Consider the following 72,089-nt stretch of genomic DNA (forward strand, 5'->3'; position numbering starts at 1 on the left):
CTACTTGTATATGTGTCATTTTTTATAATAAACAATACCCAATCATTCCCTTGTAATAGAATACTTGTTAGCTCTTCTCTTCTCTACTCTTTCTTGCTTGCATATTATACGCTAGATGGATGCTTGCTTAAGTAGATTTGTAGGTTTGAGAAGGACCATCTCTATTTGCCTCCATCTAGGCAAAGAGAGCTCTCCCTTCACCCCATCGGCAAAGGAGCATTCCGGGGTGACAACGGAGTGAGGACGTGATGGACAGAGCTAGCACACCCATATACAAAAGTCACAGTCAACTCTAAGGCAAGGTCAAATGACACATGCTTCGACAAGACTAATGTAAGCTCTTGACTTGAGTATATTTGGTGCCATTGCCAAAGACTAGCCTAGAACTTGCTTCATTCATCCGTCCATTCCAAACTATTGGGATCACCCAATATTACTCGGTGTTATTAGGAGGTCACATAAACATAAACATACGGTTTTAGAGCCTTGGATATGTTAGCTTTGTTGCTTTTGATTTTGATTTGATTTTTTTTTGCATTAGAACATTCTATTTACATATCTTGGAAGAAAACAACCCTGGTTTCTTGGTGATTTGTATAATTTTAGAGCCCAAAAGGCTTAGATTTCATTGCATTGAGCCAAGAAATAGCTTGGTAATTGTGATTAGGAGAACATAAGCTTTAAACTTTAGTAGGTGTGAATTAGAGTAGGATATGCAATTTTTGTCCATGCATTTTATTTTTTTCTAGATTTTGTTTGAATTGGAAGCATACCAATCCAATAAAAAATAATTAAAAAAAACACTTAATTACTTGCATAAATAACTAAAATTAAGACTCTTAATCACATCTCATCAAATTCAAAAAATCTCATTAAACTCCAAAAATAAAGCAAAATGAGCTCTCATGTTAGGAGATGCGAGCCCATAGTCTTGTGAGTAAAGACATGAGTCAACATGTGAGCCTGGAGACGTGGATGAGACAAGACACGTGAGCACTGGTTCTGACAATAACTGCATCACCATTACAACTAGTTGTCAAAATTGCTATGGTGCGAAAGTGTTCTTCATCAGACCTATATCATTATGTATTTCAAAAAGCGCTTGCTTTCCAAAAAGATAATTTCAAAAAGCGCTTGCTTTCCAAAAAGATAATTTCAAAAAGTGCTTGCTTTCCAAAAAGCGCATTCCTCTCATTCATTTCTTCCAATGTATGCAAAAAGCCCCATCAAGAAATGCTCCTACAAGCTGAATTGAAGCCTCCAAGCTCACAAGGTAATTAATCACAATTTTTGGGCACTAATCTTATCACTAAGATATAATTAACAACAATTAGTATTAATTGAAGGTAGAATTAACAACAATTAGTATTAATTGAAGGTAGAATTAGTATTAATTGAAGGTAGAATTAAAAAATTGGAACTAAGTTTTACATCAAGAAGTGGTCACTTGCATTCAAATCTCCTTTGTATTGAAATTAGGCACTGACCTTGACTAGTACTCACGTGTTAAGACCTTCTTAAACCTAATAAATGACTACTTCGTTTATGCCTAATAAGTTCAAAGAGGAGTCCTTTCACACATGGAAAATTAAAATCAAATTTATGTTAATGAAGGATGGGCTATGGGACATTGTAACTGGAAGGGAAAAATGTCCAGAGGATTGAAGAGGATGAAAAGAACAAATGGATAACCCGGAATGAAAAGGGATTAGCTATCATTGCATTAGGATTAGGAGATGGATTTATCCATCACATTACATCACAAGATACATTTAAGGGTGCTTGGGATGATCTAGAGGAGCAAAGTATAATAATTCAAAAATAAGCTTAAAAATACAGTTCTTTGGCTTGGACATTAAAGATAGTGTAGTAGCTACCTTGAAGAACCTCCCAGATCCAACCATTGCAAGAGTGGAAACAACACTCATAGAAGAAGAGAGAGGTAGATTTGAGGGAAGATAGCTCGAGCTACATCAAGTCAAGAGAAAGCACTCTTCTCAAGAGAAAGCACTCTTCTCAAGAGGACTAGGACCGAGGATCAGAGAGAAAGCACTCTTCTCAAGAGAAAGCACTCTTCTCAAGAGGACTAGGACCGAGGATCAGAGAAGGATCAAGGACAAAGATAACCTGTCATCATTGTTGCAAAATTGGTCAAATAGCAAAGGATTGCTGGCATAAAAAAAGAGCCAAAGAAGCCAATGTAATGTCAAAGAAGGAAGACAGTGAGGCCTCCCCAGGATGGGGACAACATAGATCACCTCTTCTAGATGATATAAGGATGATGGTTCCTAACCGGCTGGTGGTAACCCCACTCTCCCGGTGTGTAAAGTGGCAAGACAAAGCCAACATTGTAGCTCATAGAGAAACCTAGAGGATCGCTCCAACCAATGTAATGTCAAAGAAGGAAGACAGTGAGGCCTCCCCAGGATGGGGACAACATAGATCACCTCTTCTAGATGATATAAGGATGATGGTTCCTAACCGGCTGGTGGTAACCCCACTCTCCCGGTGTGTAAAGTGGCAAGACAAAGCCAACATTGTAGCTCATAGAGAAACCTAGAGGACCGCTCCAACCATATGAGTATGGAGTGTAGGTCAGGTCAATACATGTTAGGTGTTAGATCCTCATCACATTGAGGGGAGGTGTTGAGAAATGCAATTTGTGAGGGTGCAATATGTGTAGAGCAAGGGGAGGAGCATGAACATTAGAAAAGGGTAGACTAAGGGTACATTGGCAAAGGTTGCTTTATATGGTCATTTGTAAAAGGTGAAGTCAAAGGTTAAAAAGGTAGCACATGGAAAGTGTAAGGAGGCGCATGTAGTGTGAGCATTTATGGACACATGGTTGGCACAAGGGTGCACACATGTTGTGAGTTGGGAAATCGATGAGAGCTATAAAAGGATATACTTGGATCAACTCTAATGCAATGAAATTATGGTGGTGTATTTCTTAATTATTATCATTAGCTTGATATTAACTTAATCTTATTTTTTGTATTATCTTAATCAACATGATAAATCATGTTTCTCATATGGTTTGATGCACCTTGAGCATAATCATGTTTGATTTCTCAACAGTTGATTCAAGAAAAACTCTACAGGAATTAGGAGTTACAAAAGAAAGGTAGGGATCAACTAAGTAAGGCCAATAATAAGCTATCTCAGCAAATGATTCAACTTCAAACAAGTAACGAGAAAGAAGAAGGGGAATAGATGGAAGAAAGAAGAAGGGGAATAGATGAAAGAAAGGAGGGAAATAGATGAAAGAAAGAAGAATCTGTGGTTGATAGAAAAATGTAAGGATATGGAGAGGTAGCTTCTAAAGGCTTGGGAAAGTTTTCTAAAACAACTCCAAAAGTTTCAAGAGGATGAGAAAATGGTAGCACAAAGAGAAAAGAGAAACATGAGTAAGCATCCCTAAAGATAGAGGAAGCCCTTCAACTAGCTCAAAAGTACAAAGCTAATAAAGTAGAAAATGGTAGCACAAAGAGAAAAAGAGAAACATGAGTAAGCATCCCTAAAGATAGAGGAAGCCCTTCAACTAGCTCAAAAGTACAAAGCTAATAAAGTAGAAACAAAGACCAAGAAACTTGAATTGGTTATTGGCAAGATGGATAAACTTGAATGAAGATACAAGATTGCCTCTAAAGTAGATGGAGAATGAATAAGATTGCCTCTAAAGTAGTCAGGTAATGGACACCCTTTTCTCTCATGCTTCTTAGTTAGTCACCCTAGCTATTGCACCTAGAATCCCTTAGTAGACTCGTGCATTATTTACATTTACCTTGTTGATTTCAATTGACTAAAAGGGAAATAGATTTCTTATCACCCATTAGCCATGATGATGTACAGTTTATGTCAAAAAGGTTGTTAAAACACACTACACTTGGCACTTTTATCATGGTTATATTTCATGGGATGGGGATGTAGAATTTCAAGAGCCTAATGATGTGTTTGAATTTCCCATTCATTTTATAGTTCTTAATTTTAGGCCATAGATTACTGTACTTATGCAATCTCAAGATTTCCTTGATGATGAAGAGTCGTTCCTTCTTAGTTTACCAGAAATCATGTCTAAAGAATACCAGTGCCCTAGGTATATTATTTCTAATATCCTAGCTTGGGTGTATACCTATGGATGTTATGAAGGTAGAGACTATTATTTGTACCTAAAGGCACAACATAGCGAGTTGTCTTATTATCCCTAGGTAGATTATTTCTAATAGCCTAGCTTGGGTGTATCCCTATGGATTATATAAAGCTAGGGACTATTATTTGTACCTAAAGGCACAACATAGCGAGTTGTCTTATTATCCCTAGGTAGATTATTTCTAATAGCCTAGCTTGGGTGTATCCCTATGGATTATATAAAGCTAGGGACTATTATTTGTACCTAAAGGCACAACATAGCGAGTTGTCTTATTATCCCTAGGTAGATTATTTCTAATAGCCTAGCTTGGGTGTATCCCTATGGATTATATAAAGCTAGGGACTATTATTTGTACCTAAAGGCACAACATAGCGAGTTGTCCTATCATCCTCTGGGAATCTAGAAATGTTTCTTAAATCTATGCTCCCATCTAGAAAACTTAGAAAAGTCTCGTTTATATAAACTACTCTAACTTAGATAATGAAAGCATACCTTCCCTAGAGGCTGAGCTAGAAAGCAAATTTAGAGATATAACACAAGACCCTAATGTGGATAAGGAGGGGAAGAAATGGTTAGAAAAGATAACTTATTCCTACAAGAGTACCTTTAGTATCCACTCAAAGAACCCTCCTATTTTAAAATCTGCACAAGAACGCCTTTAACAACCACTCAAAGAATCCTCTGTTGGAGTGGAGATCAATTATTGATGTAGCAAGCAAGGAGAGATAGATGGAAGTAAAACACTCAAAGTAGATTGATGATAATGAGTGAAGTACAAGTGAAGTGACATGATAAGGTAACTTACGCACACTCATAAAAGTGTGTACATATGATTGAGGGAAAAAAATCCCTAAAGTGGAAAAAAGTGTCTCGATTAGCCTACATCACACATTACTATAGTGATGATATGAACATGTACATGAACCATGTGGCTTATCAATCCCTAAATGGAAATAAGCCCAAAGATTTGCAAAACTTCTCTCTTGAGAGAGCCTTCATGAACATATCTGCCATATTGTTATGTGTAGAGACATAAGCTAGGCTAATCTCTCCTGTAATGAGCCTCTCCCTGACATAATAGTAATACACCTTAATATGATTTATGTGAGCATGAAACATTGGGTTTTTCCCAATGGCTAATGCACTCTAGCTATAAATGAAGATGGAGGTAGGGGACTATTATGTGCATCACCAAGATCTGCCAAAAGACATATGAGCCATATACTCCATAGTTGCTATAAAAGCTACCTTGTACTCATCTTCACAGCTCGAAGTGGCCCTGTTGCTTCTTGCTAAGCCATGATATACATGAATCACCAAGGTGAAAGCAAAATCCACTAGTGGCATAACATCTAGCCCAACATCCGAAACCATTGAAAGCATGTAGTTGAATATCACCCCCCTTAGCATACAATAGGCCAAGGGACTGAGTGCCCTCTGTAAGTGTCTGAATAATCACTTAGTAGCCTACCAACACTTATTTTTAGGATTGTGTATAAACTTGCTCAAGTGGGAGACCCCAAACTGGATGTCTAGCCTTGTATTATATAGATACATGAGGCACCCAATAGCCTAGTACTCATAAAGTGAAGCATTTAAGACCAAACCATGTAAGCAGTCTTTGTATATACTTTGACTGTAACATTACAATACCATCATCATGTTACATAAATTGTATGCCTAAATAATAATAAAATGAGCCCAAATCTATCATCTCAAATGACACATATAGTTTATCCTTGAAGATTAAAATCTTCTCCTCTCATTAGGATCTATGAGAAACATGTCATCAAGGTATAAAATAATGTCTAAAAAATAATCTTTACTCCTGTTTCCATAGAGGGAGGGTACTCTTAGTTGCACATAGAGGAGTGTACTCTCAGTTGGACTATTGCAAAAACCATCTATGTGTTTATCTTCTTATACCATGCTCTGGGAGCCTACTTAAGACCATATAAAGCTTTTATTAACCTACATACTTTAGACTTATAGATACGTTTACCTCCTCATATAAATCACCATTCAAGAAGGTAGTCTTCATATCCAATTGATGTATATTCTAACCATGGTGCACTGCCAATGCAATAATACACCTGATTGTAGTCATATAAGACATTGGTGCAAAGGTCTCATCATCATAATCTATGCACTTCTCTTGAGCATAACCCTTTGCACAACAAGTCTTGCATTTTAGCATTTGATGCTACCAGGAGCTTTATGTTTAACCTTAAAAAACCACTTCGTAATCTATGTCCTTCTCTTAACCACCATAACCCTTTGCAACACTTATCTTGTAGCAAAATCAATGCTACCAAGAGATATATGCTTAAGCCTAAAAATCAATGCTACCAAGAGATATATGCTTAAGCCTAAAAACCTGCTTTGTAGTATCAACGACCTTTTTACCATAAGGAAAATTTGCTAAATACCAAGTGTCATTTTTGAGGATTGAATCATACTCATCTTGTATGGCATACATCCAATGATGATTTTACTGTGCTTCCTCAAAGGAAACACGTTTCTCTTCATTGCATATTGGAAATGAGAGCATGATCCACAAAAGAATAAGATGCATGATGAGAACCTACATGTGTCCTGCCAAGTAAAGGAGTAACTAATTTACTATTCCACAATGTCTACACTAGTCATTTTAGCATACTCTTGGATGCCTAAATGGCTACCCTTTCCTCATCTAGTGCATCATCCACAATTATCTCATCCAGTGTATCATCCACAATTACCCCATCAATATGCAAATCTATGGGCTAAAATTCAAGTTGATTTTCAGCTGATATGGGTTGATTTATAGCACCTTATTGAGCATTCATTTACTCCACATATGGCTCTTTGACATTATATAAAGGTAGGAGTGTATCAAAGATGTTATATGAGTATACATTTTGCTATTTATTTATTTTTGCATAAAAGCATGGTTTGAACTATTTCTCAACAAACACAACATCTTTGCTCACCAAAATTTGCTTATGGCCATTTGAACTGATTTCTCAATAAAGACAACATCTCTACTCACCAAGATGTGCTTGTGGCAGGTGGTAGAGTCTATATCCTTTGCTTTCTAAGCTATATCCTACGAAAATGCATTTTACCACCTTATCATCCGGCCAAGATAACTTAAAATATGCATATAATCCATGAACGGAATGCCATAGCTCTACATCACTCATAGTACGTGTAGTAGTAACTGCACAAGCATTATGTGCCAATCTCTCATATCTATCTAACATGTAAAGCCCATGGCTTAGAGTATCGGATACCATAGTGATTTCTCCACCATCACTCCGGTCATGAACTATACACCTATCATCACAACGAATCTAACCATTGGGCCTACCCTAGTAATGGCAGAGAGACTGACAACAAGTTCTTTTTAATGTTTGGCACAAATAAGACTCCTGAAAGAGTGATTGTCACACCATTTAGAGCAGTGAGAGAATGACCTTACCAACCCCTTTCACTTTGTGCATGTGACTGTGCATCCTTAAGGAGTAGACAGAAGCATACTTAAGGGAGGAAAATAAATCATGCTAAGAAGTAATACGCTTGCTAGCACCACTAATCAAAGTACCAGACATGCTGATCTATCATTGACATGTATACATCATAAAAAATAGAAGGATCATAACTACATGATAATGATAGTAGTGGATAATGAATCGCCAATCATTCTATGCATAGTTCACTGAGTCCTTTTCACTTGGTGTTGATGCATCAACCACACAACCATGCCTGACTCTTTCTTCTTCACCTTCTCTAGCCTTTTTCTACATTCATTAATATAATGGCTAGACTTCTGATAGTTGCCTTTCTTCTTAGGTTTATCATCCCCCTTCTCGACATCCTTTCTAGAAGATTGGGATGATTCTACATTTGGCTTATAGCTGCCTTGTGTAAAGGCTTTGCCTTTACCTTTTTAATTGATAGCAAACGCCGGATCTTCCACACACATACTAGTTTGGTTTTGATAAGATTTCTCTTCTTGTAAGAGCACTACAACTAACTCATCAAAAGTAAGGGCATTGGGGTTACCCTCCATCATGAGCCAAACTATGGATGCAAAACCTTGGTATGAATTCGTCGGTAGAGCTATGAGAACAATAGACACCAACAAGAACTGTCCGAATATGCCTCATCAATACATGCAAGCTGCTCCTGCGATCTTTACACGTTGTGAGGAACTCATCCACCATTAAATCTCCCTCATTCATATTCTTAGACTCTATTGCACAAGTAAGCCACTTTGCCTTGTGTTGTTATGGGCTACCACACCTCCAAGAGGGAACTCAATGCATTCACCTTAGGGAAGAGCAATAGAACACAACTGTTGTAGGGAACTTACCAATGCTTCGAGCTTGTGTCCCTTGAGGTCTCCAAGCTCACTTGAGAAGCTCTAATCCTCCAAGCTCCACCTCCACGATGTCACCGTAGAGTCGCTCATACTACCACACAAGGCAATCACTCTCTCTCACTCCTCAAAATACAAAAGCATGCAACATACAAGTATAGAGAAGGCACAAGTGCTAGAATTCTCTCTCTCAATCTCTCTCTCACTCCTCAATACAAGCAACATACAAGTATAGAGAAGGCACAAGTGCTAGAATTTAATCTCTCTCAAGACAAAAGAAAGAGCTCTCAATAGCACAAAGGGGGATTGTGTCCATTCATTATATGAGAAAATGCCTTATATACAATTGGCCCTTATTCACACTTGGACGCCCAAAACTTACTTAACTAAGGCCTTGGGTGGCCAATAACTCATAATGTACAACTTTTATAGTGCCTTTGCATGACACTTATTAATGTCCTCAAATGGAGGAGCATATTTGTTAATCCAAAATGGGATTAACATCCCCCCTACTTGATGTAGGTTCTGTACTCAGAACCTGTTTTACCGAGGTTGAAAGACCTGGTCGCCAAACTCGTGTGACAATAGAAGTTCTGGCATGACTAAAGCTTTTTCAGGGTTCTTCTCAATGCAGCATGTGATCTCTAGAACCCAGTGTCAACCATGTCCTCGAATGTGATATGCATATATGCTGGTAGACACCTTAGGCGATGATAATATAGCATCATGCCTCTATCACTTGGTCCTTGATTCATGTCGAATTGCTGATCACAGCACCATATCTATCATATCTTTCCTTGGGTTGATTTATTAGCACCACGAGTAGTTTTAGGAATGGAACAGTGGCCACAATTGCTGGGTTCGGGATACTGCGCCATGCCTGTATCCAATTCAGCATCTACTTTCTTTGCTCTCCTATATCTGTAAATGTTGCTGCTGGCATGAAGATGGGGAAGTTATAGCAGACGTGTGAATCCCTTTACTTTGCCTCTTGAAACTCCAATGGTGTCCATCTTCTCTTCAGTGGCATGTACAAGGGATCTACTCTTTGTGTTGGTGGCGCACACATATATTCTTGGCTGTATTCTGGGATGGTAAGGTACTCTTTGCTCCAATCTGGCTGTATTCCAAAATCCTCCAGCTTGGGGTTATCATCATCTGTGATAATTGTCGTATAACCCCCTCTTGTGTGGACTGGATGAGCCTTCCTCCACCTTGTGGAAGCAATAACTAATCCTAAATGTCACAATCCTTATTTCCAACAGATCTGCCAAATGTGGATTTTCTAGCTTTGTGTGCCATGCCATGTTGGACCATAACGTGCCCTCTCCAGCCAAAGGCAGTAGCATGGGAACAAGCTCTAGTGGAGCATGGGTCAGGGCTAACCTTAAGGGTTAAGGTTAGGGTCAGGCATCCAAGGGTCACACATGAGGAATGGAAAGTCAAGAGTCACTTGAGGGCCCTCCTATATAATAGGGGCATGGGGTCAAGGGGGCTTGGAGGCTTGGAGGCTAGGAAGCTTGAGGCTTATGCTATGGTCTCTTGTGTAGAGATCCATATCTACTCATCTATCATTTCACACTATAGCTACATGCTATTGGATTGGAGTTATACCTCTTGATGGTATGGGACATCAAGGTAGAGGTATGATGTATTTCATTTATTATTCATGTGTGCCCATGGGCTCAGGGGTGGTTGGGTGGTTGAGTTTATGCCTGATTTATGCATGTTTATGCATAACAATTATCTAGAGAGATCTTAGGGTTTTAACATTCTTCCCGTGGGGCAAGGCTTGTTCACCAAATATAATAAGGCTTGATGGCCCACGAAGAACACGAATTTGTTGGCCAATAGGTAATGTCGATACTTCTTGACTGCATAAACTATGGTCAACCTTTCTCACTCTGTGTGGTAGTGTAATTCAACTTTGCATCATTCAATTGGTGAGACTAGCGAAGCAGACTGGGTAGTCCAATTTGAACTCACCAGACTGTGCCAATACACATCCAATAGCAAAGTTTGATGCATCGATATGCACATGAAATATAAGGTCCCAATTAGGTGGTCTTAGATTTGGCGCGCTACAGTCCCAGTGCTTGCTTCAATCTATCATATTCTTCTTGGCATTCTTTAGTCCATTCAAAGGTAATGAGTAGCTTATATAATGGTCTGGCAATTCCAACATAGAAGATTATGAAGCGGCGGTATACCCAACGTGGCCCATAAATCTTTGCACACCTTTGTAATTAGTGAGTGGTGGCAATTTCAAATAGAAGATTATGAAGGGGCGGTAATACCCAATGTGGCCCATAAATCTTTGCACACCTTTGTAATTAGTGGGTGGTGGCAATTTCAACATAGAAGATTATGAAACGGCGGTAATACCCAATGTGGCCCATAAATCTTTGCACACCTTTGCCAATACGCATCCAATAGCAAAGTTTGATGCATCGATATGCACATGAAATATAAGGTCCCAATTAGTAGGTGGTCTTAGATTTGGCGCGCTAGAGCCAGTGCTTGCTTCAATCTATCATATTCTTCTTGGCATTCTTTAGTCCATTCAAAGGTAATGAGTAGCTTATATAATGGTCTGGCAATTCCAACATAGAAGATTATGAAGCGGCGGTAATACCCAACGTGGCCCATAAATCTTTGCACACCTTTGTAATTAGTAGGTGGTGGCAATTTCAACATAGAAGATTATGAAGGGGCGGTAATACCCAACGTGGCCCATAAATCTTTGCACACCTTTGTAATTAGTGGGTGGTGGCAATTTCAACATAGAAGATTATGAAACGGCGGTAATACCCAACGTGGCCCATAAATCTTTGCACACCTTTGCCAATACGCATCCAATAGTAAAGTTTGATGCATCGATATGCACATGAAATATAAGGTCCCAATTAGGTGGTCTTAGATTTGGCGCGCTAGAGCCAGTGCTTGCTTCAATCTATCATATTCTTCTTGGCATTCTTCAGTCCATTTAAAGGTAATGAGTAGCTTATAAAATGGTCTGGCAATTTCAACATAGAAGATTATGAAGCGGCGGTAATACCCAACGTGGCCCATAAATCTTTGCACACCTTTGTAATTAGTGGGTGGTGGCAGTTCCAAGATCAACTTGACCTTGTTGTCATCTGTGGATATACCGTTCTTAGAGACAATGTGTCCCAATATCACACCGTATTTGACCCAAAATTTGCACTTTAAAGGGTTTAAGTATATAAGATACAATCAACATCACTTTAAAGGGTTTAAGTATATAAGATACAATCAACATCACTCAAACACCTTCCTTAAGCAAGCTATATGGCCCATTGAGAGTGTGCACACAGATCATCAATGAATACCTCCAACCACTTTTGCAAGTAGTCTCTGAAGGTTGTGCACATTAATCGTTGGAATGTTGCAAGTAGTCTCTGAAGGTTGTGCACATTAATCGTTGGAATGTTGCTGGGGCATTGGTGAGACCGAAGGGCATAACTTTGTAAGCAAATGTTCCCCACATTGTATTGAAGGCTGTGTTATGCTGGTCTTTGGGTGCTATAGACACCCGATTGTAGCCTGAAAATCCATCCAAGAAGTTGTAAGCTTCTTCACCAGCTACTCTCTCCAAAACATGTTTCGTATAGGGCAATGGATAATGGTCCTTCATACTAGTAAGTGCGTTGACCTTTTTAAGATCGACACATACCCTAAGTTTCCCATTCTTCTTTGGCATTACGATTGGTGATAACCAATCCATGTTCTATCTCATAGATGAAATCCACAGCAATAAGTTATCGATTTCCTTCTTTACAATTGTCGTATATTTAGGATTCATCTGGTATGGTTTTTACTTGGTTAGTCTTGATCGGTCCATGATTGGGATCGTATGTTGCACCACCTCTCAGGTGGTATACCCTTCATCTATTTGTAGCTCCAGGCGAAGCAATCCTTAAACTCTTTAAGGAGAGCAACAAGCTCATTTTCTTCAACCGTAGTCAAGTCCTTAGAAATATAAACAGGTTTGGTTTTCTTCCTTAGTTCTATAATATCAACTTCCTTGACTTCAGCTGGGCCATCATATGATGTGGACAACCTATCTTCCTTAAGTCTTTTTGCCATCAGTCGCGGCGGACCACCTTTTGTTCGTCTATTGTGTAGGTTTTGAAATGGTCTGGTACTGAAAAAGTAGGTCCAGTTTATCCTCATTCTCACTTTTTGTTTTAGCCATAACTTTCCTGGCCTCTCGCTCAGCTTCTGCCAAAGCTTTGTTTCATTTTTGACGCCGCGTGCCCAGGTTTCGTAAGCTTAGGCGTTTAGGATGACTTCCTCCCCTATGTTTCACTTTCAAGGGATGTCTCGCTAAATTACTCACCCCAATCCTTAGAAAACTCATCGTGTACCTTAGTAGCTTCGAGGTATCTCAGCCATTGGGCATCCGTGGGTTTTCTTCGTATTAGGGCATTTCATCACAGTGCGATATATCGTTTTTGCTTTCACCATCTTCTAAGGCATTGGGCGCTGGTATGGCCTTGTGATCTAGTCCCTTCTATGCTCCTCTTTTGATTCCTCATCAATGGTTTGCCAATTGATCATATAGACAGAGGTAGTGGGATAGTTCCAAATTCCACATATTGGGTTCCTCGGGGTCGCATCACATCTTGGTAGCTAGCACATGCATCTAGTTTTCACTGAAATCCGGAGGAGGAAGTGATGCATACATTTTCGTTTCCTCTTCCTCTTTGGATTTTTCCACTGTGGGCAGGCATAATTGTATGGATGGTTGTGACCAAATCATTACCGAACAGTTGCCTTTCCATGGGTGTGCTCTCCATGTTCTTAGATCTACCTTTAGAATTTGTGAATCCCTACGAGCATACACATGGTCTAATGCCCAATCGTGGCACCAATTTGAATTCCCTCATGAAGGATCTCCCCAATATTATGTCATATGAGTCTGGTTAGCACATAGAAAGTCCATTACTACAAATGTATGATGGTAGTGAAACGTAAAGAGTTTGAGTCACATTCTCTAAAAGCCCAATGGGCCTTGAAGATGTTCCATTTGCCATTTTAATGATAAGATCTGCTCTTTTTAGATTGGGTTTTCCCCAGTTTTCCCAACATCATTTTGTGATTATGAAAACCCTTGCTCCACCATCCAGGATAGCCATCGTTTGATGAATTGGAATTGTAGCATTAGTGTCGTCGCTTTCGTAATGACGCCCCAATTGATTAACCTATATCTTGACGACTCTGGTTTTTCTTTCCCTTGTGTGTTTTAAGGTTCTTTCTGCCAGAGGTGACAGAACATCCGCTGTAGTGTCGGCTCTGCCTTCTACCCATTCCTTTATGTCGGCCCATAATGTTGGTGAACTGCGTAGCAGTTGTCCCAATGGCATTTGCATAGAAGTGGACACAGTACAGCCGCGAGGTTGCTTATGTCTCTAGGTTCCCTGGCAATTGAGGGTTCCTTCCATGTGTGCATCTCGTATCTATCCCTAGGGAATGAATGGATGGACTCGTCCTGCGCATCTTCCTCAAGCATTCTTGACATCATGTTTCCTTGAGATCCCTCTTCCGTCTCTTCTAGAATTGGAGTATGTACGTCCAATTCCCTTTCCCTTGTTGGTTCGCTTCTTGGATACATTGTATCCTTGAACCGGTTATCCCTTAACTTGGCTTTGTGAAGTCATTGACACTCTTCTACTAGGGCCTTAGCTTCTTCGAGCTTCCTTATCTCCTCTTTGGCATTTAGGTATTCACTATGTGACCCTAGTGTCACCCTTACACCCACTTACCCTCCTTCTTCTGCCAGTTATGGAAGTTGTTGCATCTGCTGGGTTCTTCCTTTTGTTCCCCAATTGGGCCTGGGATTGTGTCAAGAGACATTGAGTGGCATGATGTTTCTAGGTTGCACACTAATGGTCCGGACGGTCGCCTGATTAGAAGTAGGAGTCGAACCACTTATGCCGTATGGACAATCTATGATCAAATGATCAATCCCACATTTAGTACAAGTAAGTACTGGCATGTGGGGTGCAGTCAATTGTTGAGGTTGGTGCGTATGAACCACATTCTTGTTTGGACATTCAATGATTCGATGCGTTCCACCGTCGCAACCAAAACATTATGGCGGTCCTCTCCTCATGTTTGAGTTTATGTCCTTACCCTTCCATTGTACCGTGGTTTGAAACACAGGTATTGGCGTGTTTTTCTGTAAGACAAAGAATTCTGGTGTAATCTCCGCAGCTTCCTCATATTACTCACCATTGAGTTCTACTTCATGCGCCATATCCATATCTTTTGATGGCTCTTCAATCAATACTTGGTTGATTTTAGCCTGTGGTGGTTGTGGTGGTAGAATAGGTGGCAACAGAGGTGAAGTGTCTTGTACCCGAAACATCCCCCTAGGTAAATAGGAAGAGTTTGAATATCCTGCTAGTTGCAGCAGCAGTGATTTGCACAGGTGGTGTTGGTAAGGCCAATGGAGCTCTAGGTGCCGGCAAACTGTGCTACTGTTTGGAACGTTGGATATCTGCACATGGAGGTGTCATGATTCCCTAATTTTACACAGTGTGCACAATAGAGTAATGGCCTTTCTCTTAACTATGGGCATTCGGTGGTAGTGGGATTCAATCTACACATAAAGCACCACACCAATTCTCTAGGAGAGTAAAGATGGGTATGCCCATGCTCATATGTTTCTTTTCCATCCTTTACCTTTAATTTTTTTAGTATTGCATTATTGAGTTCATCCACAGTCATGTTCCCGACTTGCCTTCTCCGAGTTCCAATCTCTTGGTGACTCAAAACTCGCGAAGTTGCTGTCTCGAAGATATTTTGACATCTTCTAGCTGTGGCAATTCCAGCATATTATCTTCATATTCAATTGCCAGTTTACAGTATGCATCCAGAGTAGCTGATCGGGCTAATATCAGATAATCATTGATCTTGTGGTCTCAGACTCTCAGACTCCTCTCCGGAAGCAAGGCAATAATTGATCATCAATTAGCCTCTCCCGTAGTTTACACCTTGAATTCAAGTGCTTAAGCCAAGACACAGTGTCTCGCACACATCAACTCCATTTCCTTTTGTTTAATGTTGTGCAGCTGTGCCATAGGACTCCATGTGTCACCACTTCAGCAAAGCTTGGCACACACATTCTTGAGCCGTGTGAAATTAACCTTATCTTTGGGTTTGAGGGTTCGGAATGATTGATGCACTTTTCCTTTTAGGGTCAGTGAGAAAGCATGAATCATGGTTACATCACTTACTCGCCCGCCGCAGGTTTCTCATGTGGACTCAAAGATCTCTACATATTGAATAGGATCCCTATCCCCAGAGAATTTTTGAACGAGCTTTGAAATGATGTGTGGTTCATTTGGGAGAGTCGGGATTCTAGAGCAGTGCCTAGTTTCCATAGCCATATTTAACAAATCTGTCCTTGTGGCCGCATTAAGATCTATGGTTGGATCCGCCGCCCTTGGTCTTTGAGGAGCTACTCCCCCCCTACCTAGACCTCATCCTCTTCCTATGTTGGCTCTTCTAGGCATTTTCGGTCTATAGGACGGTCCGCCAACCACTTCATTTTGGAATGGCTCATCTTAGTCGCCTCTGTACGTCTTTGTAGAATTAAGAACTCCATGTCCTGTAAGAACATGGGATGACTGATCATCTGCTCGATGTCCTTTTTGGTGTACATGCGGTCTTTCACTTCACCCGCTTCTCTAGGCATTTCCATGTCCTATGTTGGCTCTTCTCTCGGCATTTTCGGTCTATGGGACGGTCCAGCCACTTCATTCTAGAATGGCTCATCATGCCTTTGCAGAATTAAGGGTTCCATGTCCTCCTGAAGGAATGTGGGATGATTGATCATTTGCTCGATGTCCTTTTTGGTGTACATGCGATCTTTCACTTCACCTGCTTCTCTTGGTAGATTATCCCCTTCATCTAGGGTTACAAACCTTTCCTCCGCTCTGGGCTCTTCATTAATGGGTTCTAAGTTTGAAATTTCTCCCTCACTATTTTTGGATCTTTACCTTGTGATTAAAGCAAGTTTACACTTCCCACCTCCTTTTGTTCGGCTCTAGCCGTTCGAGTATCGAGCTCTTGTTTCCTTAACTCAATTCTCGTAGTAGTTGCTGTTCTACCTCAATCCTTTTTAGATCTCATTCTACTTCCTTTGAGGTTGGGAAGAATACTTAACCAGTCTTGGCTGCACTTTCCATGTCTCCTCATTCGGGGGGTGCCAATGTTTGACAGCCACAAATTTGACGTTTGGATAAGTACTTCTTGCCTTGGACCAAGTCTAGCGCTGGTTGATGGACCCATGCCCACATATTGCACCTCTTCATTATTGCTAGTTTGGAGACCAAAAACTCCTCAGGCTATATCAATGATACCGCTCGATCTGGTAGGGGAGCGTGGTTTCTCCTCTTTCCCAAACCCAAAGTATCGCAACCCTTCTTCCATGGATTCTTCACTACTAGTTTTGATGGTGGTCAAATTCCTTAAGACACCCAATTGAGTGCTTACTGAGTGGCATGAACCCACACTCTTTTGATAGGAAGATCCTAGGTGATTTGATGCACTATTGTCAGGAGTGACGTCGTCTTCGATGAGCTTTCCAGACCTCAAGTGCATGTGAATATGATTTGATAAGCTCCACCTCCATGTTGTCACCGTAGAGTCGCTCACACCACCACACAAGGCAATCACTCTCTCTCACTCCTCAATACAAGCATGCAACATACAAGTATAGAGAAAGCACAAGTGCTAGAATGCTCTCTCTCAATCTCTCTCAATCTCTCTCTCAAGAAAAAAGCAAGAGCTCTCAATAGCACAAAGGGGGATTGTGTCCATTCATTATGAGAAAATATTATGAGAAATTGCCTTATATACAATTGGCCATTATTTACACGGGCACCTAAAACTTAACTAAGGCCTTGGGTGGCCAATAACTCATAATGTACAACTTTTATAGTGCCTTTGGCATGACACTTATTAATGTCCTCAAATGGAGGAGCATATTTGTTAATCCAAAATGGGATTAACACCTTATTATTATATACCTCGTAAAGCGTAGTAAGTGCATCCCAAGCATGCTTCATAGTTTTACATAAGCGAATATGAGGAATAATGCTCCTTTTTACTGAAAGTTCCACTAATGCATATGCATCCTTTTACCATCCCACCTAGCTTGTTTCATTGTGGGAGGTCTGAGATAGCTACCATAGCTACATTTGAACTAGTGTCACCATCCAAAGTACATGTACTATCCTATGCTGGCGAGATAGGGCATGTCTCAATGCTAATGATGACATTTTAAAGCCCTTTAGCAACCAAATGACGCATCATAAATGACCACAAAGGGTAGTTGGTTTAATTAAGCTTATCCTTAGTGAAAATCATCCCAAATACATAATTGCCTTTACCATTTCAGCCTACAAATAACTAATCTCGAATATAGAATGTAAATATCCTAGCTACTTATTATAGGTGTATGACACACATCATAAATGACCATAAAGGGTAGTTGGTTTGGATCCCAAATGACCATAAAGGGTAGTTGGTTTGGATCCCAAATACATCATTGCCTCTACCATTTCAACCTACAAATAACTAATCTCTAACAAAAAATATAAATATCCCAACTACTTATAGGTATTGGATGCAACCGATATGGCCAATGGATCATTGTGACGATGAAGGAAACCTGCAAAGTGTATGAAAAGTGGGAGAGTGTAGACTGTGGAATGATACTTATTAGTAGGAATGTAGAAGTCAATGATAATGTTGAAAGTGCTATATTGAAGATGAGTTCATGATGCAATGTCAAAGATAATGTTGAAAGTGCTATATTGAAGATGAGTTCATGATGCAATGTCAAAGATGAGGACAATTCTATTTGCACACTAAATGTTGCATCGATATGTGGAAAACCCAAAATGTAACACGAATAGTTCGAACTGACACTCCCCTTGAAATGCATACAGATACCTTTTACAACATGGAATGAGCCAAAACTCACACAAAAATGTAGTTGACATCACACTATAGGGTATACCTAGCTCAATTTGAGACAATCAAAAGAGAAACTCAAAAGAGAATCACGAGGAGAAGATGACAAGGAGATGAGGGCAAAGAGAGCCTGCTTTGTTACCAATTGTTGGAGTGGAGATCAATGTAGCAATACACACATAGATGCAGCAAGCAAGAAGAGATAGATGGAAGCACAACGCTCAAAGTATATTGATGAGAATGAGTGAAGTGACATGATACAAGTGAAGTGACATGATAAGGTCACTTACACACACTCATAAGAGTGTGTGCATAAGAGCGTATGTACACACTCATAAAAGTGTGTACATATGCTTAGGGAAAAAAACCTCCTAAGAGGAAAAAAATGTCTCAACCCATTCTTAGCGTATGTTCACACATCACTACCATATAAATGGCTACACCCTTCCATTTCAAAATCTACACAGGGAGAGAACCCACAAATAGTAACCCTCCAAAGGATTATGATAGTCATCTGAAAGGTTTCTTGGTTGAGCAAGGAATGATACTCACTACCCAATGGGAAGTCTACAAGATGGAACGGATCCTCAAACAACTAAAGGAAGTTCTTCTCAAGGCCAGTGATGAGTAGAATAGTGACACTTGGTTGCATGAAGCTCTAACACTGATACAGGAAGGCTAGACACTTAACCACTAGAAATTAGGTGGAAGGCCAAGTCTTGGGAGGTCACCCATCCCAATAGTGTTCATGCCAATATGTGTTTTTTCTACAAATTCAACAAACTTGTCTAGCCATCTAGACCCCAAAACCTTAAGGTGATGGAGGACCTCCAATCAATTCATTTTGTGGAATTCTCTTAGTGGCACCACTTTTCTCAACACCCCCCTGGTGCCAACTTGGTGGCACCACTTTTCTCAACACCCTCCCTTGGTGCTAACTTGTCCACCACTTTATCTTAGCTCAGAGGTTCAATTTTTTCATATTTTTGGCTCAAAAGACTCAATTTAGCTACTCTTTAGTGGCTTAGAGATACACTCCAATCCATGGCTCTAATACCTTGTTGAAAATTGGATGGGGGGTTAAGTCTTGTTGAGATATCGAGCTCAACTAGTGCTACGGCGCGGACATTGATAATCCGCTTGGGGTGATAGCTTCCACATCTACACCACTAGCATGGTTGGTGAGATTATGGGTGATATGCGGCTAGTGGGTTGACAGGCTGTGTGACAGCCATTTTAGATTACTAGAGACTAGCATAGTTATAGCGCCATTTTAGATTACTAGAGACTAGCATAGTTATAGCGCCAGCTCATTTAGTCGGGTTCACATTATGGACCGACCCTTGTATGTTGTAGTAGTTGAGTACTAACCCATATAGTGTGTACTCTTATCTTTATGTTATGTTGGTTGAGTAGAGAAGAAGAAGATAGAAGAAAACCCATCTCTCTCTTGTGTCTTGCTCTCTCTTGTGTGTGTGTGTGTCTTTGCTTGCTAGGGTTTGAAGCTCTCCCTCTCCCCCCACATTCTCTTTAAGTCTTCGGGAGGTTACCCATCCCACTTGTGTTCATGCCAATGTGCCCTTGACTGAAGGTTTCCACAAACTAGTCTAGCCATTTAGACCCAACAACCTTAAGGTTATGGAGGACCTTCGGCCTACTATCCATTTTGTGGAATCCTAGTGCTAAACTTTAGCATCACTTTTCTCAAAAAAGAAGGGAAAATTTGTAACCTAGCCTACAAGCTTGAAAAACAACTGTTGGGGGTGGAAGAGACTTACAATGAGGATTGGCAATGTTGGCAGCATAGGAGTGGTGGCAATAAAGGAAATTCTAACTCACATCAATTCTTGGAGAGACTTAGACAAAAAGATCTTATAGTTTATGGGATAGGGGATTGTATAATAAATAGGAGTGGTGGCAATAAAGGAAATTCTAACTCACATCAATTCTTGGAGAGACTTAGACAAAAAGATCTTATAGTTTATGGGATAGGGGATTGTATAATAAATACATTTTAAGTGAAGCTCCAATGGCCCCTAGAAATGTTATCACTACAATTAAGATGCTAACAAGATGCTTATCTCTCCAAGTGGATCTCCACAACATAACTAAGCAAGATTTGGAGCTCCTTTCACATAATCGGTACATGATAGCATATAGTGGTTGGAAAGATTTGGAGTTGTAGAAGTAAAAAATGTATAGCTGTACTTGTAAACATAGGACACTGGTGGTAGTTTCCATCCTTTGGGCATAGTCTGACTGTATACTTATACTTGTAAACATAGGACAATGGAAGTTTCCATGCTTTGGTAATAGTCTGACTGCATTCTCACGTTCTAAAGTACTTCAAAAGTACTGCATTCTCACGTTCTAAAGTACTTCAAGGAAATGATACATGACACCTAGAGTGATGTCTTTATAGACTTGGTAAACTATCTTGTAGTGGATATGCCAAAGATGTGCGCCCAAAATTCAGGAACTTTACAAAAATTTCATTAAGAGTAGTCCACAAGGTACTGCAGATGGTGAAGAACTAAGGAGGAGCATGTTAACTTATCTAGATCAAGATAAACACCAAGCAACTGTGCCATAATGTAGTAACTAAAAGATGTAGGGAATATGCAAATGATTCCTTATGTGCCAAACAAGGCTATGGAGTTAGAATACAACTTTCTTGAACTAGAGTCTTAGAGATGGAAGATGACGCTCGAAAAAAAGTAGGCCCATCAAAACCACCTTTATAGGTATATATTGAAGAAACAAACCCAACTAGGCATAATATCTTCCTTGTGCAACCATCAACACACACCTAATAGCATTAAGGAGTTTTTTAAAAAATTGATGTTTTTAATGACATGCCAACACGTCCTATCTTGAGGTCATTAAAGAAGGGAACCCTGGCTTAGATCTTAATTATTATATGAAGTTTTGATGCAAGTCTCCACTTTTGATCCTACATTGGGAGTAGTCAAGCCCACAAAAGAAGTTCTCAATATAAGCTTTATCTAGCCTGCTAAAACCACTGCTAGGAAGTGCGAAAGAGCATGTGCAACAAAGCAGGTGGAAAGCCAAGGACTTGTGGCTACCTTTGTTTGAGCAAACTCAATTATGAAATCTCCACCTAGCTAATTTATTAGATGTGCATGCAATGGACTTCATGATAGAATATTCTTTTAAAAAATTAAAAAATGAGCATCCTAGAGTGAGCAGTGGAGGATACAATGTGCCAAGGATTGGCCATAAATGCAACCAGAAGAGAGACAAACCTACTTAAACATGGAACAATTTGCCACGGCTAATAAAGTTTCTCCTAGGAGTTAAGAAATTAACCCTTGTTTCATACTGTACCCATGGAGATGGTCACATTATGAATTTAGCAAAAAAGTGGGAAAGGAATCCACACTATGTTTTTTACTTTCCAAGGTTTCATTATTCCACTTTTACCTCAAAAAAAAAAGAGATGAGAAAGAGCTTAAGGAAAAAATATTATTCCTAGAGGCAAATATAGCATTCGTGGGCCATTGTTAGGTGCATATTATTAATCATCACATTGATGAACACGCCATATGGAGGCGCTAAAAGTGGGGAGATGAGCTATTTTTTAATCTGAACATAGGACTGTTATGCTGACCAAACAACCTTCTATTTCCACAAAGTCCAATTCTTACAACTCTATCTCATAAAATCACATACGCAAGAGCAAGAGCAATGAGAAGATAAGAGCTCAATCAGTACAAAGGGGGATTTAAAATGTCTCTGGCCCTTTCACACGGGTGCCCAAAACTAAAAGGACTAACTATTTAAGCCTGATTATGACCAGGTTCTCTCATAATAAATATAAATGTTATAATGTCTTTTCATGACACTTATTACTAACTCTCATGTGCTATAGAGAGTGCTTTTTGGTAATCCCAAAATGTGTTAACACACTCCTCTCTCTCTCTCTCTCTCTCTCTCTCTTTACACACACACACACACACACACACACACACACACACACACACCCCTCTCTCTCCTTCTTTGAACAGTGCATGGTACACTCCTCTTCTCTCTCTAGAATGGTGCGGTGCTCTCTCTCTCTCTCTCTCTCTCTCTCTCTCTCTCTCTCTCTCTCTCTCTCTCTCTCTCTCTCTCTCTCTCTCGCTTTGTTTGTGTGTCTTTGTCTTCCTCTCCTGCTATTTTTCTCCTTATTGAATTTTTTGAAGAAAGGGTTAAAAAAAGGATTTTCTAAGAGTCCTTGTCTGATTTGATCAGGAATTAAATTAGACACAACATAGAAAAAGCAGCAACAAAAGATTTGGTACTAAAGCATCAGATGTTATATTTTTTTTCCTGGTATGAATATAATTTTAAAATAATATTCATGTAGAATTTTGATCCACCATCTTTGCTTCATGTCTAGTTGTGGTTGAGTAAAAATATGCTTTAAGCTCTTGTGATCAGTTTTACCAACTAAAATTTATTACTTAATAAATAATGCCTCCAAAGCTTGAGTGCATGAATCAACTAAAATTTTAGTTACCAACTGAAATTTGTTGCTTAATAAATAATGCCTCCAAAGCTTGAGTGCATGAATCACAACCAATAGCTCGAAGTAGTGAGTTGGATAATTCTTTTCATAAGGTCAGAGCTGCCTAGCTTTATAAGCTACTCTATGCTTCTCCTATAAGCTACTCTATGCTTCTCCAGATCGACATAGTTGGTGCACTCTTGTTCCTCTTCTCTCTCTAGATTGGTGAGGCACACTCCTCTCTCTCCTGATTAGCTTGATGAACTCCTCCCTCACTCCTCCTCTCTCTTTGACTTGGTGCGGCATACTCATTCACCTCTCGTCGGATCGGTAGTGATGCACTTCTCTCGTCGGACCAGTAGTGATGCACCCCCAGGCTTGCATGGCTTCGAATTGAAGACAATAGGATCGCAACCCTACAAGGGCTTGCATGGCTTGGGGAGAGCCCTGGCCATGTGGCCTGCATGACGACCCATAGAACCATGTAAGCCTGCATGGCCACGTGGGGGCCATTGGAAAAAAACTCAATTTTTATTTTTTAATTTATTACCATTAAAAAAACATAATAATAAATGAAAAAAGAAAAGGAAGGAAGAAAAAAGAAAAACTAAAATTAAAAATAAACAGTATGTGGTCCTATGAGGACATCATCAATTAGGGGATATCTATACTTTGTGACTTTTATTGATGACTACTCTAGGCACACCTGGGTGCATCCACTAAAAGCAAGGTTTTAACATGCTTTAGACATTTTGTTTCTATGTCTAAAAATGTCTCCATGTAAGGTTAGCAATCTTTATATAGCAATCCCCGAGGGGAGGGGAGAGAGTATATGTCAAAGGAGTTTCATGTATATATGGTTGAAAGAGGCATAAAACATCAGTACGCAATGCCTTACACACCTCAGAAAAATGGTGTGATTGAGAGGAAGAAGAGGTCTCTCATGGAGATGGCACATTGCATGGTTGAAGAGCTAAGACTTACCTCATGCTTTTTGGCTGAAGGTAGTTATGCATGCCACTTATGCTAAACAGAGTGCCCCACCAAGGCCTTGTAGATAATTATCCCTTATGAAGCTTAGAATGGTAGGAAGCCCTATGTGGCTCATGTGCATATTTTTGGTTATCTTGCTTATGCTCTTGTGCTTAAGCAACAACACAATAAGCTGGATGATAAGGTAGTAAAATATATTTTTATGGGATATAGTATAGCTCAAAAAGTAAAGGTATAGACTCTACCATCTAGCCACAAAGGTATAGTTCAAAAAGAAAAAGGTATAGACTCTATCATCCAGCCACAAAGGTGGATCTTGGTGAGTAGAGATGTCTTTGTTGAGAACTCAGCTTAGCCATGCTTTTTTACAAAAACTAGCAAAATGTATGCTTACATGAGGACATCTTTGATACACTCCTACCTTTGTATAATGTTGGGCAGCCATATATAGAGTAAATGAATGCTTAACAAGGTGCTGCAAACCAACCCATACTAGTTAAAAATCACCTCGAATTCCAGCCCACAAAATAGCCTATTCATCATGAGGCAATTGCGGATGATGCAGCGGTAATTCCAACCAATCTATGGAGATTGTAAAATTGACTATCTATATATGGTTTTTCCATTGGAAGGGAATGAGAACCACTAATGTGGAGACTAGGATCATTAGCTTCAATAATGAAAATGATGGCCAAAGCAATAAGCTGGGGTGGAGGAAGTGTGTTATCAAGTCATGAAAAGACTTTAGCTATAGGAGGTAGCATATTACTTTGAACGAGTAAAGAGAGGAGCCACTTTTTTTAAGGTAATGTTAACAAAATGTATATTTAAAATAGAGTCAAATAAACATGGGTTTGCTTTTGATTTAGGGTTAAATAAACATGGATTTGCTTTCGATTCAGAGTTAATTTACACCCTCTCTAGCAAATTAACATAAAGCTAGCAAGGTGGTTTGATGGTACCATGGGTGAGAATGGATAACACTCTTACTCATACATTCACATGCATGTGGGATAGCATTCTTACTCATACATTCACATGAACATGGGATAGAGTGCATGTGTAAAAAGGGACCTTAGTATTAGTCATTAGCTTCATACTTAGAACCTCTAGACATGTGTGATGTAATGGGGGTGGGTACAAATAGACACACTATACAATGGGTGCAACCATCCAAATGCTTTCACTATTTTTTCTTATTTTAGAAAGTATGATTCGAAGTATTAGAAACTATCATTTTTACTTAATTTTGTCATGGAAAACATTAAGAAATTAAAATTGTACTATTTCTCATTGTTGCATGCAAAAAAAAGAGAATGCTATGTAACTGATAAGTATGGCTCAACCTCACATTGATGAAGGGTATATCCTTAAAGTTTTGTAACATGTTCTTCTAATCGGATATGAGTTCTAATCGGATATGAGTTCTAATCGGCCCTCAACTCCCCTTCCGATCGGGTGTGAGTTCTACTCAACTCAAAATGTGCTTTTAATTGGGGTCGGGTTCTAATGGACTCCACCCCCACTAAGCCCTTTGGCACCATAAGGTGTGTGATGAAAGAAACGAGCTGCTCACATAAAGACAAACGATATGCTTCTAGGCTAATGAAAGTGAAAGGAGAGGAAGTTAAACATTATCCTCAAGGAAAGACAAGGAGCAAAGCTTTCTAACACACACTTGAGAGAGAGAGAGAGAGAGAGAGAGAGAGAGAGAGAGAGAGAGAGAGAGAGAGATGGCTTTATGGGAGTATTCCAAAAATGATAAGGTTTTCTAGAGCCTTCATCAAACTAGCAACAACAACTCTTGTGTGTGAGAGAGAGAGAGAGAGAGAGAGAGAGAGAGAGAGAGAGCCTTCATCAAACTAGCAACGACTCATGAGTGAGTGAGTGAGTGAGAGAGAGAGAGAGAGAGAGAGAGAGAGAGGGGGAGGAGGAGCCTTCATCAAACTAGCAACATCGACTCGTGAGTGAGAGAGGGAGAGGGGAGGTATTAACGTCTGTAGAAAGAGAAAGAGATGGCCCCATGGTCTCTGGGGACAACGATGGTCATAAGTCTAGAAGCATGGGACCGGACGAAAGGGACGTGTGAATAAATAATAGAGATTAAAATTCTGGCATTTCGATAAACAAAAGAAAAATAGCGGCAACTAGCTGATGTGGAGGAGTTGCAATCTCTCTCTCGCATTAATTCTCTCTCAATAATTCGAGAGTTGATTAATTGTCTGTGAGTTGCATCAAAGAAAGGAAGGCCTATAAGCAAGGATTGATTTTGATCGCTGTGGCCTCCAATGTTTTGACGGTTCAAAACCCATTAATTATTTGGCCTCTTTTAACGTAGACTCAACGTGTCTCTATGGCTTAAAAAGTTCAATGTTAGGCCTCTTTTTTGGGTTGGTAACATTAGCGCACCATACTTTTCCTCTTCAAATGTGGACATCATCGGCCTAAAAGTTCCATTTTGGCCTCTTTTTTCTTGATAAGATAGCACCAATTTCACCCCATGCATGTCCCACTTTGGTAAACCCTTCCAAGAAGTAACATCACTAAGTCACTTTACAAAAATCTATTTTCTCAAGTTTCAACTATTCACACCATGCTTCATTTTTGACGTGCACACTTGCCCTTGAAAATTGACGGTTTGGTGAATTGTAGCAAGCTATTTTGTATTTTGGTGTAATTCTTGACGAGCATTTTAAATTTTTGCAAGTATTTTATGGCCTAAATACTCAAAAATGGGCATGCCTCGCCTCAAATTTGAAAGGTGCCCCTATTTTTTCATTTGAAGGGTTTAAAATATTAGGCAAGGTTTCTTTCCTTCTGTCAAAGAAGGGCACACTGAAGGATTTTTCAAAATAGAGATTTTCTTTTGAAGAGTAAAATTTTATGTCCCTTTATCTGAAGGGTAAAATGCCTCAAAAAGGGCTCCGAAGGCTTCAGATTTGAGGCTTGGGCATGACACCCGTCACAGAGGGGGAAGGTTTTGTAGCTTTCAAGGTTGGTTGGTGGTAGTTGATCACCCAAGTCCAACCTCATGTGTCGGTTCACACTGAGGGTCAAATGTCCCCACTTGGAGCTTTTGTGCAAATCTTTCATTACTCTTTTTCAATGGGCTAGTTGACTCCATGATGTGAAATAGTTTGAATATGGACATTAATTAATAAAAGCTTGAGGGGAAAAGATTTATTGGTGCCATATTAGGCCATGTGGTCACGTCGAGTGTTGAAAATTTGTGTCTGATAGATAACCCGTCCATTCCGAACCATGTGAAAACCTCTACGCACGGACTTATTTCCAACCGTGTGGAAACCTCTAAGCACGTACTGTGCTTAAATTTGTGTCGGATAACCCGTCCAATTCCGAAGCGTGTGAAAACCTCCACGGACGTACTTATTTCCAACCGTGTGGAAAGCTCTACTGTGCTTGTGTCTATAGGTTGTCGTGCTCATATAGGCTTCCGTTCGACTCTAAATAAAGAAACTCTTTTAATGTGACAAATTCATGTCTAGCTTGCTTTTAGAAGTGAAATTGGAGAACGTCGGTTATGCATTTGCTTAGCCCTTATTTAAGAAACGTATTTTCGATTTTTTTGAACAAAAAAAGTTTGGTTAAGTATTTTTCATTCCATTTACCTTTATTTTTAAGGAATTTAATTTGTTTGTAAAGATCACATTTAGTATACAGCTTTAGTAGGAAAAAAAGGGCTAATTGCATCCATCACATTTAAGGTTTTTTCTAAAGTGATACATAAAACAAAGGGAAAAAAGGGCTAAATTGCATCTATCACATTTAAGGTTTTTTCTCCAGCAGCCCCCAAGCAACACGGCGGATTTATCATTGCAGAATGACGGGAAGGAATGCAGCATGGTCAACCAACTAGAGAGCGATTCGCTGGAGATAAGTGCACCCAAGTTTGGGCAGCCAAGCTCGGCTGCCCACGCAAGGGCAAAACAGGGGCAAGAGGTGGAGGCCACGATGGCAGACGTTAGGTGGGCACCAGGCGGTGTGTAAGGCAAACATATGTTTAGGCTAGCGCGAGGCAGTGTGTAAAGGCCCATAAATTGGTTGTCCCTTAGATTTTCTTTTCAGCTTTTCTCGTAACCAATCATTAAATGAAACGAACCTCTTGCAAATATTAAAACAAAAAATAAATTGATGTGAGTGAAACGAACCTCCCGAAATAAAAAGGTGGTAAATAATTTTGGTAGATAATATAAATATAATCTTGTCTGAACGGCATCATCAATCCGCTTCTAGCCTCTCAAAATCTAAGTTAATACGATCATATGGGATGACCTAATACGACTACCTACTCGACCCTCCCTCTACAACGATGTTTAGCTGTCCACTTTCGTGACAATCCCTTGCCATCTTTCTTCTCCAACATCTCTACGACTCGTCTGCTTTCCTGCATTCTATAAAAGCCTGCAGCAGCCCTTCATTCGAGCACCACCACCCTCGCAGCCCAACACAGAGAGCACACTAATCAGATAGAAGTTTCCTTCAAGCAAAAGGGAGAGAGAGAGAGAGAGAGAGAGCGCGCGCGCGCACACTCACAGGTATTACAACATGCAATGGCAAGCCAACGTCTTGGACTCGATTGCATGCGAGGCTGTGTACTAACTTCTAATTAGCAGGACTTCATTTATAAGGGCCATTAGTTTTGAGAGAGGATGCCTTTATGCACAAGATAATTGCGCAAAGAGCATGGGCTTTTATTGTGAGGAGAAGGGAGAAGATTAGGCACGTATGAGGTTTTAAGGCGCAGAGAGAAAGAAGACGAGTAGGAGTTTAATCAAATACAAGTCAATTAGCGTACTAGAAGAGCTTGGAGTAAGATTTCATCGTCGGGAGATAGTTAGAACAGGAGTAAATGCTTAAGAGCTAAGGGAGCATCTACCACTTTTATTGCGCGAGTGTACTCGAGCGCCCTAGATCAGTGTGGGTGGAGAGCCATCTCCGACACCTTTATTTTCTCGATAGGGAGACCTCTCCTAGATGCATCCTTTCCACAGGGAATGGGAGAGAGTGTAATAGTGTATGTGTGAACGGGGGAGAGTGTGTGTTTATGTATTCGACAGAGAGAGAGAGAGAGAGAGAGAGATGCATGGATGCCACCTGCTTTTACCATGTAGTGAAATAAGGCACCCAGAAAAATAAATGCTCTTTTTAAGACTATTGTTTAATTAATGCTATTTGTGCTATGCTATAATATATATTGATCTTATTTCAACCTGAAGTTTTTTTTGGGCAACAAGGGCCCCCTCCTCTCTGTCGCTCACACACACAAGGCTCGGTGCTCAGTCCCCCACGGGCTTGTTGCGAGAAGGAAACAACAAGGGTTTTTCTGCCACTGAAGAGCATGTTATGATGCACGGTGGAAGGCGGGAGGCGGTGGGTATAGCATGCAGCAGATTAGGAGAGAGAGAGTACATAGCGAGAAGGGAAGGTGGGGCAGTTGGGGGGTTGTATACTAGCAAGGTAATCAAGGTATCTCTCCTCCTAAATCGTAGAGCAGTTACGTGAATAAACATATGCTTAATATCGTTAAAAAAGTTCTGTTTTGTTTTCTCGAGGGAATATATATATATATATATATATATATATATATATATATATATATAATATTTCAAAAAGAAATGTTTAAATTGTACAACACCTTCACTTGTAAGAGTAAGGTATTTACAACTTCAAAACTAATATTCCTATATTCAAAAATTGAAGGTGGCCCTACAATATACTTAATTTTATTTGAAATAATAGCTTAAATAGAAGCTATGATTTCAATCAAACTGGTTTGATTGGGAAGAGAAGTATCCAAGATTCCTTCCCATGGTTTCAAAGAAGTTACACATGAGGACTTGAGGATGCTCTTAAGGGGAAGTTCTCAAGAACCTCTACAAGCACTAAAATAAAGAGCATCTTGGAGGATTTCAAATGGAGAGGTTCATCTTAGAGGATTTTTTTTTGAATTAAAAGTACAACACGACACAACCATGCGTGCCACCGCTTGCACACACATGCGTGCCCCCGTTTGCATAGTGAGGGCTTGAAACCATGACCTTGAGACTCTCATGCAATTCATCACGGAAAGGCCAACTGTAGGAGGCTTCAGCCTTTGTGGGAACTCCGCCTATGAAGAGAGCTTCGCCTAAGAAGAAGAAAAAGGGGCTGTTAATATTAATATATATAACTGTTGTTCCCAAAAAAAAGAAAAAAAAGGAGAGCTTAGAGGAGAAAAAAGAAATCCTAGATTTCTAGAAAATAAGATAAAAAATTCTTTCTATTGACCTTTTGTATTCGGATTTCCATTACTTTTTTAATGTCTTTTACATACCGTAGCAACTGAGAGGTTGGGTAGCAGTAGATATAGATTCACAGTTTCTCTATATTTGTTGACTTAAAAAAACGTCAAACTATGTTAGTGTTTTCCGAAAGCGTTTACCTTAGTAGCTTCAAAGAATATTCCCGACTTTTTTTCAAAAGTAGATTAAACCATTTCATTTCATACATCTAGGGTAACACGAACAAATAAAAAGTTAACCTACAACAATATTTACAAATTATTTTAGAGTAAACGGGAGCTTTTTTCCCACAATAAATCGGAACGCCTGATTTGGCGTGTAGTACAACAGTTGATGAACCAACGCTGCAGTTACTACGCCCCAGCTGCTCTTCTCTGGGCGCAGTGGGTGGCCATTGAATGTTTTCTTGGCTATGTAAGTCTCTTCCTTCCTATTGTTTCTCTCACCTTCTCTGGATGCTGGAATGCAGGCAGCGAAGGCTCCCTAGCTCTTTGCGTAGAGACCCAACAGGTCTTTCGTTGTGGACGGCCGGAGAGGAGGAGCCGCCACCGCCGCCATGGAGGCCGGACTTCCGACTTTAGCGTGGGCGCTTCCCCTTTGCCTGTTCGGGGCTTCCTGGATTTTCCTGCACAGGCTTTTGCAAAGGCAGAACAAGGGTCCCAAGTCTTGGCCTTTGATCGGGTGCATTCTGGAGCAGGCCCGTAACTTCGATATTCTTCATGACTGGCTTTTCGCCTACTTCAAACGCACCACTACCTTCTCTGTCCCCATGATCTCCATCAACAACACCTTCACCGCTGATCCTGCCAATGTGGAGCACATCCTCAAGTCCAATTTCCGCAACTACCCCAAGGTGAATTTTTCTAGCAACGTTGAACCTTTCAAATGATCCAACTTGACGCTGATTAATCACTTCTTCCTGACGTGTGCAGGGCGAGCTCATACACGACAGGTTCGTCGACGTGCTGGGCGACGGAATTTTTAACGTCGACGGAGAGAAGTGGCTGCGGCAACGGAAAGTTGCGATTCTGGAGTTCTCGTCAGGCAAGCTACGGGACTACAGCACTCACGCTTATCGAACGCAAGCTCTAAAGCTGGTGGGAGTACTACTAAATGCTGTGAAAGATAAGCAGGCTGTTGATCTACAGGTATCACACAACCAATCTGCGCACGCCACGTAGAATGAGAAATGACACGTAGGACGAATCTAGGCTGACGTGCTTGCGCCCAATTGCAGGATCTCTTCATGCGTCTCACGCTGGACTCCATCTGCAAGATTGGGTTTGGGGTTGATCTGGGGAGCTTGTCGCGGGAGCTGCCGGAGTTGCCCTTTGCAAAGGCCTTCGATGATTCCAACAAGCTCATCATCAGACGCTACGTGGACTTTACGTGGAAAATTAAACGGGCGCTCAATGTGGGCGGGGAGGCGAAGCTACGACAGTGTGTTAAGACCGTTGACGGTTTCATCTACAACGTCATCAACGCTCGCCGGATTGAATTGAAGGCCTCCCACGAAGCCGGAGAAGAGGTCTGCTCTCTGTTTGGTCTTTGCTCATCGCAGACAATCTAAATTTCACCTTCATTTGTTAGAAGAGGATTCATTCCATCATTTTGATTGTGGTCCATCAATTTAACCTTGTTTAGAAGTTCATGTCCAACTTCAAATTTGGTTTTGCCATAGACATGACTTGCTTGTGTGCATTCTGATTGCAGAGGGAAGATCTCCTCTCTCGCTTCATGACCCTCTCAAACGAAGACGGCATGCCTTACACTGACAAGCAGCTCAGAGATATTGTAATCAATTTCATTATTGCAGGAAGAGATACCACCGCCCTAACTCTCTCTTGGCTTTTCTCCATGTTGTGCAAGAGTCCCCAAGTGGTTGACAACATTGTGAAGGAGGCTGATAGTATTGTAAAGGACTTAAATGAAGCTGGTGAAAATCGATACTCTCACTGCAATGGTGCCATGGCCAAGGGTCTTCACAATCCTGACAATTGTAGTCTAAGTGACATGTACGAGTTTGCACAGTTACTGAATTACCAGGCTCTCAATCGGATGCACTATTTGCATGCTGCAATCACAGAGGCCTTGCGTCTCTACCCTGCTGTTCCTCTTGTAAGTTAACCTATGGTTAAGCCTCCATAAGTGATGAATATTTTTCTTTGATTGTGGGTTTCTGGCTACCCTACAATGGTTTTTGCCTAGCTTCCATTGTTTTTAGTCCTTAATCATCTAGATTTTGTGAACCGATATAAGGTGATAGTTAAAACAATGACATTGTCTTACATGTCAGGAGTCAAAAATGGCTGTGGCTGATGATACATTTCCTAATGGTACCAAGATCAAAGCCGGAAACTTTGTCAGCTACTCGCCATATGCCATGGGAAGGCTAGAATCTTTATGGGGCCCTGATGCCAATGAATTCAAGCCAGAAAGATGGCTCAAGGATGGGATTTTCCAACCTCAATCTCCCTTCAAGCTCACGGCATTCCAGGTAAAGCACACAACCATTTATTTATGTGTAAGAAGTGCATACATTGAGCACAAGGTAAAAGCACATTGTTTTCTGAGTCCTCCAAGCCTATCCTTAAGACGACAAGGAGGTGCATTACACTGTGTGTGTGTGTCTGTGTGAGAGAGAGAGAGAGAGAGAGAGAGAGAGAGAGAGAGAGAAGCATGGTTGGGGCAATCATTAGCTTATATGTTGTTACAGGCTGGGCCTAGAATTTGCCTAGGCAAGGATTCTGCCTACCTTCAAATGAAGATGACAACGGTTCTCCTATTGAAGTTCTTCTCCTTCAAGCTGGTTGAGGGTCACCCACTCCAGTATAGCATGATGGTTGTCTTATACATGGCCCATGGTCTCAAGAGTGTAGTCTCTCTGAGGTGAGACCATGCCCCATGTATATGGTACACACCTGTGATTCTTCAGATGTTCATAACTTCTTTTCAAGAGGTAGGGAATAATGTATCTCACTACCAGAGCATAGAGGTTAACCACTACTGGTCTGTACATACACGCAGAGAAGGGCTACAGTTAGAGAGGGGTTGTGCGGCGACGTCAGAGGTGTTGATGTGGCTGGGGAAGGATTCCATGGCTAGTAGGAGTGTAAATCAGGAGAGCTAGCTTGATTTGCCAGATTTCTGTGTGTTGTTTCAACTAATGATATCTCTCTTGTGTTCTAATTACCATAGGAGATGCTAATACTCTTTGGTATAATGAAAGGGGCCATTATCAAAGGCCAAGCATACCTGAAGCAGTAGCAAAGTAGTGTTGCTAATCAGCACATAAGTGTTGTTAATCAGCACAGTATGGTCAATGTTAGTTTAGAAGCGTTTCCTAGCAATCACAGCCCATGGCGGGTATATGTAATAAATAGCATAAACATGGGTGATATATAAAATAACGGGTGGTTTATAAAAAATGGCCTCGCCGCATATATTTCAAAAGAATTGTTTTTTTTTCCGCCTTTTTGAAAAACAGAAAAAGGGAAAAAATTTAATATGTTGGCCGAGAAGATTTAACAACTGACGTACGAATCGAGCGACATTTCGTTTTTCATTTTGAAACGCGGCGAAATTAATGACAGCAGCGATTAAATTCGCACATCGAGGTGGAACAAATACACGTCAAAATGGATGACCTTCAAGCAAGGTTCGGGAAAACAATTTTAGGGAAAAGGAACTAAATCCTTTTCACCACTAAATGAGAAGGAAATTGCTATTTTTGAGATGGTATTTTCTATGTGAACTTAGAAAATATAACTAAAACTTATAAAATTTGAAAGGGTTTTATTTCCTTCTCATAAAAATTTGAGAAGGATTTTCTCGAAGTTGAACAAGTTCTAGGCTAAAGGGAACCCGTCTTTTCCCGAACCCTGCCTTCAAGGCCAACCGGTATTTATTGAAAACTTGCATAGATTAATCGGTTTTATGACTAAAACTTCAAAAAATTGACTCTAAATAACTAAAACTTCAAAAAATTGAATCTTTAAATTCAAGGCTAGGCAAAATTATAACTGGTTTTTCTCAATTTCAGCCGTGAAAATTATACTAAACGACGGTTTTTTTTTTGACACAGGAACTTGGGATTTACATCACATTTAATAAGGTACTCTTTTCTTTTTATTTTTATTTTTTAAAAATTGAACGATTTTTATTACATGAGGGTTCCGCATACCCTTCTTGGTACTCTTCTCATTTGTAAGCAATTTTGAAATTCTCCCAAAGATGTTAAATATGTGCCTCCTTGTACAACCTGTGGTGACACGTGTGTGTGAGTTGTATACAGCGAGAATACCTATTTACTATTAATTTCAAGCCTTTCTAAAAAAAAAAATTAAGAAATTATCCCAAACAACATTGAAAAACAAAATGATTTTATAATCTCTCTCCTCCTCCCCTTCTTTCTTTTTCCCTTGCTTGTCGCTTCTAACCAGTTGAAGTAAAGTTAAGGCATAAAATGAACTGGGATTTTTGAAGTAGTTGAAAGAAAAAGTGAAACACCAATATGACTTCTTGACCTTGAAAATATAGATTACCAATTTTAAAGTAAAAATTTCAATTTGGATTGAGAAATCCTCATTTTGATAGGGGTTTTTCTAGCGAGGACAATCTTGCCCCTTCTCCATTTTTTGTCGATAGAAGTTTAGTATTCACAAATGAAGAAACAAAAACATCATTATTTAAAGGCCTAGTCCCCTACATTTCATAGTGGGCATATGTAGTCCATCTTGTCTTTGTCTTCTACCTTTCTCTCTCTAGCCCTAACAAAGTTGAGAGATTCATCTTTCCTTAGAGCCTCATCCCATTGAGGGGTAGTTGGGGTAGCACAATTGAGTTACCCCTATTGCCAAGGTTTAAAACCTCAAATAGGGGTATATGAGGTTTCTAAAAAACATCCTACCCTTACTAGCCCCTCTTAAAATGAGGGGTATAAGAGAAGACCAAGGCGATTACCAATGAGGGAGGGTGTTGAATTGTCGTTTGTGAATCTTCTTGTTTTTTTTAAAAGTTATGAGCTTCATTTATTTCATCGCCTTTAGGAAGTTGAAGACATTCTCATTCCTCAAATTGATGTGGGACTCAATTTCAAAAATTGTTTTTCTATTCATGGTAGCCTTGGTAACTTTGGTGAGACGAGACTCTTTACACTTTAATTTGGATTCTGTGTTATCCATCCTTTCTCTATCTAGCAACAAAGTTAACTTATATCTCTTCCTTTGCTTCAAAATGGGACCAAAATTTTATAGACACATTATTAATTAGTTTTACCTTAGTTTAAAATTTTGTAGCAACCTTAACGTGGGAAGTTGTGGGTGGATGTGCGAGTTAAAATTTTCTTTTTTGACGCTTCTCGAGCATTCTCGAGCTTTCTTTTCGGGATGCGTCGATGAAAGCTTTATAAGCTTATTGATGAGGGCCATTTTGATGGTGGGGCGGCTAAGCCGCGAGAGAGAGAGAGAGAGAGAGAGAGAGAGAGAGAGAACGGGCAACGAATGGCCAGCCCTTTTTTGTGCTGCGTTCGTTGATTAATTAAAACCTTAGGGCCACATTAATTAATTAGCACTCGTCAGGGCTGCGTCTGGTGATTAATTAAAACCTTAGGTCCACATTAATTAATTGGCACGCTAATTTATTAATGTTTGCACTGGCCCGAATATGGATAATGGTTTGTCCACTTCTATGATCTCTCTCTCTCTCTCTCTCTCTCTCTCTCTCTCTAGAGCAGGGATCGAAAAATATGCATTCACTTTAGCATAATTAGAAAATCTTTCTTTAAAAATTTCTAATTTAAGTAGAATAGGAACTTCTGAACCCATGGTGAAGCTTAAATCTAAAGTCATAGAAACATAGATTCGAGAACAATTGGTGTAATGCTTTCTAGAGAGAGAGAAACCTCGAGAACATCAGATTCGAATTTGGTTTGCAAAGCTTAAAATTTGAGGGATCATTTTTGGAATTTCAAATCCAAAGGGTAGTCACTTGGGAGTGTAATGATTTCCATTATCCCCCCACATGTCATCTTAGATTGCATATATGTATATATGTATATGTATATATATATATATATATATATATATATATATATATATATATGTATGTATGTATGTATGTATGTATGTATGTATGTATGTATGTATGTATGCACTTTAACATAATTAGAAAATCTTTCTTTAAATTGATGGGAGAAAGAAAAGAAGCTCCTTAAAAATTTCCAATTTAAGTAGAATAGGAACTTCTAAACCCATGGTGAAGCTTAAATCTAAAGTTATAGAAACACAGATTTGAGAACAACATGTGTAATGCTTTCTAGAGAGAGAGAAACCTCGAGAACAACAGATTCGAATTTGGTTTACAAAGGCTTAAAATTTGAGGGGTCGTTTGGAATTTCAAATCCAAAGGGTAGTCAGTTGGGAGTGTAATGATTTCTATTATCCCCCCACATGCCATCTTATATTGCATATATGTATGCGTGTGCGTGCGTGCGTGCGCACGCGCGTGTGTGTGTGTACATTCTCTTCCTTCTAAAAACCCCAAGTCTCATGTTGGGTGGAATGTAATGAGTGGAGTAGTTCTTTAATCAAAAAAATATGGGAGACAAATCATATGGAAGAGATTTGTAGCTCCATGAAGGCTTGCAATGCTCGGCATCAAACTACCCCCTTAGCTCTCACATCATAAGAAGAAAAGGCTGAGCAAAAACAATAGCCTTTTTGGGGGGGAGAGGGAGAGGGGGAAACAAAGACCGATATGATGAGATCATTATACAATATCCTCTTTCTTTATACTCAAAGGTGATAGGCCTCTAGCTTATAATAGATTGATAACGTCCCAATGAAGGCTTGCAATGCTCGGCATCAAACTACCCCCTTAGCTCTCACATCATAAGAAGAAAAGGTGGAGCAAAAATTTGGGGGGGGGGGGGGGGAGGGAGAGAGGGGGAAACAAAGACCGGTATGATGAGATCATTGTACAATATCCTCTTTCTTTATACTCAAAGGTGACAGGCCTCTAGCCTGTAATAGATCGATAACGTCCCAATAGAAAGAGATAGCGATACTTCATTGTGCCCAATGCAAAACAAAGCCAAATATGTGTGTGTGTGAGAGAGAGAGAGAGAGAGAGAGAGAGAGAGAGGTGTTTGAATGTAAATGACAATAGAGAATGTGCTTGAATGAAAATGACAAAAGAGAATGTGCCTGCATGAAAATGAGAAAAGAGAGAGGTAGAGGTTTTTAAGTACACAATGTCAAAAAAAAAACTTAGAAAGGCTTCATAAAACACTATATATCGATTTTTCATTTTAAGTCCCTAAATATATTAAAGATCACTTTTTAATACATATCATTTAAAATAGAAAGTACTAACGCTTTAAATGTCCGTTCCAAGGCATGTTAAGGCAATGTAAATTGTATACGAAAGCATGTTTCCCGGTCTTCCCACAAAGGCATTGATATGAGAAATTGACGCATGTTCCACTTCGAGGGTGTTTAATTATTGATATCGGATTATGGTGTAATGGGCTGATGTAATTTCCGATAAATAAATATACAAATGCCACGGTGGCGGAAATCTAAGAGCGACACAGCTGAGGTGGCGAAGTCAGCCGTCAAGGTGATGGAGGCGATGTGTGAATGTGCTTAATTGATGCCCACCCGTAGATGGTAGCCACGTTGCACTCGCCACAAGCAATAACAGCAGCACACATGGGGGGGGGGTTCATGTGGGCGCACCTTTTGTCTCCTCTGTTTACTGTTTTGCCGTCTGGTTGCGAGGGCCGCCACCACTTGCTCCCGAGTTTGGTCGCCTACCACATTGATGTGCGTCCAGCGGGGCCCGTCAAAACCTCGTGAATCCTGATCACACACAAACTCCTGGACGCCCCCCTTCACGCGCCATCGCACACGTCATTTGGAACCCGTTGGCACCCCGAGCTCTATCTGTTTCACATTTATTGCATCTCTTTTTTAAAAAAAATAAAAAAAATAAATTTATATGCCTCCAACCCAACTTACATCATCATGTCTTCTACTTTAAAAGCAACTTCTATACCCCACCACAAATCATCATAGATATGCCATATAGTCAACATGCAATCATGGATCCACATCAACCCCCCTAAGGTGGTGCTACAGAGGTCTCTTTAAGGTGGTGTTCCGGAAACTGTTTTTACCGCCGCGAGCCGCTTTATGTTACTCCTCCTCACTATACATTGAAGAGGAAATTATAATTTTGAGCAAGCATTTTTTTTACACTTTGATTTGTGGATAAAACTTTATAGATTTGAGAGGTATTTTTCCTTCTCTCATGAAGGCCTTTTCAAGTTCTAGGCTAAGCTAAACCTAGCATTTCCCGAACCACCGTCAACTTTTAAAACTTTTAAAGGCAAGTACTATAGGCCTTTTGTCACATTATTAATGGGAGAAGGAAACTTTCTCTATCATGAGTATTAGTTGATAAGCACATCTCAACTATCAAAGAACAAAGTTTTTTTTTTTTGGGGGGGGGGGGGAAAGGGGGGATGTTAATGTTTAGAATGTAAGAACTTTACACAATGAGCTATGACGATCATTAATTATGAGAAAAATGAGGGTGTATAAAAGAAGTTCTCTTCATAGAGCCCAAATTCATTGCATCAATTTTTTTTGCTAAAGAGTTAAGGTTCTAAAAGGGTAATGCTGCATAGTCGTGGGATTCCGTCTTTATGCTTATCAAGCTAAAATATAAAAGATGCCTTAGTGCCATGCTCTCCAAAAGAACTTCACACACACACACATGCCAACTAAATGCTCGCTCACACACACATGAATGTACTAATAGCATGCCCTCTCTCTCTCTCTCTCTCTCACGCGCACACACACACACACACACACACACACACACACACACACACACACACTCACTCACTCACTCATGCTTTCTCATTGTTTAAATCATACATATACTTATCAAGGTCGATTCTTTACTATGTTCCTACATGTATACTTTATACTTATTAAAGTTAACTTCTCTTATATAGGTTAATATAGTGTTGACTCTCTCTCTCTCTCTCTCTCTCTCTCTCTCTCTCTCTCTCTCTCTCTCTCTCTCTCTCTCTCTCTCTCATTGTTAACCACTCTGTTGGTTAATAAGGTTTCACCTGCTAGACTTTGGCATCTTACTTGTGCGAACGGGCACTTAACCTTTGTTAGTAGATGACGCTGGAATATATAAAGCAGCCTTACGCTGTGCTTAATGTGAAATAGGGAAAGTCATCAGACTTAGTGTACATACTTGCTTAAGACTAATAATAGAGATTGAACCATTTTTAAAGTTTGGCGGACCTAGTGTGAAAACTAGTCCCTTGTATATAAGTCATTTTTGACAATAACCAAGACACAATCATTCCTTTGCAATAGTTTTCTTGTGCGCTCTCCTTCTTCCCTCTTCTTGCTTGCTATTGAATCTTACTAGCTTTATGGGTGCATGCTATATAGGTTTAATTAGCTATAGTTTTCTTCTTGCATTAGCTTCCTCTTCTTCCCCTCGCCTTTTGTGAGAGAGAACCACTGTGAAGACGGATCTCTGGTTGCCTCCATTAAGTCATAGAGAGCCCTTCACCCATTTGGCAAGGAACAAAGTCTGATGTGACAACAACGAAGTGAGAAAATAATGGACGAGCTAGCGCACCCTTACATGAAGTTTTGCAGATTACGGCTCTAAAGCAAGACCTAACAACACGTGCTTTGGGGCAAGACTAACGTAAGCTCTTGACTTGAACATATTTGACGCCATTGGGATCACCCAATATTTCCCGGTGTTGATTAGTAGTGACACTTCGAAAAACATACGATTTTAGAGACTTGGATGTGTTTGTTTGTTGTGTTTGATTTTGATTTGGAGTCGATTTTGCATTAGGGCATTTTGTTTCATCTATTGGTAGGGAAAAACCTTGATTTTTTGAAATTAGAGCCCAACAGGCTTAGATTTCATTGCTTTGATCCAAGAATTAGCTTAGCAATTGTGTATAGGAGTGGAATCGACTCCGAAAACATGAGCACTATGTAAGTATACACAATAGTGAAAATGGATTAACACAATAAAAAGCATTGAATTGTAGAAAGAAGTGGAAAGTAAATAATATTATTGCTTGCAAAAACTTGATTACAAACTGGTGGTGTCCGTCCACCCGTGTGCTATGGGTAAGTAGCTTTGATGGCGATCTAGGTAGACTTTGGACAGAGGATGTCTTGCTTACAAGAGTTCTTGAATAGAATAAACTCGATGATGAACTAAGATTGTTAAACTAGTCTATATATAGTACCCAAGGTTGGTAGGGACATAGGTCGGCCAACCCAAGACTTGGTCCAAAATGACCAACCGACCACATCATCCGATTGAGACCATATTAGACTACAACAAATCCCGTACTATGTGCAGCTCCCACGACCATTTGTGAGACCGTATGGACCCTCAAACGGGACCCCCAAATGGGCCTCGCAACTTGAGAATAGTGTGTTTTCGGTTTGTTGTTCAATACTCACTAATGCGGTCACATAGCCTCCACAAGCATGCATCCTACTTGTCAGAGTGCCAAGTCTACATAAGCCATCTCCTAACCATCTAGCCACACTTGGCCACCATCCAAAGTCTAAACTAGAAACTGTCGGGTGCTCACCAACGACTACTCCTCCTAAAGGGGCCTTAAAAATAGAGCACATCTGTCACCTGAGAAATATCACGAGGGTGGAGCATTAAGAAAATGCTTTTCCAACACCTCCCCTCAATGTCCACTCTCAGGTGAACTACCTCTTCAGTCCAATGCTGAGTCGATAAAGATGGTGCTCCAACAAATATATTCCCAGAGCCTTTGTGAAAATGTTTGCAAATTCTCTGTTGGTCGGGTAGCAGATAAGCTCCACCTCTCAATCCATAATTAGCTCAGGCACATAATAATACTATATCTCAATGTGCTTAATGTAAGCATGAAACACTGGGTTCTTGGCGATAGCCATGCAATTCCGATTATCTCAATGTGCTCAGGCACATAATAATACTATATCATCTCAATGTGCTTAACGTAGGCATGAAACACCGGGTTCTTGGTGATAGCCATACAACTCTGATTATCTTAATGTGCTTAGTGTAAGCATGAAACATCGGGTTCTTGGAAATAGCCATGCAACTCTGATTATTACACAACAACATTGTCTCTCCCTTTTGAGCAACACCTGTGTCTCCTAAAATCCTTCCTTAACCAGACTACTTCACATGAAGCAAGGCATGTTGCCTTGTACTCAGCTTCTATAGAAGAAAGTGCTAAGATGTAATTCTAGACCTAATAAGAAAATAGTAATAACCAGAAATAGATTTCTTGTTACTATGACAATCTCCTACTCAATCTGACTCAATCTCCTACTCAATCTGACTCAATCTCCTACTCAATCTGACTCATGAAATCCAGTTAAGGAACTGCCCGATTTGTAAGTCATGCCATACCCTTGTTGGAGATGCTACCCTTGCTCCTCCCCTCACGGCTTGACACGTTGCATTTATCCCACATGGTGTCCTCCTCCCTCACCTTGGTGTGAGTTCATATACCACATTGGTAGTCCCCCTTATTGTCCATGGATCCACCTTTTAGGGATGGCGGAGGGTTTGGGTGGCTAGGTAGAAGGGGAGTGGGACTCCCTGCACGACGCGACCCTTCCTACGACTGCTGCCATTTCCATTGTTTGGTATCAAAGCCTCCACATTCAGCCTCCACATTTAGCTATAGGTATCCATATTTAGCATCCGCATTCACTCTGGCCTTGACATCCTTCCTTCGTTGGTGTTGGCTCATGCTGGTCTTCCTATTATGCAGCTTGTGCATTGGCATTCGCATGGAGGGGAGATTTTGGAGATGCTCTCCTTGCTCCTCCACTTGCGGCCTAACACGTTGCATTTTCCCCACATGGTGTCGTCCCTCACCTTGGCATGAATTTATATACCACATTGGTATTCCTCCCCATTGTCCCTGGATCCACCTTTTAAGGATGGCGGGGGTTTGGGTGGCGACCCCCCTACACGCGGCCCTTCTTACTGTTGCCGTTTCCATCAACCCTATGGTACCTTTGATTTATTTCAACACCCACATCTATGCCTTCTAGTGGTTCTCTTGGTGGGGCTGATTTGAGAACCTACTAAGGATACCAACTGCAAAGCTAATGTCAGGTCATGTTTTATAGAGGAAGATCAAACTCCCCATGGACTTCATGTACTCCTTCATATCCACAAGTGTATCTTCAACTGAAAGCTTCACATTAACCTCCATGGGTGTAACCACTGACTTACACTTAGCCATGCCAAATGCCTTCATAATTTCTCCTATATACTTTTACTGAGAAATGAAGATTCCATCTAAATCTTGCCAGAACTCTCTCCCCAAGCGGAAAAGTGTAAGCCCAAGGTTTGTCATATCAAATTTGTCATGGTTCCCCACATAATGAGTCATCCACATATAGGACAATGATCATGTATGCTTATAGAAACTATACAAATTTACATCTAATGGTGGGCATTTAGAAAGACCATTACCAAGAAAGAATCTATCCATTGGTACCATGATCGAGGGGCTTGTTTTAGCCCGTACTATACCTTCTAGAGTCTGCACACTTTATTTTTTGAACCGGATATCTCAAACCCAGGTGGCTGCATCATATAAACCTCCTCCTTGCGACGATGACCATTTAGAAATGTTAACTTCACATCTATTTGATACTGGCCACTTCCCATGAGAGACCAACGCAAGTATTGTGTACGAATAGTGGTCAATCTAGTTGTGGGGCAAATTTCTCTTGAAAGTCGAACCCTTCCACTTGTGCAAAACCCTTTGCCACACACGAGCCTTGCCTTGTATTTATCCAATGTACGATCAGACTTGTACTTGGCCTTCTAAACCCACTAAGTGCCAATAACCTTCCCTTTTACAGGACGATCCATAAGATCCTAAGTGTAGTTTCTCAAAATTGAGCCAAACTCTAACTCCATGGACCCCCTCCAATTTGCATTTGCTAATGCTTCCTCTAAGCTAGCTGGCACCTGTACTTTCATTATCTCAGGCACCATCAAGGCCATATTGATGATGTAAGAGGAGGTTCTCTTCTTCTCCTCTATTCTGTTGGATCTGCAACAGCCCGCTGGATCATCTATGATTACTAGTAGCGAATCTTTCCCATCCAATAGCTGCTTCACCCATTTAGGATATGGCCCCTTATGAGCTGTTGCATGTTTCTCTTCTTCATCATCTGATGAATCCACCTCTTGTGGTGTTGGTACTATCTCACTAGTGGTTGTGTCTATTACTGGGATGAAGCCTTCTCCTCCACCTGATGAGACTGTTCCTCGAACACCACATCAAGGCTGATAATTATCTTCTTTGTTTTTGGGTTGTATAGTTGATAACACTTTGACACTTTGACTCCATACTCTACCCCAAGAAGATACATTGTTTGTTCTTGGAATCCCACTTGGTTTTGGATGAGTTTAGAATATACACAAAACAATCACAACCAAATGTCCTGAAATATGCAGGTGAGGGTTTCTTACTTGAATAAGCTTCTTGAGGTGTTGTGTCCTTCACTGCCTTAGTGTAACTCCTGTTAAGGATATGCACTATAGTATTAAATGACTTAGCCCAAAAAGAATTGTGTGATCCTTTACCTTTGAGCATACTTCGTGTCATCTTCACCATTGTGGGATTCTTGTGCTCTCTGCAACACCATTCTATTATGGAGTATGAGCAGCTGTCAAATCTCTCTTGATCATGTGCTCCACATTAAAGTCACTCGTTGATATGAATTCTCCTCCTCGATCTGTTGAAAACTTCTTCAACCCCTTTCATGTCTCATTCTCTACCAAGTTATGCCATATTTTGAACTTTCAAAAAGCTTCAGACTTATCCCAAAGAGAACACACCCACATCTTCCTATTAAAGTTATCGGTCAGTAAACAAGACAGTAAACAAGAAGTAGGAAGAGCCACCCATTGCAATGGTTGGCATTTTACCATAGAGATATATATGTACAAGCTCTAGAGGAGCCTTTGCACGATTCTTGATTTTTTGTGGAAATTCATGCCAATTGCTTCCCCATCATACAAGCCTCACACTTATCTGACATCTCTAAAAATGCTGGAAGATGTGGCACAATGCCAGATCTTTACATCTCTTTCAAGACTACAAAGCTTAGGTGCCCAAATCTCTTATGCCATAGCTTGCTTGTCCCCACATCCGCTTGGGTTTTAAGATAGCTCATATAAGTTGTTGCATCAAATTCCTTTCCCAAAAACATTACTGTCACTGGCATCTGTGATACCTACACCAGTCTTATCGAAGAGAACCATCAACTCACAGTCAGCCACCAATGGCCGCCATAATAGACAATAAATTCCTCTTAATGTGTCTAGAACATAAAGGACATTAGACAACTTCTTAGTATCACCATTGCTAGAAACAAAAGAAATGGTACTTGAACCTATGGCAAGGCATTTGGTGTCATTCTTGATCACTACTAGGATGGACTCTCCCACAGGCTTAAGGGAGGTATACTAGCCCTTTTGAGTGGTCATATGTTAGGATGCTTTACTATCGATGATGATGACCAATGAACCAAAGCGAGAACATGATCTGTGGCGGTATGGTATGTAGTGGATCTACTAGATCCAGAGTAGGACCCGGCTTTACATCAACCCCTATTACAAATTCCCACAAAGTGTAATTTGTCCCATCTAACTTTCCATTACCAAAAGGTGGAGGGTGAGCATGAGCGTAGGCTGCAATATTTGTAGGTTGGTCCATCTCTCCAAATTTGCCTTCAAATAGTAAACTACCACAAATAAGCTTTGCCTAGAGCCTATGTTCTAATACCATGTAAGAATACATAATAGCCGAAGCTAGATCTACACAATACAAAGCACTAAATTACATAAATAAGTGGAGAGTAAACAATATTATTACTTGTAAAAACTTGATTACAAACTGATGGCATCCACCCCACCCGTGTGCTTTGGTAAGGAGCTTTGATGGCGATCATCTCTGGAATGGAGGATGTCTTGCTTATAAGAGTTCTTGAACATAATAAACTTGATGATGAACTAAGGCTACTAAACTAGTCTATATAATATTTCCTCCCATGCTCAGTTGAACTACAAACCCTTTCAACACTCCGGGGTGCCCTTCTATGAAACTCTATGCAACTTGATTTGCCGTCATTAGCGCAACATTTACACTACAATAGAAGACCTGAAGCAGGTTAGGGAAAAACCAAAAGATCCTTTCCTATACGTTAAATTTGTCCAAGCCTTCTTAGGAGCATGCTATCCTAAGCCCAAGCAACATTACTATAGTCCTGGATCAGCCAAAATTGATGTAAAGAAGCTAACACTTTCAAGAACTATAGCGAAGACTATCATCATCATAATTGAGCCACTAGAGAAGCCAAGTTGAGCTTTAAGCCATGAAAACATGGACAAAGTTCAACCTCTAAGCTAAGAAATATTGGGACAAGTTGTCACCAAGGGGGGTGTTGAGAAAAAGTGGTGCCAAGTGTAGCACTAGGAGATTTCCACAAAATGGATAGATCGGAGGTCCTCCATTACTTTAAGGTTTTAGGGTCTGGAGACCAATTTATGGAAACCTCCAATTAAGTGCACACTGGCATGAACACAATTGGGATGGGTGGCCTCTCGGGACTTAGCCCCCCACCTAATTTTTAACATGGTATTAGAGCCATGGGTTGAAGTGTAACCTCTAAGCTACTAAAGAGTAGCCAAGTTGACTCTTTAGGCCTAAAAACATGGACAACTTCAACCTCTGAGCTAAGAAAAAGTGGACAAGTACACCAAGGGGGGTGTTGGGAAACCTAGCATGCCAATCGTATCACTAGGAGATTGCCATAAGATGGATAGACCGGAGGTCCTCCATCACCTTCATTGGGGTCTGGATGGCTAGACCAACTTATAGAAAAACCTCGAGTTAAGTGCACATTGGCTTAAGCACAACTGGGATGGGTGACCTCCCGGGAGTTGGCTCCCCATCCAATTTCCAACACATACATAAGCCTGGAGATGTGAGTCTAGAGGTTCAAGGCTAGGAACCTCAAGGTTCACTCTCAAAAGAAGCAGTCCATGTCAGACACACCAGTTTTAAACCTTTGGTGTGGATCCTGAGCAACATATTAGCGGGGTTATCTAGGGATGGTTATCGAGGGAGCTCGGTGGAGGGAGATTTTGTTATGGCTCACCCTAACCCTCCTTGAAACACATCCATTAAGAGATTACCTGGTGAACCACAACTGTCATGAGGATCTTCCAATGGATGAGCTCACAACCCCTGAGGTCTCCAAGCTCTACAACTCCTTGAGAAGCAATTCCACCACACCTCCCGCGAGCGTTGCCACACCGCACGTTGCACTACAAGTCCTCGTCTTCCTCCTCTCACCTCACTTCACTCATACACACTCACTAGCATGCATTAGGGAGAGAGATTAGCAAGAGCAAGACTCAATTGCACAATGGGAGAGTATATTGTATTATGAGAGAAATTCACTTATATACATGGCCATAAGTGTTCACACTCACTTAAACTGTGGCTAGCCGAAAAATTTAGGCTCATAGGAGGCCTAATGCTATTACAGTGACTACTCTCATAATATATCCATGAAGCACATCACTTGGAACTTCATCCTACATGCTACTACATGCTCTTGAAGTGGGAATCACCATAAATACTCTGTCACACCATTATGGACACTTGTCCAAATTATAGATTTGGACACCATTGCTTCATATCTTGAATGTATGACCCTTTGGTGTATCTACCTTGAATCCTTCATGTAAGATAATGGTGGTAGCTCTTGTTAACCCTAGGAATGGGTTAACATTCCCCCCCTTCTTGATGGCGATCATGTCCTCATGATCACGTTAAAGACCTTTGTGTGGGGAGAATAGACAAGCTTTTTTGATGGATTTGATGTTGATTGACGTGCAATGGTCATTGTTTCTCCAGAAGGAGAATGAGAAAGGCTAGTTAGTAAATGAAAAGGTTAGTGGTTTATTGGGAATTCCTAATGGGGTGGGGGGTGCGGGTTTTTTTGCGAATGATTGCATTTTTATATTTGTGCGAGCATGTTTTGTTATTGTTGTAAAAAAAAAGGTTATTTGCTCACTTTGTTTTTGGCAATCATAAGCAAGGTTACATTTGATTTGTGTTAGTGGAGACGCTAAGAGATGTTAATAATGGGAGAGAAGAGGGAAGGATCCGGAGGAACGCAGACATTATCATCAGAACGAGATGGTGATTCTTAGTTCCTCATTTGATTCATTGAAGCGACATTCATCATTTGAAGAAATTGGCCTTTGATGATGTCCCTTTGTATGGTAGGATTCTTGTCAATTGTTGTTGAGTAGGACTTGTTCCTACATCCCTCTTCCTATGTGTTTTTTATGTTTTTATGTATATTTAAGTGCTTTTATGAAGCAGATATACATGAAGTACAAGAAGTGAGTCATATAGACTCTTCTTGAATTGCTCTGTGTGTTAAAGTTGCCACTTGTTGGCGAGGATTGAAAGAATTACGTTGATTTACGAGGCTAATATAGATATCTTCACTAAGGATTGAAGATCATTGATTTGTGAAGATGGTAGCATCGTTTGGAGAGGTTTGTAATTTGAAGGGAAATCCCAGGTGATGGGTTGTACCATATTGACTAGGCTTTTGCCCACCCTGGCCCCCTCATCTAGAGATGTACCTTGAAGTTGTCGATGATGAGACTTTGGTGCAAATAACCTGCAATGCATGAGAATGGATATGTACTCATGGAGCAGCTACTACATTAACATAGCCAAAAGAATAGTAAGCTATAAGCTTAACAAAAATGGAATGGCTATTTAAGATCCTCCTTTGGGAGTTGTTTGGTAGGCCATATGTGTGACTCCCTTGTGTTTGTGTGTGTGTGTGTGTGTGTGTGTGTTTTTTTTTTGGTTACCACCTTGGGAGTAACAGGTTCTTGTGGCTATTCTTTAAAAAAAAGAGAGGATAGCTTCTGCACTTACGCTTCACATCCAGAGGGGTGAAAAGAGTATTGTGAGTTTGTCTTTGATGTGCTCATAAGTCTCCATTGCAGACGTGGAAATTGAATCTTGAATTTTTGGTTCAAATGTTTTCGAGACGGTAGGTAAGACTACTGGTTGGTTACCATTAGGGTTGCTTGAACACACAAGCTCTTGTGTAGGTGTTGAATGCACGAGAGTGGTTGAGTGACTTGCTTGGTGTTGCTTGGGCCTCCATTCTTATTGAAATTTAGGTGAAGCTGTTGGGGTTGAAATCGGTGGTGAGGCTTTCTTTACGTTGTTCAATTTTGGCAACCATATGATGGGATTACCATCATAGTATCCTTGTTGTTAAAGCACATGCACATGCACCCATCTTTGATGTACATTATAAACTGGTGGTGGTTGATGCCTTTGGTGCTGAGGTTTGTTTCTTTGAACAGGTTGAGGGGACTTTTTGATGCGCTTGGGAACCCAAGATTTGGTATTTTGTTGGTAGTATCCTTGTGCATGTAGTAAACTTTTTGGTATCCACACTTGTTGAGATTTTGGAGCTCCTCGAGGAACTCGCATAGGCTTTTGTGGATGGTGTTGTGGAGTACTTTTCTTTTTTCTTGGCCTCTGAGTACTGCGTTAAGGAAGAGGCTTTGGCTATCAAGGCATCCAAATTTGGTTGGTACCTTCGTAGTAGCCTTGAGCTATAAGTAGTTGCTTCTCCACCCACATTTTGATACCATTAAGATACCTTGATTTTTGTTTTCTGGTGGATTTTTCTTTTTGGTTGATGTGGAAGGTTTGGCGCCCTCCTTGAAATTGGTCGGCGATGAGGTTACAGGTTTGAGACTCATGGGTATTGTTGACGATGAGGTTCGAGTCTCTTGCAGAGTGGCATTCAATGATGAGGCTTTTGAGCATATTGCCATCTCCGTTTTGCTGAGGTTTGATAAAGAGGCTACTCTGGGGATTTTCCTTTGAGTTCCTTGTTAAAGATAGATGGTTGTGCATGGGAAACTTTTTGAGGAATATCTGCTGATTGCGAGGTTTTGGCATTGAGCTTCATTGGTGAGGATGGGGTTGAAGGAGTAGATGCTTTATCAGAGTCGGTCGTTTTGACGAAGATGGTAGGTCATTATGTAGAGGGACTTTCGTGTGGAAGAGGCTTGTAACGTTTTGCATTTAGCATCCTAGAAATCCATTAGGGTTGGATCCTCTTCCTTGCAGTATGGTATTGTCAACTTTGTGTTGTTGACCATCCTGATGACTCTATCGCTAGCAAGCACAGTGGTGCTTGGGCAGCAATAGTCCATTTATGCCCCAAGATCAAATCTGCTTCCAACACATAAAAAAACAGGTGTCTTGTATGCACAATGGGGATTGGGATGGTCATAGTGATTGCACTTAACACAAGGCATATCTCTCCTCACTTATAGAGGCATTAAGGATGTTTGGCTTTGAAGGATTTTATCCGCTCTTAGAGATATCGATTGAAAGCTTTTAAGCAAGGCTGCATAGAATTCAGATAATGACAATTCCGAGATCAATCTTTCTTTTACCATTGCTTCACTTGGTTTAGATGAGGAACATCTCATAGCATGATCATCTTCCATCATGTTGTCATTTAAACGTATAGCTTCTTTACAACATTGATCAAATATTTTTGGATTAGATACAATGATCAAATTATGTAAGTTGTTTTTTTAAAGCCCATCATGAAACATCTCTTCAATTGAGAATCTTTTAATTTTTCCCATGACTCACATCATGAGTCAAAGAGTTTTATTCATAGGATAAAGTCTCTAATGGTTTCGTTTGGTTGATGCTCAATTGAATAGATTCTTTTACTGCACTCCACCGATCACCTTGTCTAGAAAAGCCATGGATAAAGGCTGTTTTCAAGGTTCCGAAGTTGGTCTTGATAGGCTGGCATCAATGTGATGAACCATTGACTTTTCTTTCTCTCTAAGCATAGGTTCAATGCATGTACCTTGGTGGGGCAGTTGGGATTTCCAAAGGCTTCACATCGTTATTCAAACATTTATATGAATTGGACAAGATCAGTTGTTCTGTCGTATTTGCCCATAATTTTGGAAATCTGTACGACCATATTTTTGTATGAGTCAGTGAGGCCGTATGTGAGTGCTCTTGTGGTAGGGACCCACTCAATCCTTGGGTAACCCCCCTTCCTAGACTAGTCAGTATATCTAAGGTGTAGGCATCTAGGGGTTGAAAAGGGTTGGTACTTATAGGATTTGTGGAAATGTTAGGTAAAGGACCAAAGCCTGGTGGGATTGAAGTGACAAGGTACGCAAAACCCAATGACACTCTTATTGTTGGCATGGAAAATGGTATTGGGAGGTGCATTTGGGGCATAGATCTCAATGGCTCGAAGATGTTAGCCATTGGATTCACTGAGGGTGTCGGCTCACGTAGTTCCTCTATTATTGCCATGTCTGATTGCCAAATTGCTCCTTAACGAGCAAGCACATGTGTTTTTTTTTTTTGCTTTTTATATTTTCTCACAGCCTGTTATACAGCCTCAAGAGGCATGGCGTACTCTTCGTTGGGTCAAATGAGTGTCCATTTGTCCCAATTAGCTTAGGCGCTACACGCATGTGAACGACCTTAGGGCATGCTAGTAACTTCTTGGATGGAAGAGGAGGTCCTAAAACCTATTTTGCATCACTGTCTCAAGATGAATTTGTTTATGGGAATTTTTCCCTGTCTCGCAACACGTTTTTGAGGGTGTTCCAAAAGAAATTTGGAAAAACTATGTATAAGAGAGTTGTAGTATTTTTGGAGTGTTAGAACTTTGTCTCTCTAAGTCATTCGTGATTTTGCCATTTATACCCTCAAAAAGTAGCCCGAATATGGTCTGAAGTCATTTTTACGTTGTTAAAAAAAAAAGATTGTGCTTTTCGAGCTGTTTTTTGCCTCAATTTTTCAGTTGGATTTTGAGGCTATTGAGGCTGCTGGTTCGGAGGCCAAAATGATCGATTTTGACTTCGGACAGTTGGACCAAATTTGAAGAGCTCGATATCGGCTTTCCGATGAGCACTAGAGCGCCTTCATCGGATTCACGATTTAGGAGATACGAGCCTCCAAACAGGGGTGTTTAAAAAAAAACTGACGGACCCCCTTTCACGTCGTGAACTAGCAGGGTGTAGTTTACGGCGTGAAGCGGACTTCACGAATTTTATAAAATTTTTAAATACTGTTTCATGTCGTGAGATGCCCAGTGCTTCACGTCGTGAAATGCTGTGTTTTACGCCGTGAACATAAAATTTAAATTTGATTTTTTTTTTGGTGTGTGCAGGGATTGTTTCATGACAGGAAACAATTATTGGTTCACGCTGTGAACTACTTAGGACGTGAATCGATTTTCGAGGTTTTCTTTTGGGCGTGAACCTTTAGGCCGTGAGATCTTAAGGCGTGAGTATAGAAAATGGTTCATGCGTGAACCATTTTTTGATTAAAAAAAAATTTGGGACGTGAATCTTTAGGTATGAGTGCAGAAAATTGTTCACGTGAACCCTTTTTTCGATTTTTTTTTGGCATGAATCTTTAGGTTGTGAGACCCTAAAGCATGAGTGGAGAAAATGGTTCACGTGTGAACCATTTTTTGATTTTTCTTTTAGGAGTCTAATGGAAAATACGAATTTCCTTATTTGGGGGGATATTTTCTGAATTTAAAATTAAGGAGATTTGGGCATTTTTCCAAAAAGGTAAGTGAGAATAAAAAGGTCAACCTTTTTATGACACCCTCTTACACCTTTTTATGACACCCTCTTACACCTTTCATAAAAATAAATGACCCCTAAAATGGACAATTTGACAGCTCATGGGTATTAAACATTAGCCTTAATGAGTTATATAAAAAGGTGATTAAAAACTAATCAAAGATTAATTCTTTCACTAATCAAAGATTAGTTCTTTCACTAATCTTTCTCTCTTTTACACTAATCAAGGACTCTAATTAACCAATAATCCTTAATTAATTCACACAATTGAGCACATCATTAGATAGAGCAAGGAAATGCTAAGTTATGTGTATTAACAAATGTGTAAATTAATCTGAAATAGGAGATTAATCAGACTCTTAATTTTGGTCTCTTCTTTTAAGATAAAATTAAGCAAAGAGAGTCAAATTCCTCCAATTGATGTAATTAAGTGTTTTAAAGCATGTAGATGCTCTCAAAACACTCAAAAACATTAATTTTGACTACTTACATGATCAATTTGGACCCCAAATAACACATTTTCTAAAATTTTTACATCTTTAACAAGATTAATCACCCTTAATGACCAAAACCAGTCCATAAAGAGAAATTAGTCGAATTCAAGGGTTTTTTGATTATTTTGAGAAAATTTTGGAAGGATTAAGCTACTCCTAATGCTTGCTAACACTCTAATGCAAATAATTTCAACAAAACACACACAAATTAAGCTATAATTAATGATTTTAGTTCTATGTTTAACACTAAAGAGAGCTAACATTCACAAAAAATTACATGCTATTGCATTGTTTGATGCAATGGGTGCAAACTAAACCTAATACACTCTATGTGCAAGTCCTAAGAACATGAAAAATCACTTAACAACAACAAAAACAATAAATTAAGCAAAAAGCATTCTTTACAAAAACAAAAAAGAGAGCTATTCTACACCAAATCACCATCAAATCCACATCTTTTTCATGGGAAATAATTAATAAAGATAATGGGCAATGAGTAAGCGGATATTAAAGAAAAAACGATGAAAAAAGCCAAGGGATGGCTCCCTGGTGTGCAGGGCGCCAAAAATGTTATGTCTCACCCTAATCCTCCTTGAAACATATCCAACAATAGATTACCTGGTGAATTGCAACTGTCGTGAGGATCTTTCCAATGCTAAGCTCGTAACCCTTGAGGTCTCCAAGCTCTACAACTCCTTGAGAAGCAATTCCACCACACCTCCCGTGACAAGCATTGTCACACTGTCGCGGGGTACTCGTCCCTCCTCTCACCTCACTTCACTCACACACACTTACTAGCATGTATTAGGGAGAGAGATTAGCAAGAGGATTAGTAAGAGAAAGACTAATTGCACAATGGGAGAGTATTTTGTATTATGGGAGAAATTCACTTATATACATGGCCATAAGTGTTCACACTCACTTAAACTATGGGGACGGTCAGGTACTTTAGGATTATAAGAGGCCTAATGCTATTACAATGACTACTCTCATAATACACTCATGAAGTACATCACTTTGGACTTCATCCTACGTGCTACCACATGCTCTTGAAGCGGGAATCGCCATAAATACTTTGTCATACCATTACGAATGCTTGTCCAAATTATAGATTTGGACACCATTGCTTCATATCTTGAATGTATGACCCTTTGGTGTATCTACCTTGACTCCTTGATGTAAGATAATGGCGGTAGCTCTTGTTAACCCTAGGAATGGGTTAACAGCTTTTGAGGGAGCTTTTCTTGGCTGCCCTCTCTCTATACTTGAAAAATCTCTCTTTAACTATTGTTATCATCGTCTCCACCCACCACCACCTAGCCTAGCCTAGATCAACCCCCTCCACCACAAACCTTTCTGCTTCCTTTATCTCTCTATCTATATTACCATCATCCCTTCCTCTCCTCTCCTCTCTTCAAATGACATTCAAGTCTTTTTGTTGCTCTTCTCTCTCTATATCTGTCTCTTTGCTAACTCTCTTTATCTACCATTCCTCTCTCTATCCTCCCTCTCTCTCTCTCTCTATCCTTCCCTCTTATCCTCCTTCTCTCTCTCGCTCTCTATCCTCCCTCCCTCCCTCTCTATCCTTCCCTCTTATCCTCCTTCTCTCTCTTGCTCTCTATATCCTCCTACTCTCTCTCTATCCATCTCTTTTCTCACTCTCTTTATCTATTACCATTGTCCCTTCCTCTCCTCTCCTCTCTCTCCAAATGACATTCAAGTCTTTTTGTTGCTCTTCTCTCTCTATATTTATCTCTTTGCTCACTCTCTCTATCTGCCATCCCTCTCTCTATCCTATCCATCTCTTTGCTTTCTCTCTCTATCTATTACCATCTCTCTATCCTATCCATCTCTTTTTTGCTTTCTCTCTCTCTCTCTCTCTATCTATTACCATCGTACCTTCCTCTCCTCTCCACTCTCCAAACGACATTCAAGTCTTTTTGTTGCTCTTCTCTCTCTATATCTGTCTCTTTGCTCACTCTCCTATCTACCATCCCTCTTTATTCTCTCTCTCTCTCTCTCTCTCTCTCTCTCTCTCTCTCTCTCTCTCTCTCTCTCTCTCTCTCTCTCTCTCTCTATCCTCCTCCTCTCTCTCTATCCATCTCTTTGATCACTCTCTATCCTCCCAATCCCACTCTCTATCCTCCCAATCCCACTCTCTCTATCCTTCTCTTTACGCACTCTCTCTATCCTCCCTCTCTCACTCTCTCTATCTATCTCTCTCTTTGCTAACTCTCTCTGTCCTCCCTATCTCACTCTCTCTATCCTTCTCTTTACTCACTCTTTGTATCCTCCCTATCCCACTCTCTCTATCCTTCCTATCTCACTCTCTCTATCCTTCTCTCCCTTTGCTAACTCTCTCTGTCCTCTCTATCTCACTCTCTCTATCATTATCTTTACTCACTCTCTCTACCCTCCCCCTCTCTATATCTATCCTTCTCTTGGCTCTCTCTCTCTCTCTCTCTCTCTCTTTCTCACTCTCTCCCTCTCCCTCTCCCTCTCTCTCTCTCTCTCTCTGTCACGTAGGCTATAATGCCTGTGACCGACGGCAGACCGGCGGATGGCCATGTCCGGGGTTCAGGAGAGGACGCCCATGCGGAGTCATGGGCGGCCAGGCTAGTGTGGACGGCAGGTCACACACTATATAGCCTGGGGGATGAGGGGCAATCCTCATTCTTCCTCTATGGCTGGGTGGTGAGCCAGAGGCCGTCCCCTCTTGTGGTAACGCCCGTAGCGGCGTTACGGGAATGTAACACTCGTATCAGAGCGTGGTTCGAGGGGATCGTGAGAGTCCGCGCGTGAACGGGGGACCGGAGCCCACTCGATGGTTTTCATCCACAATCTTCTCACCCTTATCTCGAATGGAGGGTGTGGAGGGAGGCGGCCATGGAAGAATGGAAGGGAAGAACTCTCTCTCTCTCTCTCTCTCCCCGTCAAACACAGCAAGCAAAACCAAGTAAGCGAAATTCGTTTTGTTTTTTTTCTATACGAATAATTTCCTGCGTTGAATGTCTGCCAAAGATGCGTTGAAGCTGTGTGGAAAGGGGGGGGCGCAGAGCCCATGGAGCGCCTGCTTTGACGTGGGGCGAAGCGCAGCCCCACTGTGAAGATTAGCCCACGAGCCCCACGGCTGCGTGGAAGAGCCTGGGGGGGCGACTTGCATTGTGTGGGGGAAGGCGAACAACAGCCTCCCCTTGTGAGATTGGGCTTGCCAGGCGGCCTTGAAAACGCGAAGAGCAGCCCAGGGCCGCGTTGAAGAGCGTGGGGGGGGGCCACGGAGCCTGCTGTGTGTGAAGCACATTATGTGCGACCTTTGAAGCGAAAACACTCAAGGCGAAGAGCAGCTCGAGCCGCGTTGAAGAGCCTGGGGAGGCTTGTCTTGTAAAGGCGAAGAACAGCCCAAAACGAAACCCCACGACTGGCGTGCTGAGAATGGCTGTATAAGGGGGCGCCTTTGCCTGTGCTGTGTAGCTAGCCAGGCCGGCCAGCCAGCCAACCAGGCGGCGGCGGCGGCGGCGGCCAGCCAACGCCGGCCAGCCACCAGGGGCGGCAGTGGCCAGCCATCAGCAGCCAGCCAGCGCTGCAGGCGGCCAGAAAAAGAAGAAAAAAAGAAAAAAAAGAAAAAAAAGAAAAAAAAGGAAAAAGAAAAAAGAAAAGAGTTAAAAACCATTTTTTTCTTTTAAATATATTTTTATTATTCATTTTTATGAAATTAAAAATGAGAAAATTTCAAATGAATCTTCTCTCGGAAGGGGAGGAAAGTTAATCCCCACAAGGGATAATCCCGGCAAGGCACAGCCTCTCGACAATTTTTATTTTTTTATGAAGACTCTGGGAGCGTAGCCTCACCAGATTTCAGTTTACACTTTTACGAACGTCGTCTTGCTAGAGTCAAAGTTTTTGTTCAGACAAATTTGTGTTTGTTCTGTAGTGACAAACAAATGTGTTCTTTTGTAGACACACCCCACGAAACAAACCCAACACGGCCGTCGCGTCGTGTGGCCGTAGTGCCCGTTTTCCACGAAAGAGAACCACCGCACACACGAAAGAGAACCACCGCACACACGGCCGTAGTGCCGCGTGCTAAGAGAGAGACAAATCCCATGGACGTAGTACCGAATCCTTTGAAAGAGAGCCGTTCTATGGCCGTTGTGCCTAGTGAACACGTCTATGACCGTAGCACCTCGAGGGTAGCACATGTGGTGATCACACATTTGGTTCAGAGAAACTAAATTTAAGCTGAGCATAGACTTAGTGTTGACCATCAAAGTCACGTAGTTTGGCTAGTATAAATCTAAAACTGAGGTGTGTTTTACTTGGGCTAAGAGGACCGGCAATGGCGTCAGTTGTGCCCAAATTAGACGAAGTGCTTATCACAAGAAATCTAGGTAAGCCTAATTGAGCCGTAGTGCTCATAACCCTTCACGATCTTTTAACAGTTGCTAGAAGATTGTGATAAACTTTGGCAAATGAGAACCATGTACAAGCGTAGTCTTGATGTGGTTATGCCTTGTGTCCAAACAAGTTACTTACTGTTTGTAGCAACAAAAGGCCTTGGCTCGTAGAGAAAAGCTGGCCCTTGTTTAAAGTAGCAAAATAGTGTCACTACTTGGGCCTAGAGAGTAGTGACTAGTTTGATTTAGTCACGTGATTGCCTAGTAAAAGTAATCCCTAAGGTGTGTATTACTTTAGGATAAAGGCGCTAGCAGTGCTGCTAGCAGTACTCAATTTGGTTTATCTAGGAGTACTAATCTGAGGGATTAGCATACGCCTAGATAATAATAGCAGATTTAGGATTGATTTGTAAAAATCAAAGGTAAATCTGAAGGGGTATAGTCTTGAGATGTAATGCTCAATGCCCTTATAGAAGTTGATCGAAGAGAACTGTTATTAAACTTATTAGCATGGTTTTCTCTTCTTTTTATTGCCATGCGTCGACATCCCACTGCTCGAGAGTTTGTGGTGATCTTTCGAGGGAGGAAAGAGCCTTTTTATATGTCACATCAATTGGTTTGGTGGTAATTTGATGGTATGGGACATCAAATTCTCACGGAATCGATTGTAGTCTTGGTGGAATGGGACGCCAAGGCTTGTGCATGTAACTTGACTCTTTGGTAGGTCTGTATGTACACTTGTCTGTAGTGATAAAGTGTGCAAAATAAAATTTGAACTTTGAAAATTACCAAATATAGCCATAAGTTGGGATAAAACCCAGTTACAGAGTTCGGAGAAGCTCTAGGTAGCAAGACCATGATGGTGTGTTAGTGCTAACAGAGTGATTTAGTTCCGGAGTGATCTAAATCTAGAGGTTAGCAGTAAGACTAGCTTGGTTGGACAGTTTCATGCATGGGGGAGGCCCTATAGCATTTTGCAAGCGTAGTCTTGCCTATGTTCGACATAAGTGTGCAATTGTGAGCACATTTTAGTTGCTACCATATGAATTTGGAAAATATATTACTTTCCTACATAAGCAATTGTAATATTGCATGACAGGCTATTTTGCTTACAAAGTTCATGTGCGTGTAAACCCTATAAGTCATATGACCCCTTGGGAATGAGTGGAGCATTTCTAGGATTTAATAAGGTTTTACCTGGCAATAGTGAGTAGTATCTCACTCCAGACGACCCTGGTTGTTGTTAGTATCGGATCCGACATATGTAGTGTACATAAAATCGGGCTGAGTTAGGATAGGAAACTAAGCCGGAGAGCTTAGTGGTAAATCCTACTGTATCTGGTGAGTTTTGACTTAACCGGAGTGTTAAGAAGTAAACTCAAAGTCTGGGGCTGAACCGGAGTGTTCAGAGGCAGACATATCTTTTGTTAAATCGGAGAATTTAGCAAAAGATGAGCTTGGGGTGAACCATGGTACCCAGGAAAAAAGATCTTCACACTAAAATAGTGCACAATAATTTTAGGGTGATAAAAATCCATCGAAAGGAGTGTTTTACAACTTTCCATAGATGAGAAATGAAGACCATGTACTTTACGGAGTTAAAGTACATAGGTGGTGACTTCAGTGCCACATTTTTTGTAGGAAGTCACCAGTGGTGTGGTTAGGTCAGCCGAGACTCCACAAGACCTATGCACTAGTTTTTAAGTTGACCTCTATGATAAGGACGTCCAAAAATTTGTGTTGTAATACCAGAAATTGTACTGCAATGTGCAATGGAGGGGTCAATTCGTGTAGTCACTTCTTAGCAGCAAGTGACTTAAGCATCTTGTTATAGATGGTTGTATATGGTACTCCCATGGTAATTACACAAGCCCAATGTCTCATTACATCATGGATTGTGGTAATTACACAAGCCCAATGTCTCATTACATCATACATTCAATATAAATGCAAACATCACAGTACTTCGTGATGATGAACTTAGGAATTTCATCCTATCTTTGTTTGGTGTTGGTATGAAGTATAACTATGAGAACATTATTTGCTGCCTTCTCATTATAGCGGCAAAGCTACCTACCCATCACAGGTGGCAATCTCTACCAAGCTATAACCAATGACAAGCAAATAAACGAGTACTCTTGCAAGAACTTCATAACCATATGTCACTCCAAACTCATAATCACTACGGATTAAATGCCAGGGCTTGCAAAATTGAATGTTATCTGATAGGTAGAGGGGATCATCAAACTACGGATGACCTCGACAACTCACTAGGACTAGTGATGTGTAACTTTTAAGTTACTCCACTCTCCTTGCTTATTCCATACCATCGAACAAATCGGTCCCTCGATTTGAGCAACGTCAACATATTTATGAGTACCTCGATACTCATGGATTGTGGTTCGGTCCTATGACACTAGCGCGTAGTCCGCTTGAGAGTAGAGTTTTTGAGGACAAAAACCTTTCTTAAGGAAAGGAGGGATATCCTCAAATATCACATAAACTCGAATAGTTGTGTAAGTCCAGACAATACTTGAAGGGATGTGTCTGGTAATAGCAACAAAGAGTTGTAAGTGATTAGATGTAACTCCAGACACCCATAGTGGTGCAAGAATCTTTATCAAACATCTCCACATACTATATGATCTGCCCGCAGATATAGTATGGCATAAGAGATAGGAAGTTTGATTGTTATATTTGAAGGAAAATCTTCAAAACTTACATTTACTCTGAGTTAGAGTGGAGTTTAACCATCCGTAGATTGATGGTAGTTAGAAACTCAACAAGATTCTAGAGCATATGCTTGTGCAAAGATGTTACTCTAAGAGAGAAAGTATCTCTCAGCTTTGGAACTAATCCTTGTGATGCATGATTAGATTGACTCTAGTTTATTTCTCCTATGGCCGTAGAGCTTTCCAAGGAGAAGTTTTAACAAGTTGGTGATGCAACATAGTAGCGTAGTCTACAAATATCTAGTAGCATAGTCTAAGAACTTGAGCTACTAGAGTGCTCTCCAGTACATTAGCTTCTGTGCTAATGACATGATGCAAAATCAAGGTATGAAATTTGCCTTAAGGTTTTGGTTGAAATACCAAATCATGGCTTGTGTGAGCATGATCCTGTCTTTACAGAGGTCTGGCGTGCTGTACGCGTACGCACTTTGTCACAGTCGTGCCCATCTTCCTCGCCGGCACGTAATGCGGAGAGACTGGCCGTAGGAGCGGCAGGTAGCAAGGCGAGAGTTAGTCCGGAGAGGCTAGCCGAGTCTTCGGGGTATAGTTTTGAGCAGGAGAGCTCGGACGTAGGCCCTTCATCACCTTTGTTTTCTGACACGGTTTCAAAGGATGATGCTAAACTTCGTCGGGGGGAGAAATATGCTAATTACTCCATTGACAAACGGGTACTTACTTTACAAGGGTAGAGTATGTGTACCAACTATTGGTGACTTTCATGTCCAAATTCTTAAAGAAAGTCATGATAGTCCAAGTGCGGGTCATCCTGGGATTCAGAAGACCTATGCACTAGTAAAAAGACAGTTTTATTGGCCTAGTTTGTTTAAGAACGTCCAGACTTATGTGCTGAAATGCAGTAAGTGCTAGGTCAATAAACATGAACGTCTTAAGGTTGGAGGACTACTCCATCCACTGGAGATTCCTCAAGGGAAATGGGAAAGCATTTCCATGGATTTCATTACCGGTTTACCCAAGACGAGTCGAGAGAATGACTCGGTGTGGGTGGTAGTCGACAGGTTAACTAAAATGGCAAAGTTTATTGCCACGAAGAAAACTATAAAAACGCCAGAGTTGGCAAAACTCTTTATTGAACATCTCTACAAGCTATATGGCCTGCCCGCAGATATAGTGTCAGATAGAGATAGAAAGTTCAACAGTCATTTTTGTAGGGAAATCTTCAAAAAGTTGGATACTACTCTGAGTATGAGTACGGTAGATCATCCGGAGTCTGATGGTCAAACAGAAAGGGTTAACCAAATACTCAAGGATATGTTGCGTTCTTTTGTAAGTAAGAAGCAATCAAATTGGGAAGAATATTTGCCCATATTGGAGTTTGCTTATAACAGCTCTAAATACTCAGCGACTGGATTTACACCATTTATGTTAATGTATGGATTCCAGCCGAGATCTCCGATGGCTGTAGGCCTAGAAAAGGAGAAGATTCAATCTGTCAAGGATTTCCTTGAAGATATGAATGATATGCTCAGAGCCGCACGAGAGAGCATTCGTAGCGCTCAGGATCGCGCTAAAACTTATGCGGATAAAGGACGAAGAAAGGTGACCTTTGCAGAAGGTGACTTTGTATTCCTCAAGGTTCCTACGCAGTTAGAAACCATGAAAACGGGAAAGTGTGATAAACTTTCTCCAAGATATTGTGGTCCTTTTAAAGTCCTTAAGAAGATTGGGGACATAGCCTACAAACTTGAGTTACCGGAGAGTTCTCAAGTTCATCCTGTCTTCCATGTTAGTAAACTGAAGAAATCAGTTCACGGGTTAGAGAACGTAGTTTCTCTAGATATTTTGGTGGAATTGATCACTCCACCAAAGATACCACATGAACCGGAAGAATTCTTGGGTATTGAGAAAGATAAACCCGACATAAAGTGTACCAGAAGGTACTTGTTAAATGGACAGATAGGGATGAGGAGGTAGCTACCTGGGAACGCCGTAGTGCAATTTCCAAAAGGTTTCCCCAGTTTGTTTTCGAGGACGAAAACTCTTCTTAAGGGGGGGTAATGTCACGTAGGCTGTAATGCCTGTGAGACCGACGGCAGACCGGATGGCCATGTCCGGGGTTCAGTGGGAGAGAACGCCCATGCGGAGTCATGGGCGGCCAGGCTAGTGTGGACGGCAGGTCACACACTATATAGCCTGGGGGATGAGGGGCAATCCTCATTCTTCCTCTATGGCTGGGTGGTGAGCCAGAGGCCGTCCCCTCTTGTGGTAACGCCCGTAGAGCGGCGTTACGGGAATGTAACACTCTCCCTCTTTGCTCACTCTCTCTATCCTCCCTACCTCACTCTCTCTATTATTCTCTTTACTCACTCTCTCTATCCTCCCTCTCTCTCTGCTAATTCTCTCTTTCCTCCCTATCTCACTCTCTCTATCCTCCCTCCCTCTCTCTCTGCTAATTCTCTCTTTCCTCCCTATCTCACTCTCTCTATCATTCTCTTTACTCACTCTCTCTATCCTCCCTCTTTCTCTATCTCTACCCTTCTCTTTGCTCTCTCTCTCACACTCTCTTTCTATCCCTCTCTTTGCTTACTCTCTCTATCCTCCCCCCCTCTCTCTCTCTACCTTTCTCGCTCCCTTTGGCTCTCTCTCTCACTCTTTTTGTCCTTCTCTTTGCTCACTCTCTTACTCCTCCCTCTCTCTCTCTATTTCATTCTCAACACATTATGCTTAACTCATGTTTTGCTTACATATCCTTGAGTCTACAAACTTAACACTACCTTATTCATCCACATAATACAAAAAATGTCGATTCTTTATTGCTTTGTATGATATGTTGTGCATAAACATCGTTGCAACTATCAATGATATCTTATTGCGAAACCCCAACATGTGTTGCTCTCGCCCTCTTTCTCTCTTTTTAATTTATGAAAAATAAGATCATGACATAATCATAAACTATTGCTAAACCTAGTCACTTGAATATTCACAAACAAATATGTTTATTGCACTATAATGAAATCTTCATCAAGACACCCTCCACAACGTCCTTTTCGAGATCAATACAAACAATGTTCATTGCCTAATTTTTGTGCTACCATAGCACAATCTCCACATCCTGCATAAAGCTCTACTATCACTTGCCCATTTTTTACATGACACTTCAACAGGCTATCCCAAAAGTCATATCCACGCTGACATCCAACTACAAAGAAAACATCTCTCTTAATTCCAGAAAAAATATAACACCCTTATTTTGGAGCACAAAAATGTTTGCTCCATACCTCGCTATGCTGTCCCATCTGGGCATCTACCCTAGTGCATCATGTTGCAAGGACTAATGATATAATTAGGTGAGAAAGGTTGTGTATGGTTTATTCCAACTATGCTCGTGAAGGTAGCAGCGAGGGTATGTATCTGCACAAAAGTATGAGATTATTTTTTGTAGCAAAAAGTGATGTTCAATGGAAACCTCTATGGTTAGTGTTGCTTACCTCTTGTCCAAACACCTTTCCAATCTGTGTTGTACGTTGCACATTCACCAGGGTGTCTAAGGAGAAGCTAGATTGGTAGGCTTGCACTATAGTGGTTGCCACCTAATACATAGTACCGATGACGATAATAGAGCCATTGTTGTCTAAGATGGTCTCACAAATCTGAAGCAATAAAGGCTCCTCTCCATCTACGTGGCATAAGAATGACATACACAAACAATGTACGAATGACATTCACACAACATATACACAACAATAGTTAAGGTTAAGTAATGAAGGAAAAATCATCTCATCACTGACATGTACCAAGATTCCATGGTGGGACAATGTCATCGGGGTAGACATAAACATAACCTCTTGAGGGAAACCTCACTACATTACAATCACATGCCATGCTTGTATTGACACCTTTAACATTAAAGGTCTTATCTCCCTCTTTGACCATTTGCAACATATCAAAGAGATTTACTAGCTCCTGTGGACACTCCTGGTTCCCAAATCGCATGGCCTATCTTCAAAGTATCCCCAACAAATGCCCTTATCTTTGTAGAATCATGTTCTCCCACACCATGTTGAGAAGAGTTACACATTAATTGTCATTACAGGATATAAAAGACACACCTTTACAATCCTTTCACATGTGGTCACAATTGATTATTACACCTCCTGTTAGTGCCAAGGCTTCTATAATAGTAGAGGAACTAACACTTTGATGTTCGCTCTCAGAATGCCAACAAGGACTACTGTCAAGGCTGTGTATGACAAGAAATTCCTACAAAGCTTACATTTTGTAAGTGCATGCACCATACATATACATATACATTATCATTACCAATGAGTAAAATGATTGGGGTCAGAACACCCAAGCTAGGTGGATTATTATGTCGTAATGGTGCATTTGGCACTTCACCTCTTGCCAAGCTTATATGGATCCATAACTTAATCATCTATGTTAGTATCCGAACAATGTAACAATAAAACCAATGAACCACAAGAAAAAGAGTGCCCTGCCTATGTTGCTGCATGACCTACTTCTTCAACTTTTGGGGTTGCCTCGATCTTGTGAGTGCTATCATTAGAATCACTTTCGTCATATTCTGATGTAGAGATATCAGAGTGGTCCTCTTCCTCTAGTGCCTTTCCTTTTTTCTTTTCCTTCGGTGCATCCTTCTTTAGCACTTTTTCTCCTTCATCATCATCATCCTCTTCATGTTCATCATCCCCTTCATCTTTCATATAAGACTTTTGCCTTGAATAGATTATGGTTACGTAGACTTCTAAGCTTCACAATAGAAATCACGATTCAAAAAGATACATACATTAGGGAAAATTCGGGCTCTAAATGGACCCTTTTAGAGCCTATTAAAATAAGGCCAGCCAATGAGAGTGCTTGGATTCTAGATCCATGTAACATGGATCTTTTTTGTCAGAGTGTTTCCCACAATTTCGAGCTCAAGAAAGAGGAATAAAATATATTAGTATAAAGCTCAAAAATAAAAGAATGTCAAGCCTGAATACGACCTACCAAAATTTATGTCAGAAGGAATATCAAGAAAAGAGGCTTGAATGATTGAAAGCTAGTCTGATTGAAGACTTTCTCCACAATTTGAACTTAGTTCTCATCGTTTCCCGCCTCCATATAACATCACTTATTTCTGCCATATCTACTTCAACTCTTCTTCTTCTTCTCTCAGCCTCTTTTTTATTCCATCTTAGTAGTCTGGTAAACTTCATTAAGCTATATTTACTAATCATGATTTCTAATTTATTTGTTATGTTCGTTAATCTTCTTGACCATGATGTCATTTGTGAAAACTTACAGGGTTATTTGTCAGCTCGACTATAAGGAAAATGGAGTGCAAGGTTCACAACATTTCTTTAAAGTTTTATTTTCGTTATTTAGATTGTTGAGCTCAATGAAATGGTAATAATGGTCTCTTTTCCCTTTGTAGATAAGCTCTAGGAGAAAACACATATGATGCCGCATTGAAAGTGTGGAGCTTTTCAACAAGAAGGATGCTAATGGTGGCAATTGGATCCCTTAGCGGTTCAGGAAGTCAGACTGGATCACAATGAGACCCAGCACTTAAGGAGCATTCAAGGTAAAATGAAAAGACATTGGTACACACAGCTCTCTCATACAGTAGGAACGTGGAGTTCTGCGCAAGCAGTTAAATGGTGCAATCGAGGTCCTTCTGCAGCATGTTTATATGCACACGGACATAAAATGTTGCATCACCACGATGAAAGTATAAGATCTAAGACAAATAGTAAGATTCGTCTTTGTTTTCTGTGTTCAATACCTAATTGTTTTGTGCTCTATAGCTAAGCATTAAAGTTTTCTTGCAGCTTTATATCCATTGAATGTGGAGGAGTGGCAGAATGTAGAGTGCATCAGCGGAACAATCAATGTCATTAAGCTATGTTTGATAATCATGATTTTTATTTTGTTTGTTATGTTCATTAATCTTCCTGACCATGATGTCATTTGTGAAAACTTACAGGGTTATTTGTCAACTCGACTATAAGGAAAACGAAGTGCAAGCTTCACAACATTTCTTTAAAGTTTTACTTTCGTTATTTAGATAGTTGAGCTCAACGAAATGGTAATAATGTTCTCTTTTTCCTTTGTAGATGAGATCTAGGAGAAAGCACATCTGCGGCATTGAAAGTGTGGAGATTTTCAACAAGAAGGATGTTGATGGCACTGGATCTCTCAGCGGTTCAAAAAGTCAGACTGGTGGATCACGATCAAACCCAACACTTGAGGAGCATTCAAGGTAAAACGAAAAGACATTGGTACACATTCGATACAAGAATGGCTATTTATACTTAAAATTTAAAGTTTGGCCTTTTCACACTAGACCGCTAGACAAAAAAATTACAGTTTGCAAAAATATTAAGATTTCAATTAAATAAAGATTGGTTAAAAAAGAGCCTGCTACAAAATTACAAGCATGTCATATAACCTGAAATTGTTATAATGTCTTCATTTTTTGCCCCTCTTGTGACATTTACTTCATGTTGATCTCCATCTCCTTGTTGACTTGAAAGCTTGTCATTGCCTTCACCTCGATCCTGAAACTCTTGCCCCTCACATGCATCAAAACAGAGGCTATTTTCCCATATACTCAGTTCATCTTCAAGCTCTTCCACATGCCTACTATGTGTTGGTAGGGCTATGCACCTTGCTACTGAAAATTCAAGGTCCCCCATTTGCCATGATTCTGTGACCATGGTTGTCCCCTCCTTACGCTTCCCAAGCTGTAAAAATATAGAAAGTGGCACAATCACTGGTTAATTCTAGACATGTAGTAGTGGAATCAGATATACCTTTCTTCTCATCAACTTGAAACTTGACTCTTCCACATTGTCAAAGCCCATGATGCTAAAGTGTTGACGCAGGTCTGCTAGGCTCCAATGCTTGCTTGCTGCCACTCGCTCAATCCATCCATTTTGCATCATCACAGCTACCTCAATACGCATAATTTCTTCTTCTGAGGCTTGAAGTGGGATCCATGTCCCATGCTTTTGCATCCATCTTTGGTAGTGTAGACGCATGTACAAAATAGAGCGTGCCTTCAAGAATCTGAAAGACACTGTAGAATCTACTACATTGCACTTGTACACATCACCTTGATGTGACCCCTCATTAACCTCCCATGTATGTTTTTTGATGAATTTCCTATTCAAGATCATCAAAGTGTTAATTTTATATTTTTCATGCTAACTACTTTATTATGTTATTGATGCAAAACTTTGTGGTGGAGATAACTAAGCATACACTCCGAACTAGTCTCTACAAGACTGACGGGCACCTTCTTTTCTATGATGATGATATCTTTAAGAATTGACAATTTATCCTAGATCAGTATGCACATGGAAATATCCCAAACACAAGGGGAGAAATCAAAGGTTAACACTCCATCTATAATGGAACAAGGTCTGGTGCACTCAAGGGTGGTTAGTTGAAGCAAGCTCTAGGCACAGTGACATTAGGACCAACCTTGTTTAGATGTATTGCAAGTCTCTTACCAGATGAGACCAGGGAACTCCAATCAAATATAATGAGCAAAAAAGTATTGTTAGAAAAGGCCAAAAATATTAGTAAGCTTATAGACATGGAAGAGGTTGCAAAAAAGAAAAAGAAAACATATTGTGTTTTGAAGGAGGAAATTGTCACATTCTTCCATGATCTAATAACTATTCAAACAGGTTGGGATGACCTTCGTAACACATATCAAATAGGGGAGAGGGAATATGAGAAATTGTGCTCTTAGTTCCGTTAATTGGGTCAAAGATAGGCTCAATCGGACCAACATGACACCTTCTCTTCCAAAGATTGTAATACCATATTATTATTTTGTTCTTGTTTTTCAAAGAATTAACTGTAGTATCTTATATTTACAGATGGATCAATCCTACATTCAGGAGGGACTTGTATTCCAAATGATGGTGGAAGACAAGAAATAGAAAAACAAGGTCTAGAATTGCTTTGTAATGTTGGACAATGTAGACCATTAGGAAGCTAGCCAGGTTAGAATCCATCAATTTGTGAGCCCATTATCTTGTTAATCACTTGGCTAATTAGGATTAGTAGAAAATTAATATTTCACCTCTTTTTCAACTAACCTCTGCAACCCCAGCCAATGGAGGAGCTCTCTCTCCCTTCACACATAACCATTTTCCAAGCCCTTTTAGGGACTCATACTAGACTCAAGGGCCTACACACATCTCAAAGCAATTGAAGAAATTCAGCGTAGGGCAGCAACGCGATTTGTAGGCGCCAAAATTTTTTGGGAAAAAGCTCCATGCAATGTACCTACTTCAAATTGGTCTAATTCCAACTAGGCCCGGGGGTTTTCAAGCATGCTCTATAAGCTGGTGAAGTCAGAATTTGATTTGATCAAGTCTACAGTGAGATCCAAGCTCTTCATCAAATCTGCATAGGTGACTTTGGTAAAATAGAGATTAAGCATTCAATGTTTGGTCAAATCTTGTGTTTCTTGGCTTAATCCTCACTAGACTAATTGCTATTGATGGCCTTGAAAGCATTTGAGCTCATTTGAACTCTAAGGCCTCAGATTTGGGCTTCCCGTATACTCTATTTTTTACACACAAAATAGAGGATTAATTTGCTAATCAATGCTAATCACTATATTTTGGTACAATTGAGGGTTCAAATTAACCATTAGGTATCTGATACACATCCCTATAACTTTAGATTGCAATTCGGAGATGGTTTGATACTCCAACCATTCCGTACAAATTGATTATCCTTGATTTAATGTAATTTTTGGTGCTGAGTAATCATCTCCTAAACACCAGATTGAGTTGTAAAAGGGTAGACACTGCCCTTGAATCTTGAAATTGGATTAAGAGGTAAGACCCCCTTCACATTATCATGAGTATAGCACAAGAAATAGCCAAATTTAATGGGAAGCAGTTTTACACATGGCAGACAAAAACCATGTATCTACTGATGAGGAAAAATCTGTGGGGGCTAGTTAAGGGAAGAGATGAATGTCCAGAGGTGAGAGGGAAAAATGAGTGGAAGAGCAGGAATGAAAAAGCATTAGGACTTATTGCACTCAGTTTAAATGATGAAATCATTCATCACATCACAGGGATACAATGGGCAAAAGATGCATGGGATGAACTCAATAAATTATTTGGCACACAAGCTAAAAATTCAAAGATAAATCTATTAATGCAATTCTACAAATTGTATATGAAGGAAAGTGAACCTTTAATCACACACTTGAATAGATATAAAAGCATTAAGCAACAACTGGCAGCTCTATTGGCAAAAAGGTAGAAGATGATGAGGCACTAGCAGTGCTTCTGAGAAGAGTGTAGACAAAGGTGAATATAAAAACATTATAGCAACACTAAAGAATGTACCTGAATTGAAGCTACACGAGATAGAAGGAACTCTACTAGAGCAAGAAAGTAGAGGCAAAGAGAAGAAATGGCTTGACTCAACACAGCAGGAGAAGAAAAAGCATTCTTCACCCGAGGAGGATTCTCTCGAGGACGAGGACGAGGAAGAGGCAGAGTAGGAAGAAGGACCTTCACTTGCCACAACTGTGGAAAGCCAGGACACATGGCAAGAGATTGCTACAGCAAACCCAGTGGAGAAGGAACGACATCGGCAAACTTCATAGAGGCTCCTAAGGAAGTGGAGTCGGATCATCTTTTCTGAGAGAGAGAGAGAGAGAGAGAGAGAGAGAGAGAGAGAGAGAGAGAGAGAGAGAGAGAGAGAGAGAGAGAAACCCCACAACCCAATGTAACCTGCCCCAACAGAGTAAAACCACCTCTGAGCCACCGATGATGTAGGCCATGTGGTAGAAGCACTTTAGTCAAGGTCACGGGCACTTGTAGTAACTTTGGACACATAGAAAGAGAGAGTGTTAAGGACTATGAGTTTAGGGACTTGAGGCACTGGTCACGGACTATCAAGTAAGAGGAAACTTGGTATAGGGTCCAGGTGTGCTAGGAGTATTCACTTGAGGGGAGGTGTTGAAATATACAATTGAATAGGGTGTGTGCGGGAGCAAGCCCTTAGCTAGAGGCTATAAAAGAGAATCTGTAAATGTGAGAGAACCTGTGAAAAGGTGAGAAGAGTGTTTGAAACTCATGCTTTAAATAATGCATGTGGGAGTGCACGTGTTATCCCACAGTCTTTACACATGGTAAGATTTCATTGGCAGTCGCCCATGTTCTCTCACACGAGTGATAGACACATGTCACTCATGCATTCGATCGTCATCATTGCATGCCATGTGCACTTTAAGCCATTACTTCTAAAATGTCATCATGCAACATCACATCTACGTAAGGTGGGACCCCTTCTGTTAAACCCTTAATCGTCGAATTAAGTAGCAAGCTTCTCCGTAAACATTTCATTGATTTTCATCGACGTGATCTGCTCTCTGTCGTCTATGCCATCTCATCTCTTCGTGGAACAACATCATATTAATGAGTAAGTGTCCATTTCTCAATCCAATGTTTATTAACTTGCACCATGTCTTCTTCTTCCTTTTCTATATTGACTCCCGAGAGAGTTTCTTTCATTACGAAGTCAATACAACGTGATATGGGGGTTTCAATGTGTTGGGAACTCTTCCCATTGCATTGTAGTGCATTCAATCCAAAATTATTTCCTTGTTGATCGTTTGAGCCTATTTTGCGTTTCTTTGATTGTGAATACAACACAATGCGATTTACTAGTTTGAATATGTTGTTTGTTTGCATATCGCATTGTATTTGAGTAGATTTTTTGTGTTGGAGTTTCGTTCATTGTTGATTAAATACAACGCGATGTGGAACATTTAACGTGTTGGATGTCCTCTTATCGCATTATAGTGAATTTTATAGAATATGTTTTCTTTGTTTATCACTTAAGCCTATTTTGCGTGTTGGGTGGAGGTCCATTGATTGTGAATGTAGTAGTACAACGTGATATGGGGGATTCAGTGTGTTGGAAGTTCTCTTACCGCGTTGTAGTGAGTTTTGTTCAAAATTTATCCTTTGAGTCGATTTTATGTGTTGGAGTTTTCTTCATTGTGAATTCAATACAACGTGATAGGGGGGGTCCAATGTGTTGAAAGTCTTCCAATCCAGAAACATTCGATCAAAGTTGTAACAAAGCAATACGTTTAGATTACAACATGCTGGAAGGATTATTGTGAATACAGTACAATGCAATGTTTGGCTTTGAGTGACAGAGTTATGCAGGCTGTTTTAATGTTTGTTATTTTCATGCCCTAAACTTTAATTTCAAGTGTTATCCTTTCTCAAAGTAATATGATGTTAATTATCTGTGCAACCTGGTTTTATCAAATCTACCACCAAAAGCTCAGCGCAAGGATATATTTTGGATTCTCTTATATCCTCGCTTCTGGTTTCAGAGAAGGTTTCCTACGTGGATATATGTCCATGGTTTAGGCATGTAGATTTGGACCATGCCCAGATCTTTGTAATGGCCTACTATGAAGCGTAAGTGTCATGTGACCTAGATTGTACTTTTGGTATTCTGACATAGATACTAGATTTATCGTCTTATACTATTTATTGACTTTTGTAGTGGACCCTAGAGTTTGATTGTTATAGATATTGAGGCGAAGCAATGTTATCTTGCCAATTCAACTCTGCAAGATTTCATGGCAACGTGAGGCAATAAGTCCATGCAATAATTTTCAAAATTACTGAGAGAGAGAGAGAGAGAGAGAGAGAGAGAGAGAGAGAGAGAGAGAGAGAGAGAGAGAGAGAGAGAGAGACAGACAAACAGACAAAGAGAGAGTATTGACAATTGAAAAATGGTATGCAGATCTATTAGAAAGTTAATAGCTAGTATTGAGGCCCTTACCCATGAGAAGATTTTAGAGGCAATGGAGAAGATTATATGTAAAGTCCCACAGCAACATGATGGCTTTAGCTATGGTTGGAGATGTGCTACAACACCATGTTGTTGTTGCACTCAATGTTGGGACTGCCCTTATAAAATGTAAGTCATGCACTTTTTCTTCTAATGATACCTCAGTTTCTTTGTATATTCACTAATAGCACATAGGTAATTTTTCATATATGTAGAATCTACGATTAGTGGATTATATAGATTTGGATGTATGACTATATAGGGCCACAACAATTGGAACTCTAATTAATAATATTGGGTAATGAGAGCCTAATATGCCATATGCATTTGTGCCTGCTCCACAACGGCCAAGACCAATGTCGTCGCGCCGTGTGACAGTATCCACAAATGCCAACAGACAGGGAGTGAATCCACCTTGGAGATTTGCCATCCCCTTGGCAAGAGCAAGCTACTGACTCTCCCTAACAAGAAGAGCACTCCGCTCCATAGCAAGAGCAAGCT

At 40.4% G+C, this 72,089-nt stretch overlaps 1 protein-coding gene across 2 annotated transcripts; it reads left to right on the top strand.

Annotated features, from left to right (window-relative positions):
- Nucleotides 1-28,441: 28,441 nt before the first annotated feature.
- On the top strand, nucleotides 28,442-33,782 carry LOC147604834 (cytochrome P450 704B1-like). 2 transcript variants are annotated; one of them, XM_086795055.1, is made up of 7 exons: nucleotides 28,442-28,583; nucleotides 30,799-31,182; nucleotides 31,262-31,477; nucleotides 31,567-31,857; nucleotides 32,043-32,447; nucleotides 32,626-32,826; nucleotides 33,046-33,782. In XM_086795055.1, exons 2-7 carry the CDS (start codon nucleotides 30,886-30,888, stop codon nucleotides 33,220-33,222), a joined length of 1,587 nt encoding a protein of 528 aa, XP_086651181.1. In that variant the 5' UTR covers nucleotides 28,442-28,583; nucleotides 30,799-30,885; the 3' UTR covers nucleotides 33,223-33,782. The 2 variants fall into 2 exon arrangements, with proteins under 2 accessions (XP_086651181.1, XP_086651182.1); XM_086795056.1 differs by lacking the exon at nucleotides 28,442-28,583 and adding an exon at nucleotides 29,138-29,505.
- The last annotated feature ends 38,307 nt before the right edge of the window (nucleotides 33,783-72,089 follow it).

The sequence above is a fragment of the Cibotium barometz genome, chromosome 61, assembly GCF_041138505.1.
Source record: "Cibotium barometz isolate CiBa-2024 chromosome 61, ASM4113850v1, whole genome shotgun sequence".
Classification (NCBI taxonomy): domain Eukaryota; kingdom Viridiplantae; phylum Streptophyta; class Polypodiopsida; order Cyatheales; family Cibotiaceae; genus Cibotium; species Cibotium barometz.

Bases quoted from the DNA above. Each gene is read 5' to 3' on its own strand.
- LOC147604834 (XM_086795055.1), top strand. From the start codon at position 30,886: ATGGAGGCCGGACTTCCGACTTTAGCGTGGGCGCTTCCCCTTTGCCTG. The intron at 31,478-31,566 runs GTATCACACAAC...GCCCAATTGCAG, and splicing joins AGCAGGCTGTTGATCTACAG to GATCTCTTCATGCGTCTCAC. The intron at 32,448-32,625 runs GTAAGTTAACCT...CTTACATGTCAG, and splicing joins TCTACCCTGCTGTTCCTCTT to GAGTCAAAAATGGCTGTGGC.